The 72,089-nt window shown below is 41.8% G+C and overlaps 2 protein-coding genes and 3 pseudogenes across 14 annotated transcripts; 3 read left to right on the forward strand and 2 right to left on the reverse strand.

Annotated features, from left to right (window-relative positions):
• Nucleotides 1-14,536: 14,536 nt before the first annotated feature.
• LOC147457953 (uncharacterized) lies at nucleotides 14,537-30,534 on the reverse strand. 13 transcript variants are annotated; one of them, XR_015188167.1, is made up of 8 exons: nucleotides 29,458-30,496; nucleotides 29,265-29,337; nucleotides 29,064-29,165; nucleotides 17,506-17,624; nucleotides 16,264-16,328; nucleotides 15,259-16,011; nucleotides 14,969-15,173; nucleotides 14,537-14,856 (listed from the first exon to the last, which is right to left on the reverse strand). XR_015188167.1 is itself a non-coding variant. In XM_086512720.1 (4 exons), the coding sequence occupies exons 2-4, from the start codon at nucleotides 29,302-29,304 to the stop codon at nucleotides 26,730-26,732; spliced, it is 213 nt and encodes a 70-aa protein (XP_086368846.1). In that variant the 5' UTR covers nucleotides 29,305-29,306; nucleotides 29,458-30,534; the 3' UTR covers nucleotides 24,860-26,729. The 13 variants fall into 13 exon arrangements, 6 of the variants coding, with proteins under 6 accessions (XP_086368842.1, XP_086368846.1, XP_086368847.1 ...); XR_015188166.1 differs by having other exon boundaries at nucleotides 29,260-30,517; XR_015188171.1 differs by lacking the exons at nucleotides 14,537-14,856; nucleotides 14,969-15,173; nucleotides 15,259-16,011; nucleotides 16,264-16,328; nucleotides 17,506-17,624 and adding an exon at nucleotides 20,395-20,819 and having other exon boundaries at nucleotides 29,458-30,472.
• A 25,325-nt stretch (nucleotides 30,535-55,859) lies between these two features.
• On the forward strand, nucleotides 55,860-56,736 carry LOC147457954 (uncharacterized; annotated as a pseudogene).
• Nucleotides 56,737-58,776: 2,040 nt separating this feature from the next.
• On the forward strand, nucleotides 58,777-59,974 carry LOC147457955 (uncharacterized). Its single transcript, XM_086512722.1, has 2 exons — nucleotides 58,777-59,135; nucleotides 59,243-59,974. Exons 1-2 carry the CDS (start codon nucleotides 58,785-58,787, stop codon nucleotides 59,246-59,248), a joined length of 357 nt encoding a protein of 118 aa, XP_086368848.1. The 5' UTR covers nucleotides 58,777-58,784; the 3' UTR covers nucleotides 59,249-59,974.
• LOC147457956 (uncharacterized) lies at nucleotides 59,435-59,968 on the forward strand (annotated as a pseudogene).
• A 3,361-nt stretch (nucleotides 59,975-63,335) lies between the features above and the next one.
• On the reverse strand, nucleotides 63,336-63,758 carry LOC147457957 (small ribosomal subunit protein uS9-like; annotated as a pseudogene).
• Between the last annotated feature and the right edge of the window lie 8,331 nt (nucleotides 63,759-72,089).

The following is a 72,089-nucleotide window of genomic DNA, read 5'->3' on the forward strand; positions in this document are numbered from 1 at the left end:
GTCTCACATCTGTGTTGGATTTTTTAGATTAATTGACCTTAAGACAAATTAGCGAATCACCTTCTCTTGCAAATACTTACTAGGGTGCAACTAGTCTTGCTTGGTGGGCCTTGCTATATAATATCTATAGAATATAACATGACACGTGCAAATTGACATTTAGCATCTAGCACCGAAGGGAACAAGAGCATCACTAATTTGGCATCAACTATTAGAGATTAAAGGGATGGTTAAAGTGGAGATTATCGCAAAGCGAGGTTGTACTACTATTTCTACGGATGAATGTTTTTTCTAGTATACGTGCTACATGTAAATTCTTGCAAACGGAAAGTATTTTTAAAAAGAAAATTTTCATCGAATGGTTGGTAGCGCAGAACGTTGGTTCGCTTTTCTGAAGGTGAATGTTGAGTGTGTTTTTTCTTTCTTCTTTTGTAGTTATTTGTGTTTTACCTTTCTTCTTTTGTACTTATTCTTGGTACAATAAATGAGAATAGTGATACATGTAACTTCACCATTTGTGTTCTATGTTATGGCATCGACAATGCATGGTGCACCGTTTGCCACAGCGATTGTCAAGTCAATATTTTCAGTGATCATGCAGCGCATGCCAATTGCTATCAAATCCAGCTGATTGAACTTAGAGTCTAGGATCCATTGTTGAAGGACATTTATGTTACCCGTGTTCATCTTCATTTCAACTTTTGTAATGTCAAATTGATTGTAAGTTATTCAAGGCAAGGTTGTTATAGTGTTAGACGTCTGCTTTGTGAGTACAGATTATCGTAGTAGAGTTGTTGATGTAGTCATGTACATGCACTTCATCTATACTACATGCACCCAAGATACAATTAATCTCATCTAGGACTGGTTTTCTTTCAAGAATAATGATCAAGAACTGAAGCAATTCAAGGTTTTTTGAATGGCTTACAAAGCCTAACATCTTGTACAAAGTTGCATGTAGCTTGTGATATGGCATGTGTTACAAAGCTCCTATCCGTAATTAAAAACTAAGGGTAGTTGAGCAAGACCACCAAGCAAGAGAACACATTTAATGTTGAAGGGATCTGCCAATGTACTACTTGTTACGTTGACATGTTGTCTTACGATAAGGTCCAAAGTCGTTTGGGTTAACATGGATAGCTCGTCTATAATTATAATATCTGCCTCTTTTATATACAAATATCGATGATCGGTCTCATGAATAGCGAGGGGATATTGTTGATTCGTGGTTGGTATCTTGAACTCATACTGGACTGCAGATACAATGCTGCTAAGTCAAGTTGCTGCCACTCTGATGCCAAAGCGCCCAACAATAATACAAAAGTGAGAGCAGCATGAGTGTCTATTTCATTTTAATGTCGACCTCGTTTATCGCTAAATATGTGAGGTATGCCACTATGCAGGAGGACCGTATTTCTAGATTGTGAGCAAAGATGTCACATTGCATGCTCCAATCTTTATACAATGCAGTAATTTCAAACCATGACCTAGCACATGGATGATAAGCTAGTTTCAAGTTGGCTACAGTTTTCTCCCTAGCTTATTGACACTTGGACTCTAATCTTATAGGTCTTGAGAACTTCATAGTGACATCTAGTACGGGAGAAACGAGGACATATATAGTATGGCATCGATTATTTAGACACCTAGTATGGTATCAATTATTTAGATCTAAAAAAGATGCACAAGGTGAATTCACTACTATGATAAACCACATGCATTCACTACTTGTGTATTCACTATTGTAATACATCATATGCATGTGTAAGTTGTAACTGATGTTCATCGACATCGAGTGGATAGTTCTAAAACCGAGATCCAAATAAACCGAAGCAAACAAAGTAATGTAAAAAATTCTAAAACAAGAAAATAGATTTAAAGCATGAATGAAATGCAACAATAAATGAGGTGCTTTACTAACCTGCAATATTGTACTTTTACTTTTTGATTGTCCAATCTATAGGCCGATATTTGAGTCAAGCTACAAAAAAGAAATGTGAATAGTTAAACATATCGTCTTGCAATGAAACCTCATAGAATGAAAGTGCAAAGTATATAGTGCACATCATACAGAGGTGCCATACAAAAGTATGGTGGAGAGCTGGCACTATGGTCTCTCCAAAAAATTATAAGAAACAGAAGACGTGTCTCGCCCCGTAGCATTTATGTGTTGCACCTTAACGCATGCACATGGAAAATTGGACGCAGATAAGGGACCTTGCAGTGTTGTCGAGCTGAAGTCGTGCTTGTGCAATTTGAACATGGAGTGTTGTGAACATATGTCCTCCCAGCCATACAGAAAATACGCAGATGTAACTTTATGTTCTATGTCCTCTAATTAGTATTACTCTCTCTCTCTCTCTCTCTCTCTCTCTCTCTCTCTCTCTCTCTCTCTCTCTCTCTCTCTCTCTCTCTCTCTCTCTCTCTCTCTCTCTCTCTCTCTCTCTCTCTCTCTTGTAAGATTCTTTGGTCAGCAATTATGTCTTCTTGCCTCCTTGTTCACTAATCTGCGTTATGTATTGTGCTTTTTAACTACACATGATAATGGGCATCTTGAGGTCGGCGTCTCCATAGCAGAAGGCACTATATTCAGTTCGTTCATCAATAATCCAAACACACATCTAGCGAACTACTATTACGTGACACTCATGGGTATTAGTACGGGTGGTGTTGCGCTCGATATCATTGACCTTCAAAATAGAGCCAAAAAGTGGCGTGAAGGTTGTCATATTTAGCAGTTATGAAGTCCATACTACCTTGCATTCAGCTACCTACTAGGCATTGTGGCAAGGTATGACCAACTAGAACTTGTAAATGCCCCACGTTATACTTCTCAACACATCAACCTGTAGTTCAAGACAACAAACACCGAATTGTTCAGTCCGTTTGACGTATGTTATTTCCAAAGGGTTTCAATCAGGGTCTCAATCAAATAGCAATTCTTTTCAGCACCGCCCAAAGGTGAGGGTGTAATGAATGTGTTTTTGTGGCCATAGAGACGGTATACTCAAGCTCCTCACCAACAATTGTAAAAGATCTATTGATGCCTTTGACAATGATCTCGCTTTCAAGAGCATTATATTTGTTTTTTGCATTAAGCGCCCTCTTTTGAACGTCTGTGAGTCTCGTGCTTTGAGCAGTAATGAGCACAAAACAACTTTAGATCCATCAATTTTAGGCCTCCAATAACCATTTTCCACATGCAAAGGGCGCAACGCTCATCCATTAGAAACTAATATCTCTAGTCAAAAGATGCAACTTGAAGGTTGTCAAGGTGCGATCCCTCCAAAAGATGTAGAATCCAGTGCTTACGATAGAGATACTCGTTCTGCTAATGATGCAATTGAGGTGGCGGCATGAAGCTTGCAAGAAATCTAGCCCTTTTTTGCATACAACCATATTCCATATGTTCAATCCAATCGACGTCGCCACCACCACCCCATGCGGCCAACTCTCCTTCTCAAGCCTTGGCGACCCTCTAATCCGCAGCACCCCAGCCAACCCCTTTGTCTAGACAACCCTCCATGAACTTTTGTCGATGTAATGGATCTTGTATGCTAAGCCAATAAGAGATGCAAAGAAGGATGACTCATATCTACAAGAAAACCAAGATAAGATGCATCATCAAGAGGAATGTATTTACATAAGAGGGCACTTGGCAGCCAACATATATGATATATTGAGTGTATAACTAAATAGAATAATTTCTGAATCTTGAGGTTACAAAATGCATTCAAACTCTATCCTCTTGACATTGAGATTGGTTCTGCACTCAGACAACATATTAACAGAAGCATACCCTATGCTCCGGAATGTTAAGTCGCTCTTGGCGATAATTCCACTCGGCTTGTTCGACATACTACAAGTGCTATATGGAGTTTGTACCTCCTCGATCACGTGCTGCAAAAAAGACCTTTAAGAAGATGTAAATAGACTTTCACTGCCGGCCCTAGAGTAGCTTTCCTCCAAGGGAAAATGAGGGTTTGTGTTGGCTACAATACCAGACTGATGTCTTCCATTTGTAGCCATCTGAACTTGATCCGATAGCTGCTGCTGCGCACATGGACCTTTGCTCATAGGATTCGCCCAAAGTGTAGTTTTTTTCCAAGAAGGGAGCTCCGAAGTAGTAACTGATGTGCACTCAAATCCACACCACCAGCATTGCCTACTTTGTATGTAGCTGTGAAGAGCAACGTTGCAGTATACTGTTGTTGCTAATCTCAATTGCACCTGCATTCAATGCCGCCTGTCCAAGGTTTAGCAAGAGAAGCTCTTTACAAGTCGCAATAATGGCCATATTGCGTGTGAAGTTTTTGCTACCCCACCCAATTGTTGAATGGCCAGCAGTTAATTGCTATTGAAGGCTAATAGGTGTTTACATATTAGTATGCCTGTCTCCAAAAATTCCATTACTCCGTAGTCCGTGTTCTTTGGATTCTCCAACATCAAATCTCTATGTGTGGAAAGAAGAATTAGTTCCCGCTTCTGTTCTTTGACTATTCTTCTAATCCTGGTCGTCAACGTAGACACCTGCATCATTGACTACTTGACTTCTTCTGCAATGTGGTTGTATCTCCTTGGAGCTATACACATTAACCAACTCCCGCAGACACCATATTCTGCGTTGAATTGTTCATGAGAGATGTTTCTGTTTATCTAGTACATATCGTTCCAAAATGCTTGCCTCATCAAATTTTTAGATAGGCTATCAATAGAGATGGATGAGGAGTGCAACTGAAACCAACGGCTCATCAGACCATGACTTTCACAAGTGGAAATATTCCCCAATGCCTTTCCCTCAACATTGAGCTGTCTGCCACTAGTCCCCTCACACTCTCTACTAAAAGGCAAGCAACTAGCACTGAAGCCACTGGCTTAATTACTTGAGGATAACCATTATAAGATTTGGTGTGATCGATCTTGCTAAGCTTTTTTGCCCTCATGTTTACTCTTTTCATTTCTTCGGCCTCTGTCGTCTGCATCGCCAACAATCTCATAGCATCAGCAGAAAAATGTGTTGAACGGGCCCGTGAAGGGAATGAGTGTTGATGATTCGACTCTAGATTAGGCCAACTGATCATCGATTGAAATGTGATATCTTCTGTTTCAATAGCAATAGAACAGACCTCTGCCATGGGTTGAGCGCATGAAATATCTGCTCTTTGAGAGTGCTCATCATGTCGGCAAGCATCCGAAGTACTGTCCAGCTTGATGATTTGCGAAATATAACTAGGGTTTGAAAGGTCTCTGGTAGTCCTTTCCGGTTCTGCCCGGCTTGCTACTGCATGGGCAAACTATGTGGAAAAGAATTGGTGTGAATCTTGAGAATTAGGCATGGGGACCTTCTGCATATCATTTCCATGAACATTGAAGGATGGCCGAGGGCATAGAGTTGTTGAATCTGCATGAGCTATACTTGGAGTGGCATAATGCTGGCCATAACTAGTTGCTCCTACAGAAACGAGCTGAGTAAGGTAGTTGAAGCTAGACATATTGTGCAGCTGGCCACTAGGTCCTGTTGCACATAAAGCTGCTATGATCCCTACACAGGGATGGTGCAGGTAGGCTTATAATTAGGTATTGATGCTTCACTACAAAAGAAGGCTGATTCCAATATACCAATGGGGCAAACAATGACATTGTTGACCTTGTACTGCTGGAATGAATAGGGAGAAGCTTGGCCTAGAGACTCTATGTTACTGAAGAATGCTCTCCTCATGTCGACGAGGTAGGCTTTTCTTCATGGCTCTTCACTTTCATGTGAACAGGTATAAGGTGCCACTACCATAGATGCCACTTCCAACACCATAGACGGGAGCTACTCCAACACCATACATGGGCGTTTCCACTTCCAGCACCATAGATCAGAGGATGAGAGTCTGCGTTTGATGGTTCCATTAAATCTCATGTGCGAGCAAAGCCATCATCGCCTACGTAATACCATCATAGCCTTCTCTCTCTCTCTCTCTCTCTCTCTCTCTCTCTCTCTCTCTCTCTCTCTCTCTCTCTCTCTCTCTCTCTCTCTCTCTCTCTCTCTCTCTCTCTCTCTCTCTCTCTCTCTCTCTCTCTCTCTCTCTCTCTCTCTCTCTCTCTCTCTCTCTCTCTCTCTCAAAGAGTGGTCAGAGATAAACCTGGAGACAAAGCTCCAAGCTGCTTCGAGGAGTCTACGAACTGCTTGTGGAGAAAATCGAACTCCTTCTGAGAGCAATTGAGCAACGCAAACTGCTCTTTTTATTTTATTCACTAGGTAGCTAGCTATTCACGCGCAGTTTTTTTTTAATTTAGACCTTTTTCTCATTGCAGCGACGTTTTTTTTTAAATTTAAATCTAGTGCCATATGGTGGTTTCTGCGTTCAAATCTATACTATATATTAAGGAGAATGGTTTTCCAGTGCCACGTGTCGCAATTTCCTTTATCCGGCTACAGTGAGGACAGTGCGCACGCGCGGGGGGGGAGAGAGAGAGAGAGAGAGAGAGAGAGAGAGAGAGAGAGAGAGAGAGAGAGAGAGAGAGAGAGAGAGAGAGAGAGAGAGAGAGAGAGAGAGAGAGACGACTGAAGGCCGCCGGCCACACTAGTACTGGTGAAAGAGCCAGTGACGTTTTTTAAAACAAATAAATCTACTGCCACGTGGTGGCTTCTGGTGAGAGAGCCTTGGGCTCACCAAGTAACAAGATGAAAACTGCATATGATCGTATATGATGTAAATCTATAAGTGTGCAGAATATAGATGATTTTCATCGAGAAAACACATGCTACATCCTCTTGGCTTGCTTCTTTTAGCATCATTTTTATTCAATATAGTATCCACATTGCTTGAATCATTGAATCTTGGCCTTTCTTAGAGCCTCCTTAGCTTGGAGGAAGATCAATAACAAGAGGCTTTTTGCTTGTTCCGGTGCCTTATATGTGGGGCATAATCAAAGGGTGGACAACCTTGTGAGTACTTTGTGATGGTGTTAACTTGAGTGGCCTAATTTTAAGTCCTAGAGGACAAGGGAACGGCTTGCTCCACTCAACCTGCCTTGGCCTCCTTATAGATTACCAAAGCCCTCGTGAACTCCACTAGTTTCTTGCCCATCTGGCATACCCCCAGCCTTAAATTACTCCCCCTTGGAGAAGAATTATGGTCCTCTAAATAGGGTATCTCTTCATAAAGGAAGTTTGTAGGTCATATCGCCAACTCCCTTGAGTATTTTAAAAAACCCACAATATTAGGAAGATAATTTAGATGTTAGCCTAGTTTTCACACTTTTTGAAGGTTTTTTCACACATGAAAATACCTCTTTTCCTTTTGTGAAGGTTACTTGACGATGTTTCTCATAAATATACTTTCTATATCTATCAAGTTCATGCAAAAAAAAATTGCTAACAAGTTTCTGCATGTCCATGTGATCTTAGATAAAGTTCTTGAGTTGCTGAATTTTGGCTCCCCCTCTCTGCATGCATGCAAAACCACATGCTAAGAATAGGTTGGAGTTGAATCTTGGGTACCCATTTAATGAAGGCCGGGAGGATCGATAAGGAAACAACCTGCTCCACCAAACCTACTAGGCCTCTTTGTAGACTAACGGATCCCCTATGCTCTATTCCCACTAGGGCCATGTCCATCTAGTGTAACCTTGGTCTTACACTAATGTCTTTATTGACGATACAAATCTCGGGCACTATTTTCTCTTTCCCAAGTCCTCTCCATTAATTTGTCATCGAGATTAAAGAACCTTGCCAAAAGCAGCAAGGAGGTTGTATCATTGTGTTCCATGCGCATATGCTAGGAAAGCCTCATAGGGTGTGTGCAAGATCAGGTGTACCCAATTTTGGCAGTTAGGTGGAAAGTGTGACACTCAAGGTGTTCAACACATTTGTCTACACCTGGTATGCTAGCATGGCTAACTAGGACTAAGATGCTATAATATACCCTTGGAGAATGAAAAAATGCCAATTATTTAATCTTTGATAAATATCTGACCCTAATATATATACTAAAAATAATCCAAAGGTTGCACATAAGTAAAATGGATAAAAGATAAGCTTATGAAGCCTAACTGCTCACAATAATTTTTTTATGGACTCCTTGTACCACAAACTATAATATATATCAAATGCATGAGAAAATAATGATAATTTTATTTATTATAATTTCTTAAAAGATTTGAATTTCATTTATTGATATTCTTTGTAAATTTTCCAAGGAAGAACTATCAAAATTCAATCGTTAAAGTATGGTTTTTTCGTCTAATCACATTCTATATAACTATATCAATCAAATGACTCTAGGATCTTGAGAAATTAGCATTGCATCTGCAGATATCTTGTGTAGAAATAGTGATGTAAGAATTGTTGGGATTTTTCACAAAGATAATTACTAATAATTTAAAGAAATGAGCAAAAAAATTACAATAATTTCAAATATTTTCTTTAAGCATATGCAAGATTTATTTCAAAATTAAGTAAGTGATAAGAGACTTATATAAGAATCTATGTTAAGATCACAATGTTGTAACTGGGCGTGACATGTCAAACCAAGAGATTCCTTACACACAAAAAGTACTATTTTCTTTAGTTTGTTTAGAAATCGGGTTTTTATGTGGCCACCAATTCATGGCTCTTAGATATGAGTATAGTTAGGGTGTCATGCAATAACATTTGCATAAAAAGCTTGTTTTTTTGCAGTCTAAAGCTGCATAAAGTACCAAAACTGGCTACACCTGATTTTGCATACACCACATAGAGGGTTCATGAGTACTTTGTCACTAGTATGTACACAAGTATTCATGTTGTTTACCCCCTCAAAGCAAGACTGCAAACAAGAAGAACACACAAAAATAATCATTGATCCAAGCTTCCCTTTGCTTTTTGTCCTTGATGACAAATAGAGAATTAGATATCTATAGCATGAGGCTAAGAAACGAAACAACACATAAGCAATAGTGATGGCAGACATAAATAAGGAAAAAGTGAGTGTGGTAGTGTACATAAGGGCAATATAAGCAAGAGATATAATGATGGCAATTGCAGTGAATATGCACGACACAATGATAGAGATTGGGTACACATGATCAGCACAAGAGAAGCTATGAAAGACAAAGACTACATGACATGAATATAGAATATAACAAAACCACAAGAATGCAAAGACAAAGGACTCATAGAGAGCATAATAATCATTGTCCAGAATACATCCAATGAATATTTTGGTATTGATGATGATGATGGACACCAAAACTAGAGCATGGGGGATCGAGATGATAAAATCTCTTCAAAAGGATGTCAATTATAGGAGCTTGAGCTACTCAATGTTTATTGAGGTAGGGTTCACGTGACATGGAACATGATTGCTTTGTGCAACTTATGGGCTTTTGTGATTGAAAGGAAGGGATTGTGCTTGGCTCACAAATTGCCACATGTTATATGATTGCTAATACATGACTACTAGATACAATCGAGGTATAAAAGACGAATAGACCATGACAGGGAGGATGAATATAGAAGAGATTGTAGCCACAAGGAAGATCATAAAAGGACAAATGAGAGCATAGTGATTGCATGGATGGTTACAATGGATGTGCTACAATGACAATGATGATGACCACAAAGAACAAATTAGGAAGGATCAAGATGATGTTAGATCTAGCTCTTCAAAAGGGCATGAACCACATGAATTTTGAGATCTTCAATGTTTAAGAAGGTAGGGGTTCACATGTCATGGATCATAGAAATTTTGTGTAGCTTACCTTGCAGGCTTTTGTGATCAGAAGGAAGGGATTACACATGTATCACAAATTGCCATATATATGATTGTCGATGCAAAAGATGTTTTAATTGCTCAAGAGGTACGGGTCAAGATTTTCTCCATGTCTAGGAATATCATTAGCCTTTTCTGGAGGGATGTGGAAAAAGACAAGACAATTTCTTCTACCAAAGAAAAAGCGCTCTTTAGATGAGGAACAACAAGTCACAAAGCACTTTTTAGGATAATCATCATAGAGGAGGATGAAGATGGTCTTTTAGCAAACCCCTAAAGAGAATGAGTCACATGAGAGATGAGAAGTAGAACAATTAGTAAAATTGTTGATGAATCTAGACTCTTGTATGAGTGTTGAAGAGGAGTTTGAAATAAATCTCAATGAGGATGAACTAGCCTTCCCTCTATACCTTCCTTATAGAGGGAAAATGAAATACTCCATGGATGTGTCACTCATTGAAATCATAAGAAATCCATATGGTTCACTTCAAAGAGCTGTAATGAAAAGATCTACTTTAGCCAAAGAGAGGATAGAGTTGTGAGAGTAGCAACAAAGAACCATGCTTGGTTTCATCCTAAATTATTTCAGCTATCCTTGGAAGATCCCATGGCAAAAACAAGAGAGTGGCATGTCTCTTAGGAAGTTAGTGGTCTATAAGTATCTGCATATGACATGCCAAAGTCCAAGAGGAATATATTTTGTAAGGCAACCACATTTGGCCAAAGGTCAAATCTATCAATGCAAGAGAAACAACAAAGTCTTCAAATTTAAGCTGAAAGATGAGCTGGTTAGAGCATTCCATAAGAACAAAGGAAAATCAACAATATGAACATCTACAAGGTGATGAAAAATCAGCGTCAACAAATCGTAAAGGTTTGTCATCTGTATCTACACCTCCATGACGGTGTGTTTACTTGGACCTCACAACTAGACTACATGACAGAGCGCATCTTTTGTTCTTTATATTTTTTTCAGAGACAGTATTAAATCTCCAACAAGCTTATGTAAGACACCTCTGTAAGACGTGCACTAACATTTGTGCCATTTCCTCAGTGTGTAACAAAAGTTTAACCACTCACATGGTCTCTTGTAGTTGGACAAAGCAATGTTCTTTGACTTGCACACTCATACACAATGCCTATTAAATGGCTAGGTCAATAGTCGAAGTTAATTTTTGCATTTCTCGACACTATCATCTACTATATGCAAACAAACTATTGGCTTGAGAGGCCTAATGTTGTTTTTCAATTTCTCGAGACCACACATGGCCACTTGGCATGATCTAGGTCATTCCCCTTGATCCAAATCTCACGGAACCAGGAGCCTCACATATTATTATGCATGACAAAAGACAATAAAAATGTAGCCACAATAAACAATGTGATAGGTAAACTTTTTTTTATCATGTGCGTTGATTTTATAACTATGGAAAAATCTACATAGTTACAAGAAAATTTGCATAGTTGCATACAAGAAAAATAATCAACGTGTAGGCGACCATGCTTACATGAACTAGCCCTATAGTGTATCTTCAAAATCCTGAAGAAGCCATTCAAATTCTAGCCTCAATGAAGCATACCATCTTCTAGTGTTGTCATATGTAGAACGACATGCCATTATTTGTATTTTTCCATAATGTTAGAAAGGACATTATGTATTTTTTTTCCATAATCATAACTCCAACAATTGAATTGAATCTTTATCCACCCACATCATTACAAAGAGCATTGGGCTAAGAGTAGGTTCAATAGGAGCTTTATAAAGAGGCTCAAAATTTTATTTAGTTCAACCTGTTTTTCATTTTATAAAAGAAAGTTTTACTTTTGCATGTGTTTTTTCTATCTTTGAATTCTAACATCCTCAATAAGTGGTAGAGTGTGAACTAAGTTTTTATAAGAGACAATGGTAGATGAGAAAGAAATGTATAGACTCCAATTTTTTAGGACACATGTAACATGAAGAATGAAGCATATAAGAGTCGTGCATGCAGAATCGCCTTATTGCAGGGTTGAGAGAAACGAAAGATATGAGCAGCTACTATAAACACCCAAAAAGTCATTGGGTTTCCAGCTGCATCAGAGCCACCTACTTACATGCTCTATCTAGTCCTCCAATTTGTGGACACTACCATTTATTTATGTAGTGCAAGCCATCAACAAATTCTAAACTACACAACCATAAACCCTTTAATTTTTGACCATACTTATGAGTCTCTTGGACACTAACAATAGAGATCATTTAGATCTTATTCAAAATACATTTAATTGTGCTACCAAAAATATTCTTCTTCACCGCTTAATCACGGCTTCAAAGTTGGCCAATAGTTTATTCTTTACCGTTGCTAATGCCACACATCTTCTACATAGATTATAGTATGAGATGTATTTCAACTGTCTTGTTGAGATGCTTCTGAATTTGAAACGTATTGGCAAAAGTGTCATTATTTATAAAATTGCCAGTACAACATTATCTCATGGTCTTGTTTATGATCTTCAAGCCTTCTTATTTGCCTTCTATAAAATGCTTCAAAGCTTCTATTTTAATGATGAAATGTAAGTAACAGATGATATACAAAGCAAAATATGTTGTGTGGTCTATGGGCGATGTATCTCAATAACAGAAAGGAATGTGATACAATTAAATTCTTTCTATCATGATATTTTATTCATCTTTTGAGCTATCATGTTGGGTCAATCTCTTTTCTATTGAATTGGTTTTACTACCCTTTGTTGCTGAATTTGAGGTGTCAATTGGTAGCATACAATATCCAATTATCAACGATTCTTTGGTCGTAATAAGACGGGTTTGGTTTGTTCTCTAAGGATTTCACAAAGCAATGTTAATTATTCATTTAAATTGAATTGAGCTCCCTACCAAACCTGAAATTTGAAGGTTGCAATGGCCTTCTTGGTCCTCCATAGCTGCATATAAAGGAGTGCAAATTAACACTAGCTAGGGTGGCAGAGGAAAGTCTCCCCTGCAAAACAACCTTCTATATTCAAAGGGAAAAAATAAATATAAGCAACACCGGAAGGGCAATGTGAAAAATGACCTTCAAAATATTTTGAAGTGATTGAACAGAAGCTTCAAAATATATTTTGTCAAAAAATGCTAGAATCATGATTCTTTGTGATAATTCGTGTTCAAAACAAAGACAAGGACTTTCTGTTGGTACATTTGTGAGAACTGCAATCCGATTTAGTTTGAGAAGCACAATATGAAATTTAGGATGCAACTTGAGGAGTCTAAAATGTACAAGGTTTGAAGATTGAAGACCAGTTTTTATATTGGGATTTTTAAAGAAAATCAAGAGTAGCCTAATTCTATGTTGAGGTCTGGTGCCTACTACCAAAGATTCCTTTCTTGCACATCATGCTCCCCTCTCCCTCATGACCTGTTGCATTTGTGCAGGTAATTAAGATCCTTGGAAGCTAATTAAAGCATTCTTCGTTTTTTTTGAATTGGTATCCCTCATTAATAAGGCCGTCACTAGCTTACCAACGGTGGCATTGCCGGGGGAAGAGGGGGGGGGGGGGGGGGGGGGGGGGGGGGGGGGGGGGGGGGGGAGAGAGAGAGAGAGAGAGTTGTAGCAACATACCTTGCACTCCTTCTTGCTCTCATCCCTTTGTGATGTAATTATTGTCCGCGCTTTTTTTATGGATGCATGGTTATTACAAGCATGGCTCCAAAGTAAGGCTCAAAAGAAGCATCTTAAAAATAGCTTCAAAGAGCCTAAAAATTGTGTAGAACATTTCATAGGCACCACCTCATTTATATCACTTCCTGCAAGGAGACGGTGCCAACAAAGGAAGATTGCAAAAGAAGCTAAATGAAAGATCGGAGCATAAACTATAAGAGAGGACTATGCAGCAACTTATGGTTAGCAACTTATGGTTGCTGCACGGGATCAGCTGCTCCGATCAGGAGGAATTACAATATGCTACGAGTTGCGGAAGATTGGAAAGGAAGCTGCTTGGAAAAGAAGAGCTGCAGATTCGCAGAAGCTGAATGGAAGTTGAAAACGTCATACATTTCTCAGAGACTTTCAGGCCCCTGGACCAGCTGAAGTATATACTACAACGAAGTCTCTTTCATACGCATGGGGTTTTATGTAGGGGCGCAGGACCTTTCTTTACTTAGCTCGGGGCGACGTAGACAATATTAATGTCCTTTCGTTCCTTTTCAATTTGGACAGCTGCTAGCGCCACGACAACTCGTTGGCCGGCCTCATATTTCATATTGCAGCTGCTCCTAGAGAGAGAGAGAGAGAGAGAGAGAGAGAGAGAGAGAGAGACAGCAGTCCTTATCTCACGGTCACACGGCGGTTCCCATGTATGACTTTTTCTCTCGCATTAGTTTTTTAAATTTGTCAATGTAAATTTATTGTATTGAGGTCTCTATACTTGCTTTAGATAGCGACATTTTTCGCTATCCCGCTCTTTTTATACCTCCCTCTTACTTCTACTCCTCTCTCCTAGCCTGGCCTGCTACTATGAAATCGATGAAATTGGGGGACCCTACTACTGGGAGGCATGAAAACAGATTCATGAGCTGCAAGATTCCCCAGCATCTTTGTAGACAGCAAAACATGGAAAATTGAAGGGAAACTAGAGTTGCACACACACAACAAACAGGAGATTGCCGTGAACTTTGCATCCAAAGCTCTCGCACATCGAGAAGCTGTCACGAGGAAATGCAGCCTAGGATTTCATTGTATTACATCGTGAAAAGAGAGGTGCCTAACGCATCGTAGAAAGAGAGGGGAAGGGAAAGTTGGAAAGTGATAAATTGCAGAGTATCGTAAACACGAACTCCATTGTTTATATTATTGAACGGATTACAAGGGCATTTAATCTATTCAGTTGCACCTTTAGGGATACAATTTGGGTATGCAAACTTTGTATTTACTCATCATGGTTTTAATATTGCCTATGGAGTTATTTATAAATGATCGGAGCGTCGTGGAGTCTCCTCGAGTGTTTCCAAGCAACTGTCGCCACATCTAGAGGAGTATTTCTTGAAGCCTTTTGATTGTTCCATCGTCCTATACGGCCTCCGCATCTGGAGGTTGGGTTGCTACATTGTCTCGAGGGTTGGAGGATTCCATCAAAACTGCAAAAAATAGAGAGGATTTTAGCTGAAGGAAGAGAGTAGAGCACTAAATTTAAGGAGAACTTAAGAATGTGTTATGTACACGATTCTAACTATAAGAAATAGTTCTAACCCCTCTCCTAGTGACGAGTGAAATCAAATCTGTGCATATAGCTGCGTCAATTTCACCATCGCCGTCTTGCAGCACAATCCTCTCTTTGCCTTTCAAGGCCGTGGGGTTCCAAGCCATGCTTTTCTGGGCATGTGCCAAGGGGACGCTTGCATGCAGCTCTGCTTGTGGGGAAGGCTGTTCAGGAATGGGGTTGTTTATCTACTCGCTGCAAACAAAGAGGTGCATAAAATATCAGTGAACTTTTACAGTAGGAGATTTAGCATGAACAAACAAAGAGGAGAATGACGAACCTATGGGTTTCTTGCCATCGTCTTCGAAACGAGTCAGTTCGAGGTTGAGCACTTCTGAAAGCTTGATCAAGTACGAATATGTCATTGACATCCTAGTATGCAGTCAAGGATGGGAAAATCGTGCATTGCCATAGCGCTCTAATTTTCTTAAGCGACATACCACGACCTTGGAAGGGTTTGGTCCAAGATGATAAAGGGTAGTACTTGCCAGACCTAAGCATGTGGTGCAGCGTGGAGAGGAAGTTATTACCGACTATGCATTGGAGGAGGAACTTTGAGTACATAAGCGCGGTCAAAAATGTTCATGTGCATCAAGCATATGCTATTGTGTGTAAAATTGGATGTCCTTATTGATATCGCCATGCTTACGTTGTGAGATAAATTTTTGTAATGAGGTTGGTCCATGTCCTTCATGATATCCAAGTATTCCATGGAATGTGTGCATATTCTTTCGTTTGAGGGCACAACACAAAATGTTTGCATCGATAGGGTTGTCCGTATCCTAACCAAGATATTCTTTTATTTTTTAGTTCACAACCACAATATATGTTTCCATAGTACAACCATTTAGAAGTGAAGGTAGAAAATGGTGTTGCTGCGCTCTTTCGAGCACATGCTAACGACTGTCTCCTCCTCGAGGAATGCCTTCAACCTCCAAAACAAACTGTTGTCTACATTGCCCCCCCCGTGGACACCGTCACACTCACCTCTAGCATTTTCTTCAACTTGTTACCTTCGCTTTGTGAGTCCCACCTACAAATTTAGACATTTAGCTTGAAATTTTAAATTTTGAAGGTAAAAAAACCTACAAAACTTACAAAAATTTAGTGTAAAATCCTCCAAGGTCAGTCAAAAATTTTCAATAATAGGTAGCTTTGGAAAAACGTTTTTTTCCAAGCTTTAAACTACACACAGCCTACCCAAAATCATGTGGCAAATAGCAATTAATAACAAGCACCATACAACCTATACAATAATCAATAACATACCATGCTAAACTCATACCTTATAAGATCTTGCAAACCTTCACATCAACACCAATTATAACTTGCTTGATCTACCTCAACTACCTGCAAATAGAGACCAAAGAAGTGAAAAGATATAGAATGCACACCCACCAGAAAATCTGGTGTAGAGGACCCCTCCATGCTCTTCATGTATATAAAGCTGATCACACTCATCGTGGGATCATTGAAGTGTACTACAACAAACTCTCTTTCAAATGCATGGGGTTTCAATAGCCTTTCTCTAATGAGCTCGGGAAGATGGGGACATCCGATCCTTCCGTTCCTTCTCAATTTGGCAAGTTGCTAGCTACCTCAGGTCCCCCATGAAACTTCTCAAGTCGCTGGCCGGCCTCATTTTTCATGTTGGGCCTTGGAAGCTACTGCTAAGACACCGCTTGACTGGTCGGAGAGAGAGAGAGAGAGAGAGAGAGAGAGAGAGAGAGAGAGAGAGAACGTTCCCCACACCTTGCACCCAAAGGCATCAGGAGGAAGAAGAGAGACAAATAGAACCATAATACTGACGTGATGTCATGTTCAGATGGCGGTTCACTTGCATAACTTTTTCGGATAGTTTCCTATGACGTTAAAATTCTCTTCTTCTTCTTTTTCACACATTAGTTTTCCATACAATTTTTAAATGTTAACATTAAATTCATTATATCAGGGTCTAGCTCCTAGAGACTTTTTTGTCTATCCCTCTTCTTTTGTACTTGCCTCTTAGTCCTTGGTTTGGTAAACTTCCCTTTTCTCGTTACCCGCCGGGGAGTACACTATGTAGAAATTGCATATGACACTTGCGAACAAGAGGTATTTAAATAATCCCTTACCTTTATATTTTCAAGTATTACATGTACCCCTTACCCTTTATGTAAGTACATTTTTCTGTAAATGTACCTAATTTTAAATCCCTTATTTTGTTTGCACGTGCTATCTTACATATTTCCTAGTCGATGTCGTGGGTCTCCTTATTGGCTTCCACTTCCCTTCCTAAGGGCCTCGTGCAACGTTTTAAGTCAAATTACTACTTTAAATTCTTTCACTGATTCGTTAGGATGGTTGGGCTCAACAAAATGTTGGGAATTTAACAGAGAGAGCAAAAAATAGAAACATTTGTGGATAGGACAAATTACTTGCGGTTACCTGACTTAAGATCTCTCTCAACCTATGTAATTTCTCACCCTGTCTCTACAAGTTCTAAGAGCTTTTGCATCATGAGAAAGAAGAAAGCATAGATGTATACCTCTTCTAGTCTGTAGTCGTTTCATCTTGCACAATTGATTCACTCCCATCTTTTTCTCAATTTATGTGTTAACCTTTTTTGTGTAGTGTAAATTGCTTTGCTGTTGAAAGTGCTTCCTTCTGCACAATGAAACCAAGCATTATATGTCCAAACATCATTCAACCAAACACCAGCTAATACTATACCATGTTAACTACCTTAAAAGATCCCGCAAACCTTTACAAATAGTGTTATGGCTACTTGATCTTTTAACTACTTGATCTTTTAATTATATGTCCAAATATCATTCAACCAAACACCAGCTAATACTATACCATGTTAACTACCTTAAAAGATCCCGCAAAGACACCAATAACTTGTAGGTCCAAACTTGATCTACCTCAATTGCCTGCAAATAGTGACCAAACAAGTGAAAGAGGGTCCCAACAAAAGATATAAAAGGCACAACCACTAGAAAATCTCCCATGGAGGACCCTTCCATGCGCTTCATGTTGAGGTAAGCCTATAGCTTACACTCGGTGTAAGAGAAAATCCTTAAGTCAAGCATGCACCGTTTATGTGCATAGTCACACTTTTTCCATGGATCCTATAAGCCTCACACATGCTACTTATTTCCTATACACATGATATACACACTTGATTAGCCACATGCTACTTGTAGTAGCTCACATGACCCTTGCCATTATCTTTAAGTCCGAGGGTCTACTAGCCTAAAACCAAAGCTCGGAGGTTGCCTATAAAAGGGGCAAGAGGCTGGGAGGAGACACAGGTTTCAGAGCCCAAGGCCTCATACTGGTTTCAAAGCTACTTTTAGGATCAAAGGGCGTGTTCTAAGTTTGGGGGTTTACATGTGCACGAACCATGGAGTCGAAGACAAAGGAGAGCTCAATCGATAAGGAACGTGGGAACATCTGGGTCCTCAAAGAGTTGAAGTCGGCCTTTGTCAAATCGCTCGCTCTTGCCCTCTGTGCATGTGTGCCGCCGTGGAAAGCCAAATATTTCATTGCAATTTGCTGAAACGAGCCGATCTCTCTCTCTCTCTCTCTCTCTCTCTCTCTCTCTCTCTCTCTTTTCACGCAATGTGAGTGGTGACTCTAGAGGATGCCATAGATCAATTTTTTGGAGCTTTACTTCACATTCCGATGGACTACTTTGGACAAAGGCCCATTATTATCCCTAAAACTCAAGGTAGGGTGCATGCCCAGCCTGGGCATGCTCCCATACATGGTTTTGTGAAGAGCTTTTTAAGATTTCCAAAACCCTCTAAGAGTTTTCAAGTGCACAAATTGAAGATCTCGACAAGCCAATTTTTATTGTGTAGTTGGTTAATTTTTTGGGCTCTTTTGGAACATTTCAAATGGCTTCTCCATCCTTGGAAATCATTCCAATCAAGGATCTTTTTCACTTCAAAGTTTGTCCATAGCTTTGGGTGGGTCCTAATCAAGTATATGGCAAGGACGTGCATTTTGGCAGCTTTCGAAAGCCATAATTGTCTTCAAAAGTGAATTCAACAAGCTCGTTGAAGTTTTTGGTTGGAAAGTGAATTTTTGGGCATTTGTAATCGGCATCAGCAAATTCCTTTGCACTTGTTGCTTCGATCTAGAACAATTACTCAACCTTTCTCTTGCGGTTGCTAATTGATGATCACTCTTTAGTTTATCCGTGAAATTTTTGAGACAAGCTATTTCTTTTTTTTTGCTCACACAACACATTACACCATGGATTTAGATAATGACATGCATCATAGTTTTGATTTTGAAGACCCCACACTAGTTCCATCTCTTGTTGCCTCGTGGTTGACCACTCTCACAGAGGGTGTCCTCACAACAAATGGCATGGATGACAGCATAGAACTGCTTGATATGCAAGATTTAGGGCGTTCCAAAAAGGCATGTTTGTTTTAGTATCCATTTTTTTGGAGTTGAATGAGAATGTGCCTAAAATATGCTTGTGCAATTTAGCAAATTTCAGCCAAGGACCCAGTTAATAAGGAGATAAACACATGCTAGGAATAAACACACTTTGTCTACAGGAGTAAGGCTTCAATTTAGAGGGGTCTTCCCTTCTCTCACAAAAAGAGGTAGATGAATTGTTAAAGATTACCAAGCCACAAATTTTTCAAAGAGAGGAAAATTAGAAGCACAACAAGGATAATGTGAATCTATTTTTGAGCAAATGGAATGGTATTCTTGATTCCAGACGCACTCTAGATTCTTGAAAGGCACTGCAACCAATTCTAGAACAAGAGGGTAAGGCCTATAGATTGTGGATGTCGTCCAAGGAGAAGGGAATCATACCACAGACATGGGCAGCCTTTGAGAATGTGTTCAAAACGAACTTCTATCCACAATGAAGCGGACAAAAAATGTACTACATAAGACACTCCTAGAGTATATCTCACACTATCATGATATGGTTCTCAAGATAGAGTGTCTCGGTGCCTTCCAACAAGTGTGTGGGTTCATCCATGGGTTAACACCAGAGCTTAAAAAGCATGTTAAAACCCATGCCCGGGGGATTCACTGTGTTTTCTCGTACGGTACCAAGTGAGCGTACAAAAGGGGGGTTTTGGATTTTGTACTTAAGCGTATACAATAGGGGTAGCCCCTCATTATTTCATCCTCAAATCATATACATAAAGGGGGAGAGGGGGGTACATACAACTACCTGGGCCACCTTAAATACAACGGTCGTTTCAATGAAGAGAGAGATAAAGGGGGAGAGAGAGCATCAACTAATTTGTTTTGATGGGGGGGGGGGGGGGGGGGGGGGGGGGGGGGGGGGCATCAACTCCTATTCCTTTTAGAAGAATATATTTGCACTTCGATGCCTACTCTCTTCAACAAAGAGAGAGAGAGAGAGAGAGAGAGAGAGAGAGAGAGAGAGAGATTAATTTCCACCTATTTGCCTTATTGGAAAAGAGTTTCACAAACAATGAGTGCTTTGAGTAGCATGTTGTGAGTTAGTGAAGTGGTAGTGGTATTGGAAGTTATCATTGAGGAGGTACATGGTCTCACATCAGCTGTTGCTTTAGGATTCATTAGTAGGCCTTTGTATGTGTGCATGTGCGCATTGATGGGTGCTTTCATGGCCTGGCACTAACTAAAGTAGAATTAGCAAGAGACGAACTTCAAAAGGTCATTAGAAGAAAACAAGGAGTTTCCACTTGTTTTCAATATAGAAAGTTGGCACCTCGGTAGGATTTTCCTAGGTCGTGTGTCCTTTGACTTTTCTCGATACTTGGAGAATTTGTTTTCCCAGAATACCATTGTACTAAGCTCTGAAGATCGCGATCAGCACCCGCGCAATTTAGGCTAGAAACATACAATTTTCATAACCAATGAAAATAAGGAAAACTGGAATTCTCCTGATTTTTTCCTTAAAAATTGAAAGCTTTTTCTAGCAATTACATTAAACCTTATGTAAGTTTCCGGGTTTTCTTAAAGCCAAGCTCAAAATCGAACAAGGCTAGAAACATACAATTTTCCTAACCGATGAAAATAAGGACAAACTTGAAATTATCTCGATTTTTTTCGTCAAAATTTGAATCTTTTGCCGGTATCACTAAAACTTATGTAAATATCCCGGTTTTCTTAAAGCCAAGCTCAAAATCTAACTAGGATTTTACAATTTCAGCTAGTTAAAATACACTAGAACCCGATATTTTTTTCTGACACTAGCTAGAGCAAGTATGGGATAGGGTAGAGAAGAAGAAGAAGAAGAAAATTTTAACGTCGTAGAATTTCAAGAGAGCTTGCCTTTTGTTACCATATACATGTGGTAGTGATGTGTGTGAACACATTAGGACCGCCGGGGCATTTTTTCCCTCTTTAGGAGGTTTTTTCCCCCGTGCATTGTATATACGCCCATCACTCTAGGGCTATCTATTTTTTCCATTGCACACTAAGTAACATACTCTCTATTGTGTGCCTTGAGCTTCCTTCGTCTTCTCCAAGCTGTGTGTGTTTCTCTGCAACCCTAATTCCAACAATTGGTATCAGAGCAGGTCACGTCCTCCCGAGCTTAGTCGCCAGCTGCTCCAGCACACGCCTGCTCACTTTCTCCGATTTCAGTGAGCTTTGGCGAGCGTTCGCAGGTCGACAAATATTTTGGGAGAGCCCGAACAGCTCGGTCTGCTCAGAATTTTGATTTGGGCTCATTTCGGCCTCCGTTTCCACTACAGGCAGTACTGCACAGGCTATTTCGTCATTTTGTGTAGATTTTCTGTCAGTGCCGTTTTCTGCATAACAGGTGCCTTATAGTCTTCTACGGTTTGTGCTATATAGCACAAGTTGTTCCCGCTCCATTTCTCCTATTTTCGGGCAGTTTTCACATCATGTGCAGCATTTACCATGGCTGACAACAACAACACAGATGTGTTCAAGATGTTTGCTGCTGAGGACAGGTTGGATGGGGACAACTACCCTATGTGGGCTTATATGATGCAACATGTTCTTGTGTCAAAAGGTGTCTGGAACATTGTGCAGGGCATTGATGTACGTCCTGGTTTTGAAGATGTAGGCGATGTTGAGGATGTTGCAGGTCTTGCTGCAAGGATTGCAGCTGTTAGAGTTGTTTTACCTACGGCAGAACAAGCTCGTTGGGATGTTAAGGATGCGCAGGCTCATGCATTGATTGCGTTGTCTGTGAAGCGCACCATTATTCCTCACATCCGTTCAGCAAAATCTGCAAAAAAGGCTTGGGATATTCTAGCAGGTCTTTATGCAAGCCGCAATGAGGCTAAAATTGCTTTGCTGCGTAAAGAGCTAGAGTCGAAGATTATGCATGAGGAAGATGATATGGACACTTTCCTTGCTAGTGTCAAGGATATCAATGAGCAACTCATTTCTGCAGGTGAAGTCATTTCGGACAGTTCCCTTGTGCAGACTGTTCTTGATGCCTTACCAGATTCCTACCAGACTTTTGCTAGTACTTGGAGACTCATGACCCAAGGAAATCCTGAAGTTGTCAAGTTTGATGCATTATGCACATTGCTGTTGCAAGAGTCACTTTCTAGAAAAAACAGGACTAGGCAGCGTGCAGTTGAACAGGCTTTTTTTGCTTCTCAAAGAAAGGGTGGTAACAGTAATGCAGCCACTTCTTATGGTTCTGCTGCGAGTGGCAAAAATTCTGTTCCTAATGCTTCTGCTGGCAGCACTTCGTCTGGCAATTCTGGTGATAAGGGCAAAAAGAAGATGCGTTGCCATTATTGTAAAGCCAATGATCACTTGATCAAGTCGTGTCCTAAGTTGAAGGCCAAAGAGGCTAAGAAGAAAGACGGTGGTTCCACTGCAAATGCTGGTTCCACTACAAATGCAGCCATTGTTGAGTCTTCTGTGAAAGGAGACTGTGATGCTGATGTTGATGCAGAATGGGCTTTTAGCGCAGAGTGCACTTACAATCTTGCTGTCCATGATGCATGCTTGTCAGTTGCTACAGATTCACATGTGTGGTATTTCGACAGTGGTGCTACAAAGCACATTACCTCACATCGTGAATTGTTTACCTCTCTCGAGTCTGTCCCTCATGGGAATTCAGTCACTTGTGCCAACAACGCCTCTTATCCAGTTCAGAGAGTTGGAAAGATTGTGCTCACTGCTGCTAATGGCAGTTCCTTCACACTTGTTGATGCACTTTATGTACCTGGGATCAAGAAGAATCTCTTGTCTGTATCCTCACTTGCTAGACTTGGACTTGTAGTCAAATTTGTGGATGACAGATGTACAGTTCATGATCTCAGTTTTGGTGATGAAATTGTTGCATCTGGGCTTTTGTGCCGTGGGCTCTATAAGCTCACTTTGTATGACAAGTGTGGACAAAATTTTGCAAATGCTGTTGCAGATTCAAGGGCTATTTCAGATGCAAAACTTTGGCATGCACGTTTTGGTCATCTGAATTTTGCCAGTTTGCTGCGTTTGCAGAAATCTGATTTGGTTGCTTCTTTGCCGCCTCTTGAAGCACCTGTCAAACATGTTTGTGAAGGCTGTATTCTGGGTAAAATGCAGCGTTCTAAGTTTCCAAAGGATGGTTCAGTTAGGGCCACATGCAGGTTGCAGCTTGTGCATAGTGATGTTTGTGGGCCCATGCAAACTCCGTCCTTGGGCAATTACCTGTACTTCGTGACTTTCATTGATGATTACTCCAGGCATGCATGGGTATTTCCGCTTAAAGCGAAGTCCGAAGTTTTTATCTGCTTCAAACAATTTTTGGCTATGGCTGAAAATGTCTCAAAATGTACTATGGGCACCCTCCGTTCCGATCGAGGGGGGAAGTATATGTCTCATGAATTTAATGCATTTCTGGCTAGTCGTGGGATAAAACACCAATGTACAGTGCCTTATACACCTCAGCAAAATGGTGTTGCTGAGAGGAAAAACAGGTCACTAACGGAAATGGCACAATGTATGGTCAAAAGTCAAGCTTTGCCGCATTCTTTTTGGCTTGAGGCCATCATGTGTGCCACTTATGTACTTAACAGGTGTCCTACGAAAGCTTTGCAGTCTATTACTCCATATGAAGCATGGCATGATAGAAAACCTTCTATTGAGCACATGCGTGTTTTTGGCTGTTTGGCATATGCTTTGGTGCCACAAGTGCAGCGCAGAAAATTGGATGATAAGGCTGTCAAATGTATTTTTGTTGGTTATAGTGCTGAAAGCAAAGGTTACAGGTTGTATCATCCGCAAACAAAACGTATTCTGGTTTCACGGGATGTAGTGTTTGTGGAAGACTCTGTTCAGCCCTTGCTGTCATGTACTAGAGACAGTAATGTAAGCTCACAGGACATTTATGACACTTTGTTGCCTCTTTTCAGTGGTGGAAATACGAATGTAAGTTCCAATGAGGCAAATGTACAGCCTATGGGGGTTTCTGAAAATGTTTTAGAACAGCCTATTACTGATGCAGATGTACATGATGTACTTGATGAGGAAAGGGCTGAAAATGAGCAGGCTAGAGGTATGCCAAAATGGCTGGTGCACACTTTGCATGACAGTAAATTGGATGCACCTTTATCTAGTCGTACTCGTTCAGGCTCTCGCCATGCATCTTATGCATCAGATTGTTATGCTTTGGCTGTGTCTAGTTTACATGATGTTGAGGAGCCTTTGTCTTTTGATGAAGCACAGAATTCAGAAAATTGGATTGCTGCCATGAAATCATAATATGATGCACTTATAGAGAATGACACATGGACTTTATGTGATTTGCCTCCTGGCAAAAAGGCCATTGGTACAAAGTGGGTTTACAAGTTGAAACGCAAGCCAGATGGTGAGATTGATCGCCATAAGGCTCGACTTGTTGCAAAGGGTTATGCACAACAAAAAGGCATAGATTATGAAGAGACTTTTGCTCCCACTTGTCGTATGACTACTGTGCGTTTTCTATGTGCATTGGCAGCTCATTTCGGTTGGGATGTACATCAATTAGACATTGTTACTGCTTTCTTGAATGGTGACATATTTGAGGAAGTTTATGTAACGCAGCCTCGCGGTTCTGTCATAAAAGGACAAGAGGACAAAGTGTGCAAATGTAAGAAGGCTTTGTATGGGTTGAAGCAATCTCCTCGTGCTTGGTATGAGAAAGCTGACACTCATTTGGTTAAACGAGGCTTTCGTAACAGTCCAACAGAAAGCACATTGTATGTAAAGCGTGAGGATGATGTATTTCTCATTGTGGTTCTTTATGTTGATGATTTGCTGATCACTGGACCAAATGAGAGACATATTGCTGAATTTAAGGCTGATTTGAATGCTACTTTCAAGATGAAAGATTTGGGGCTGTTGCATCATTACTTGGGTATACAGTTTAAGCAGTGTGATGGTGGTATTGCCTTGTGTCAGAAAAGTTACATAGAGACATTGCTATGTACGTTTGGACTTGAGGATTGCAAACCTATTGCCACTCCCATGGAAACAGGTTTGAAGTTGAGTCTACATGATGCTGGCGATCCTGCTGATGTCACTCTTTACCAAACTGCTGTTGGCTGCCTCATTTATGTATGCAACACGAGGCCAGATATTCAGTTTGCAGTCTCGCAGGTCAGCAGATTTATGCATAGCCCAGGGTCTAAGCATTGGCAGGCTGTCAAGAGGATTTTCCGCTACCTTAGTGGCACTTTACATCTTGGCTTGTTTTATCCCAAGGGGGGATCATTGCCGCCAGACTTACATGCTTTTTCGGACTCAGATTGGGCTGGTTGTTTTGACACGCGAGTGTCCACAAGTGGTTTTTGTTTCATGCTTGGCAGTTCATGTATATCATGGTTGAGCAAGAAACAACCTACTGTGGCCACTTCGAGTTGTGAGGCTGAGTACAGGGCAGTCTTCACAGCTACGGTTGAGTGTGTATGGCTCAGACGCCTTATGGCTGACTTGGGTGTTGGACAGGACACTGCCAACACTATCTACACTGACAGTCAAAGCGCATTGGCAGTTGCGAGGAACCCAGTTTTTCATGCTCGCACAAAGCACATTGAGGTGCATTACCACTATGTCAGGGAGAGGCTCTCAGTAGGAGAGATCAGCTTGGCTTATGTGCCAACACAGGACAACCTTGCAGATCTTTTCACAAAGGCATTGTCTCGTGAGAAGCTTGAAGCTTTCCGCAAAGCTTTCGGCTTACTCCCCTTTGTGGACTGATCCTGTCCTGAGGGCATGGCACTTCCCTTTACTCATGTGCCAGCTCTCGTTCACCGCATCACTCCAGGGGGGATTTGTTACCATATACATGTGGTAGTGATGTGTGTGAACACATTAGGACCGCCGGGGCATTTTTTCCCTCTTTAGGAGGTTTTTTCCCCCGTGCATTGTATATACGCCCATCACTCTAGGGCTATCTATTTTTTCCATTGCACACTAAGTAACATACTCTCTATTGTGTGCCTTGAGCTTCCTTCGTCTTCTCCAAGCTGTGTGTGTTTCTCTGCAACCCTAATTCCAACACCTTTAAGAAAATCCAAAAATTTTCTTAAGTTTTAGTTTAATCACAAAATTTTGACCAAAAAACAGGGAGAATTTTGAGTTTGCCCTTTATTTCACCAGTTAGGAAAATTGTATTTTCCTAGCCTTGGCCCTAGCTTCTTCTATTGCTTCGTTAATCTTGCTGCAATGGCGCCGCTCTTGCATATCTAAGTCCTATGCGCACGTGTTGCTGCACCCATCTTCCTCCCTTGCGAGAGTTAGCTGCCACATCTTCCTCCCTCACCCTCAGCTCCTAATCCCTGCTCAGCTTCGTGCAAAACTCTCCTGACATACGGGTGCTCTATCGGGCTGTATCGGTGCAGGCTGGAGCTGCAGGTGTACAAGAGGGCTCGTTCATTTGCAAGCTTATATTTTCAACAATTTATTTAAGGTTGAGAGAGAGAGAGAGAGAGAGAGAGAGAGAGAGAGAGAGAGAGAGAGAGAGAGAGAGAGAGAGAGAGAGAGAGAGAGAGAGAGAGAGAGATGAAATGAAATGTAATGTAGAGAGAGAGAGAGAGATAGAGATAGAGAGAGAGAGAGAGAGAGCGAGAGCGAGAAGAAGAAGAAGAAGATCATTTTTAAGTTGTAGGAAACTATCCTAGTGGATTGAGAGATGATGAAATAAAATGCAGTGTAATGTAGAGAGAGAGAGAGAGATGAAATGAAATGAAATGTTATGTTGAATATCTTCTAAAGACCAAAATGACTGTGACACTAAATTGATACAATTTTAGTGAAGTTAATGCAATGTCTAGGTATAAAATAAAATAAAGTAAAATGAAAGGAAAAAGAACATGAGTGTTCGAGGATCTTTGGGCGCTATCCAAGGATGTATTGCACCAATTTTTGAAGAGCATCATTAATGTCCTTTGTAAATAGTTGTATCGAACGACTCTCAGGTTGTGCCAGAATAATCTTGATCCTATGACGGAGCTCCATCAATGTCATGGTGGTTCTTGTAGACGTAAGCGTCTAGCTCTTCCAAGCCCAATGGCTCTGTTAGTCAGTATACCTTTGGTATAGGTGGATTTGAAGTTTGAGAGAGAGAGAGAGAGAGAGAGAGAGAGAGAGATCTTTAGTACACCCAATGCCTATTGAGTCTAAAAGTTAAAATCCTTAAAAGCAAGAAGGATTCTTCGACTCATGAAAACTTTGAGTCAAACCTAATTGGTCTCCTCGCTATGGTCAAAGTCTTTTTCCCCCTACAGTCCCTGCAGTGGGCAAATCCTTTGCCTCTCTTGCGGTTGGGATTGGCACCCTTTGCATCATCTGTTAGGACGTGCATCCTCTATCTTGCCTTTGTTGCTAGCAATGGTCCAAGGCTTCCCATCTACAACTTATCAGCACAAGAGAAGCTATTAAGGACGAAGACTACATGACATGAATATAGAATATAACACAACCATAAGAATGCAATGACAAAGGAATCATAGAGAGCATAATAACCACTGGAATACATCCAATAAATATGTTGGTATTGATGATGATAATGGACACCAAAACTAGAGCCTGAGGGATCGAGATGATAGAAATAAAAGCTTTTCAAAAGGATGTCAACCATAGGAACTTGAGCTACTCAATGTTTATCGGGGTAGGGTTTTACGTGACATGGAACTCCAGGGAGTCCAAAATCTAAAAATTGCATATAGCACATGCGAACAAGAGGCATGTAAATAATCCCTTACCTGTATATTTTCAAGTATTATATATACCCCTTATGTATGCATTTTTGTAAAAAAACTAGCCCTTATGTATGAAAATTTTCACTTTCTCAATTAAAAAACTATTTATGTAAGTACATTTTTTTGTAAATGTACCTAATTATAAATCCCTTATTTTGTTTTCACGTGCTATCTTACATATTTCCTAGTGGACGCCCCGGGCATGGAACATGATTGCTTTGTGCAACCTGTGGGCTTGTGTGATTGAAAGGAAGGGATTGTGCTTGGGTCACAAATTGCCACATGTTATATGATAGCTAATATATGACTACTAGATATAATCGACGTCTGAAAGACAAATAGACCATGACACAGAGGATGAATATATAAGAGATTGTAGCCACGAGGAAGATCATAAAAGGACAAATAGAGAGCATAGTGATTGCATGGATGGTTACAATAGATGTGCTACAATGACAATGATGATTAACACAAAGACCAAATTAGGAAGGATGAAGATGATGTTAAATCTAGCTCTTCAAAAGGGCATGAACCACATGAATTTTGAGATGTTCAATGTTTAAGGAGGTAGGGTTTCACATGTCATGGATCATAGCAATTTTGTGTATCTTACCTTGTGGGCTTTTGTGATCAGAAGGAAGGGATTACATGTGTCGCAAATTGACATATGTGTGATTGCTGATGCAAAAGATGTTTTGCTCAAGAGGTATGTGTCAAGCTTTTCTCCATGTCTAGGAATATCATTAGCCTTTCCTTGAGGGATGTGGACAAAAGACAAGGGACAAAGCACTTTCTAGGATAATCATCATAGAGGAAGATGAAAATGGCTCTTTTAGCAAACCACTAAAGAGAATGAGTTCACTGATGAGAAGTAAAACAATTAATAGCATCATGTGTTGCGGATGTGAGGGATTACCCCAATAATGTTGTTGATGAATCTAGACTCTTGTATGAGTGTTGAAGAGGAGTTTGAAATAAATCTCAATGAGGATGAAGTAGCCTTCCTTCTATGCCTTTCCTACAGAGGGAAAACGAAATATTCCATTGATGTGTCGCCCATTAAAATCATAAGAAATCTATATGGTTCACTTAAATTGAATTGTGCTCCCTACCAAACCTGAAATTTGAAGGTTGCAATGGCCTTCTTGGTCCTCCATAGCTGCATATAAAGGATTGCAAGTTATCACTTCCTGCAAGGAGACAGTGCCAACAAAGGAAGATTGCAAAAGAAGATAAATGAAAGCTGGGATCATAAATTATACGGGAGGACCATGCATGTGTATCTAATTATATGGTAGAGAAGAGTGAACCATATCGCGGCAACTTATGGTGGTCAAGGGTTGCTGCACGGGATCAGCTGCTCCGATCAGGAGGAATTACAATGTGCTGCGAGTTGCGGAAGATTGGAAAGGAAGCTTCTTGGAAAAGAAGAACTGCAGATTCGCAGAAGCTGAATGGAAGTTGAAAGCGTCATACATTTCTCAGAGACTTTCAGAGCCCTGGACCAGCTGATGTATATACTACAGCGAAGTCTCTTTCAGAGACATTTCAGAGACTTTCAGGCCTGGACCAGCTGTGAGAGAGAGAGAGAGAGAGAGAGAGAGAGAGAGAGAGATCAATACTGACGTGTACCTGAGAGCGACACACGGCATCAGATTGGAGAGAGAGAGAGAGAGAGAGAGAGAGAGATCAATACTGACGTGTACCTGAGAGAGAGATCAATTTGGCCGGCCATCAGATTAGAGAGAGAGAGAGAGAGATCAATACTGACGTGTACCTGAGAGCGATACAGGGCAGTCCATTATACCTCAGGTGTTCCCATTCATGACTTTTTCTTTCGTATTAGTTTTTTTTATTGGGTGAGCCTAGGGTCCTTTTCTCAAATAGGGCCATCGTATTGAGCCACTTGGTTTAATCCTGAGCATTGACTCCGGATCTTTAATCCAGTGGACCTCGACCTCGACCTCGTTCGAAGACCAAAAAAAGTGTTGCGATCTCGCATTGCGACTCGCTCAGAAAAGCATAACCAAAAGAAAAAAGAAAAGAGAAGAGCGCTGGCAGGTTTTCGCCAAGGCAGTAGGTAGATAAGAAGGCGATGATGTTGGCTTTGGGCAGGAAAAAGCACTGACGAATTGGGGTACTGGCTGAAATCGGGCGACTTGAACAGGAGCACTGTCTGAGGTGGAAAGACGGAGGATGAGAAAAATTGGCGGGGGAGAAGCCTACAAGCGGTCTGGATAGAGGAGTTGAACAGAGAAGATAAGAAAAAGTGCTGACAAGCCTATAAGCGGGTGGGGACTTGTAAGTTGACGGCGTGAAGAAGATTTGGGAGCCTGGTGCAAGGTTATAAAGCAACATAAAAAGGAGACGACAAGGAAATGAACAGGGGTTTCACCGAGGGTGCACAAGGAGGTGATTGGACCTGCAAATAGAAGCCTAAGACAATTTTCCTAAAGCAAGCCAGCGAGTTAAGCCACTTGGCAACATCGAGGCTGTTCCCTTTCACTTGAATCCGACGGCAATCAGCAAACCAAAAGCAGCAGAGCACACAACAAACAATAAACATTAAAAAATAGAGTTGGGTGCAACAACAAAAGCGTCGTGCAACAAAGTCACCGAGTAGAGTTCTAGCAAATTTGGCAATAACAAACCATCAACTTTTTAGAGGGACGATAGAGATAAAGTCCGAGAAGAGACGAGTTGCAGAAAGCAAGGAGCTATAGAACAAAGACAAGAGGGTGCTGACGATTTTGACTGAACAATGGGAGGCTGGAGGAAGCACACTAGATGCAAAGGAAAGGATTAGATCTCAAAATGTAACTACGGCCTTGCACAAGGCATTGACGTGGGTAAGGGAATTCATAGTGAGATTGCTAGCCGGGTTGTTGGAGATAGATGTCATGCTTGGTGGTGCTTTGGTCATTAGTCACAAGTGACGCGTCCCGAGGAGTGGGACGGGGGACGGGGCTCAAATGGATTTTTTTAGTGTAAAAAAGAGGGTGTGTATTTATCTCTTAATGCGTGTTTTGGGTCTGGCAGGGAGGACATATATTCACAACACTGGATGTTTCAATTGCACAAGCGCGACTCCATCTCGACAATACTACAAGGTTCGTTATCTGCATCTAGCACCCCATGACTATGTGTTTTCTTGGCGCAACACATAAACGTTACGGGGTAGGGCACGGCTTCCGTTTCTTATAATTTTTGGAGAGACCACAGTGCCAACTCTCCACCATACTTTTGTATGGCACCTCTGCATGACGTGCACTATATACTCTGCGGTTTCAGTTTGTGACGTTTCATTGCAAGAGGATATGTTTAACTATTCACATTACGTTTTTTTAGCTTGAATCAAACATTGTCCTCCGGCTTGCACAATTGGATGACATTCGTACAAGATTATCAGGTCGGTAGTATAGTTCGAATTTTATGCTCTATATATGGTTTTTGTATTTTTTTAAGCTTCAGTTTAGCCATATGTTTTCCTCAAGAATGCATGCTCAATTTTGTTCATTGTATCTATATATCAAATAGACATACATTTCTTTTTGCACAGTCTAAAAATTCAACCTATATATTGAAAATAAAGGAAAATTGACTACGGTTGATTGAGATAAGATGGGTGTCTCAAAGATCATTCCACAGTTTCGAGACTAAATGGTCGATATTACTAGATTGAATGGTACCATATGCACACAACTACCAAACTAGGTTAACTTGCAACCCTTTTGCTCTATTCAATTACCCTCTTTAGTAGCTCAATTAATTTCCTATATGGAGCACTATGGGACATGACAACTTACTTCTTTCCAATGCTCATCAAGTCCCAAGATGAGCTATTATTGGAGCCTGTCAATTGGTTCTACTCATTTTCTTGAGTCACCATAACAAAACCCAATGCGGCAGCAATCACAACTAGCTAACCAACTAACTAGCTGCACTCCAAAATCTATCAGATTATGAGCGGCAAAGGCCCGCCAAGCAAGACTAGTTTTAATTTGTCCGTGTTAATTCAAGTCTCTATACTTGCTTTAGATAGCAAATTAGCAACTCCTAGACATTTTTGGCTATCCCTCTAGGAAGCATGAAAAGAAATTCAGATTCCTCAACATCTTCATGACACAACAAAATATGGAAAATTGAAGGGAAAGTCAAGTTGTACGCACATACCGTGGATTTTGCGTCCAAAACTCTCACACATCCAGAAGCTATCGCGAGGAAATGCAGCCAAAAATTCCATTGTATCGCATCGTGGAAAGAGAGGCGCATATCGCATCGTAGAAAGAGGGGGGAAGGCAAAGTCGCAAAGCGACAAATTGCACAGTACCATAGCAACGAATTCCATTGTTTATATTATTTAATCGGGTTACAATGGCATTTAATCTATTAAGTTGCACCAGGGATACAATTTGGGTATGCAAAGTTTGTATCTCCTCTTGGAGTTGGGAGACTTGGACATCGGTTACATTTATTTGACATTCATTAATCGTGGTTTTAATATTGTCTATGCAGTTATTTATAAATAATTAGAGCATCGTGGAGTCTCCTGGAGTGTCTTCACGAAACGATCGCCACATCTAGAGGAGTATTTTGCGAAGCCTTTTGATCGTTGCATCGTCCTCCGCAGCTTCCGCATCTGGAGGTTGGGTTGCTGCATTGTCTCGAGGGCTGGAGGACTCCATCGAAACTGCAAAAAATAGAGAGCATTTTAGCTAAAGGAGAATGAGAGAAGAGCACTTAATTTGAGGAGAACTTAAGAACATACTGTACACGATTCTAACTAGTAGTAGTTCTAATCCCTCTCCTAGTGACAAGCGGAATGAAATCTGAGCATATAGCCACGTCAATTTCATCATCGCCATCTTGCAGTACAATTGCCTCTTTCCCTTTCAAGGTCGTGGGGTTCCCAACCAAGCTTTTGCGGGGCATGTGCCAGGGGGGCGCTTGCATGCAGTTCTTCCCATAGTGCAAGCTGCTTAGGAATGGGGTTATTTACCTGCTCATTGCAAATAGAAGGTGCAAAAAATATCAATGAACTTTTGGAGTAGGAAATCTGCATGAATAAACAAAGAGGCCGAATGACGAGCCTGTGGGTTTCTTGGCATCGTCTTAGGAACCAGTAAGTTCGAGGTTGAGCATTTGTGAAAGCTTCATCAAGTACGAATATGTCGACGATATCCTCATATGGAGTCGAGGATGGGAAAATCATGCATTGCCAGAGCGCTCTAATTTTCTTAAGCAACATACCACGACCTTGGAAGGGTGTTAAGAAAAATGACGAAGGGTAGTACTTGTCAGACCTAAGCATGTGGTGCAGTGTGGAGAGGAAGTTATTATTGACTAAGTGCTAGAGGTGGAACTTCCAGTACATAAGAGCGCAGTCAAAAATGTTCGTGTGTGTCAAGCATAAGAGGTAATTCATCAACGCCGTATTGTGTGTAAAGTTGGATACCCTTATTGATATCATCCGTCCTTACGTTGTGAGATAAATTTTTGTAATGAGGTTGGTCCATGTCCTTCATGCAATATCCGAATATTATGTAAAATGCATGCATGTTCTTTGGTTTGAGGGCATGACACAAAATGTTTGCATCGATAGGGTTGTCCGTATCCTAACCATGGTATTCTTTTATTTTTGTGTTCACAGCCACAATAGATGTTTCCATGGTACAACCATCTGGAAGTGGAGTAGAAAACGGTGCTGCCATGCTCTATTGAGCACATGCCAGCGCCTTTATCCTCCTAGAGGGATGCCTTCAGCCTCGAAAACAAACTGTTATCTACATTGCTTGCTACCTTTGGTCAAAGCAAGTCTTTTTGTTTCTTAATTGGTATTGTCTCAAGTGCGTTACGATTGTGATGGAACAATTTTGAGTCGTGTACCTCGCCAAAGAACCGTAAGAAGGCATAGAATTTATATAAAGTGATACAGATCGTTTAAAATATGTTCATTTTTAGATGTTGTTCCCTATGTTTAGAAGAAAAAGAAAACATGTAAGTCTTGTAATGGAATTTGCCTATTCAATTTGAGAGTAGCGGAATTTAATGAGAGTACTTTCAAGAAATGATTTTGTGAGCATAGCGGGTAGACATAATTGAAGATAGCAACATAATTATAGAAATTAGTTAACTTGGCATGGACAATACTTTTGCAAGAGAGAGAATTTAGAGAACATGACAATAGTTGAGGACCGGATTTATGTGGAGCCGGTCCCCCCTCCAATGGGCATTTATATTATGATTTCTCCCATAAAGAGAGACTTGTTACAATACATTCTTTGTGTTCCTTGTGACCTAGGTGAAGCAATGAAGATGGAAAGCTTCATGCATCACCATCATAGCATAACCTAAACTTGAAGAAAGCTTTAACTATACCAAGCCTCAGTCCCAAGACCTCAAACACCTTCGAAGGTGGAGAGAGCTAGCAGGGAATGAGGGTAGGGAAGAGGAAGAAGAAACATTTCATACGAGAAAGAGCAAGTTCCTCACTTATCATAACTCTTGTGCTAGCATACATAATATCATAGTAATGAAGAAGAAATAGATGGCAAGCTCAAGCATTGAAGCATGGCTCTTGGATGGATTTGCACTCCATAGCCAAGAGTGTTGGTGTAGGCTCTCAACCTCTACTTGCTTGGAGAAGGAGAGGTAGTTCTTGCACTTTGCATAGTACACAATGAGAGTGTTTGTGAGTGTGTGTGGGTGAGTATACCCCCTAAGCACCCCCCTAGCTTGCTTGGGTCGCCCCCCCTTGTAGCTCATGCTCGAAGCTCATTGGACCCCTCCAAGCCTAGCCAATCACAAGCAGGAGCCATTACAAGCAACATGGGTAGCCTTGGGACAAGTGTCCCCCTTTCCCCTTTGAGAGAGAGGACTTGATAAATGCAAAATCAATTAATTAAATATCCTAAATTATCATTGGACCCCTTGGGTGGCCAACCAATAGGCTTCAGGCACACCATGAGGGCAACATGGGGAGGAACTTGACAAGTGTCCTTGCTGCCTCTTCAAGCTGGGGCTTCCCTTGTGTGTGTGTGTGTGTGTGTGTGTGTGTGTGTGTGTGTGTGTGTGTGTGTGTGTGTGTGTGTGTGTGTGTGTTCTCTCTCTCATCCCCCCCCCCCCCCCCCCCTGTAGGCTCGCCCCCCTCCTTGTAGGGATATTTTTGACTTTGGATGAGCAAGCCCCTTAGTCATCAAGCATGACTAAGCACTTGAAGTAGGGGGTGTTCCCACAAGCATCTCAGGCAAGATTCTCAAGGCACCTCAAGCACCTTAATCATGCACCAAGTCAAGCACCTCAAGCATGGAGCCAGTCAAGCACCTCAAGCATCTTAATCAAGCGCCTCAAGCATGACAAGCACCTCAAGCAGGACAATCACCTCAAGCACGACAAGCACCTTGAGCTTGGGTCGGGTTCCCACCTCAAGCTCAGCCCTAGCTTACCTAAGGTCAAAGGACTTTTACACACATTATTGGAGGTCTTCAATGAAGCTAACCCTAAGGTCTTATGCTCCATTGGTTAGCCTTGCTCCTGATAGACCATCTCCCATTTGGGCCCCTTTACTATTGGCCCCGTGTTGAGATAGATCTATAAGCACATATCTATATCTTAACACTTGTTCCCATTTATTCTCCCACATTAAGTGATCAATTTAATATGAGAAAATCATTTGGGTTGGTTAGATATTAGATTTTATGACATTACCTCTCTCTTGAAATCATATCGTCCTCGACTATGAGGTAGAAGAGATAAAGCCTTAGTCATTAGTCAATCGTACTTAGCGGGTAGAGGATCCCTTTTTTACCCTATGACATCTTTCCAAGATGGATGACTAATCCATTTGGTGCTTGGGAGACATAGTTGTCGCAAGCATGTCTGCTCTTTAGTCCATTTCATTCTCCCAAAGTAGAGTGACAAATTCTACTTGGTGTTTGAGAGACGTCGTCATCACAAACATGATTCTAAGCATGCATACTAGTTAAATTTGTGCACAATTAAAAAGAGGATTAGTCTTATAAGACAAAAACATGAGTCATTTAAAAGAGAGTTGTACATTTGCTTACTCTAATGTAGCATTGTAAGCATTGACAAGGTTCATACTATCCTTAAGTTGTACTCCTTGCATCCATTTAGCATCTTCAAAAGGATAATTTTTGAACTTAATAAGATACCGTCGGATTATCTTACCATGTCGTAGTACCTTGTCTTCATGCCGAAGGACAGCTTCGGGTTGTAGAACCTCTTCTTGGTCTTCAACTTCGGGAGGGTCTTCAATAATTGGTTCAGTTGCTGGCTCTCCTTTGTAGGGCTTAAGTAGGCTTACATGAAAGGCATTGTGTATAAGACAATGGTTGGGCAACTTGAGTTGAGAACCCGTCTCATTGATGGGCTTCAAGATTTGGAAAGGACCATAGTATCTTTTTGCTAGTTTAGCATAATACTTTTGATGGCCCGTAGGATTTTTGCCCGTCGTTTCCCTTAATCGAGCCTTATGAAACTTGAGTAAGACCGAATCATTTTCTTTGAACATTAAGGCTCTTCTGTGCTTATCAGCAGCAGCTTTTTGCCTTTGTTGAGGGATGGCTATAGCCTCCCTAATATTTTGAAAAGATTCTTGTAGGTCACGGCTATACTCATCGGCGGCGAAGATCTTCCCATGTACTTTGAGTAGCAAGGGACTTTTAGGTCTTCCCTCTATGATCTCGAAAGGTGCTTTCCCTGTAGAAGTATGTACAGTATTATTGTAGGCATACTCTACTAGAGGTAAATACTTTTCCCATTGTGAGCGTTGATCTACTTCGGTAACATAAGTCTTGAGTAGATCGAGTATCGTAAGATTGGCTATCCCACTTTGGCCATCCGTTTGTGGGTGATAGGCCAAAGGGAAATTCAATCTTGTTCCTAGATTTTCAAAGAGACCTTTCCAGAAATTACTGGTCATTCTAGGATCTCTATCTGACACGATGGATGTGGGTAATCCATGGTGCTTGAAAATCTGAGATATGAAGAGAGTTGCCATTTGATGTGCCTTAATAGTCTTTTGACAGGAATAAAATGTGCTTGCTTGCTAAACCTGTCGACTATTGTCCATATTCCTGTATTCCCATGGATAGACTTGGGTAATCCAAAGATGAAATCCATGGATAGAATACTACACATTTTGAAACATACTCTTGTATGTCCACTTTCATGGTAGGCCAATAGAAATACGTCTCTACTCCTCGGAGAGTAGGTTGAATACCTCTATGCCCTGCATATGGAGGAGCATGGGATTCATACATAACCTTCTCATGAAGGGAATGGGTAACACATAGCCTATTGCCGTGGAGAAGATAACCATCCTGCAAGGTGAATGGTTCCTCTTTCTTCCCCAAAGCAAGGGCTGACATTATGTCTCTAAACTCAGGGTCAGTAGCATACTCATCTATCATAGAGGATAGATCATTGTGAGTAGCTATAGACATCGCATTAACTTTTGGTCGTCGTGAAAGTGCATCGGCAACTTGATTGTGCTTACCAGCTATGTGAGCAATATGGAAATTAAATTGCGAAAGAAAATTTGCCCACCTCATTTGTTTGTCGGAAAGTTTGGTTTGCGTCATGAAATACTTGAGACTTTGGTGGTCCGTTCGTAGGATAAATGGAGTCCCCAATAGGTAGTGCTTCCATGTATCTAGGGCATGTAGAACAACTAAAAGCTCTTTCTCATAAATGCCCAAGACTCGTTCATCACTATTGAGCCTTCGGCTCTCATATGCTATGGCATGCCCTTCTTGAAGCAAAACCGCTCCAAGGCAATCACCACAAGCATCACATTGGACCTCAAATGGTTTTGAGAGATCCGGAAGCACGAGGACTGGTTGGGAAGTAAGCTTCTCTTTGAGTTTTTCAAAAGCATTTTGCTCCTTAGCAGTCCATACAAACTTAACGTTCTTCTTTGTTAAGTCGTGTAGTGGTCCTGCTACTTGAGAGAATTTTGCTATGAAGCGTCTATAGTATGCACACATACCAATAAAGCTTCTTAGCTCATGTAGATTCCTTGGGTTAGGCCATGATTTTATTACCTCTAACTTTGATGGATCCATACAAATACCATCGTGAGAGATAATATGACCTAGATATTGAATCTCTTGAAGGAAGAATTCACTTTTCTTTTGGTTGAGAAAAAGTTTGTTTTCCCTCAAGGCTTGAAAAATCACTTGGAGATGTTGTTTATGTTCCTCCAAAGATTTGGAGTAGATGATGATATCATCAAAGAACACTCCAGTGAATTTACGATATGGTCTAAAAATTTTCTCCATGAGACGATTGAAAGTAGCTGGTGCATTAGTCAAGCCAAAAGGCATGACTAGATATTCATAAAGACCAAATGTTGTGCGAAACACGGTCTTTAGGATATCTTCATCCACTATCCTTATTTGATGATAGCCACTCTTAAGGTCAATCCTATTGAAGTAGGTAGAGCCTTGTAGCTTATCAAACAGATCTTCTACCCGAGGCACGGGAAACCTGTTTTTGATAGTGATATGGTTTAGTGCTCGATAGTCCACACACATATGGTATGTACCATCTTTCTTTTGCACTAAAAGGACTGGAGAACAAAAGGGAGAGTAACTAGGCCTCACCATCCCTTTGTCTACCAATTCCTGTACTTGCCTCATAATCTCCTCTTGTTGAGCTTGTGAGACTCGATAAGGAGGTTTGTTAGGTGGTGAGCTTCCTGGAAGGAGCTCAATACGATGGTCATCATCCCCTCGTTTTGGAGGTAGGTCCATAGGGATATCATCGATGAACACATCTTGGAATCCTTTTAGAAAAGTAGACAAGCCTAACTCTTCTTGATTCCTATCATTTTCATTTGATGAAACATTATTAGCTTTTAGAGACTCTTTGACATAAATCATGTACGCAGAAACTGAGCTCTTCATTGATTTATCAAAAGAAAGAGGATTTACAAGTGGAATAGTGCGACCACGCTCACTAGCATCTATATACATGTTCTTTCCCCTGTAGGTGAAGTAAATTCTCCTTTCAGGGAACTTCATGTTGGCAGCCATGCGATCAAACCATGGTGCCCCTAGGATAACATCCTGATGTTGGAGAGGAGAGATGAAGAAGTCTTCTTTGTTGACATAGATTTGGACATGAAGCCTCAACTTCCCAATCAAGGGAGTAACGGAGGCTTGTTGTCCCTTGAAAGCTGCATCAGCTGTTACTATATCTCCCATCTCAAAAGCTTGAATACCCAACTTGGTGGCCAACTCTATTGATATGAAGTTGAGAGTAGAGCCAGGGTCAAACAAGATGAAGGCATCATGCTCTCTTACCTTTCCCCAAGCATAGGAGAGTGATGATCCTTTGCAATGAGCATCCTCTTTTGGAGCTTCGATGGTGGAAGCCCTAGGAGTCTCATTGCGAGTATTCTTCTTGGGGCAAGAACGATAGCCATGTCCTTGCTCCCCACACTTGAAACATTTATGGTCCTTGCGAAAAGCTTCAAGCTCTTCAGGAGAGAGTTTGTTTTTACCTTTGTAAACTCCCTTCTCCTTGGACCAATTGTTGTTGTTGGAAGTGCCTTGGGAATTATTTTGAGCATTGGATTTCCCCTTTGCATCATTTTTATCTTTGTTTTCCATGGGCTTGACATTACGTCTAGCCCCTTGATGGACATTGATGCGTGAAGCAACCATGGTGTGATGGATTACTTCGGTAATAGTACCAGGCCGTTGAGAGTTGATGTATTCGGCCATCTCTTCAGGTAATCCCGCATAGAATTGCTGTCTTTGCTCGGCAAAGTCTATCTTTTGAAAGATAGTAGCTTTGAGATGTAAATCCCAAAACTTGTCTACATACTTGTTGATAGACTCATGAGAGAGAAGCTTCAAGCCGCACCATTCGGTAAGAACTTTATCTTTAGTATCGCTTGGAAGAAATTGCTTCATGATGGAAACCCGTAGAGTTTTCCATGTCTTTGGGCTTCTCCATTGCCACGAAGGCTAGCCCACCATTGACGAGCTGATTTTTGGAAGTGCATAGCTACATGGCGTAGCTTGGAGGACTTTGTGAAGCCCTCGTCCCCAAAGGCCGCATCAAATTGTTGGATGAAGGCCAAAACTTTGTCGGTAGCACCAAAGGTTCCATCGTAGGTGAGAAAAGAGATACTCTTTCCTCCCTCCTTGAACTTCTTTAGCTTTTGTGATTGGCTAGGCTTGGAGGGGTCCAATGAGCTTCGAGCATGAGCTACAAGGGGGGGCGACCCAAGCAAGCTAGGGGGGTGCTTAGGGGGTATACTCACCCACACACACTCACAAACACTCTCATTGTGTACTATGCAAAGTGCAAGAACTACCTCTCCTTCTCCAAGCAAGTAGAGGTTGAGAGCCTACACCAACACTCTTGGCTATGGAGTGCAAATCCATCCAAGAGCCATGCTTCAATGCTTGAGCTTGCCATCTATTTCTTCTTCATTACTATGATATTATGTATGCCAGCACAAGAGTTATGATAAGTGAGGAACTTGCTCTTTCTCGTATGAAATGTTTCTTCTTCCTCTTCCCTACCCTCATTCCCTGCTAGCTCTCTCCACCTTCGAAGGTGTTTGAGGTCTTGGGACTGAGGCTTGGTATAGTTAAAGCTTTCTTCAAGTTTAGGTTATGCTATGATGGTGATGCATGAAGCTTTCCATCTTCGGCTTGCAAAGCAGGGTTGCCCATAGCTTGCTGCAACCTAGCGACGAGATAATTCACAAACATGGGAGCATCATCATTAGCACCTTCATGTGCAAAATCAAAGCTGTCAATGTTCATTCTACTCTCTTAATTATTGTCAGCCATGTTAACAAAATTTATGTTTATACTTAGTGTATGCTTTGGCAGTTCAAAACCTTAGTTGCCACTCCTCTTAGCCTTTGAAAATCGGCTCTTAAGTATCTACACCCATGGCTCAAAGTGGTTAATTATAGAGAGTAGAGGAGTAGGTCTAACATAACAGAGTTGCCAAGGGCTAGCTCCTTTCGGACTTCTTATGGCTCAATAATGGTAAAGCCGTAGGCAAGTCTAAAAAGACTCCATTATTAAGTCCAAAGCTCCCGAGGTGTGCACCATCCCCCACATAGTGGGCTTAACAAAAACGATATTAGATCCCAGTTCCACTTACTCTATTATAATTAACAAAACATCAACCATTTATAGGCTACTTAAGGACCTCTCTTCTTAAGCAAGAAAAGAGAAACCAAATGCTCTGATACCAATGTAATGGAATTTGCCTATTCAATTTGAGAGTAGCGGAATTTAATGAGAGTACTTTCAAGAAATGATTTTGTGAGCATAGCGGGTAGACATAACTGAAGATAGCAACATAATTATAGAAATTAGTTAACTTGGCATGGACAATACTTTTGCAAGAGAGAGAATTTAGAGAACATGACAACAGTTGAGGACCGGATTTATGTGGAGCTGGTCCCCCCTCCAATAGGCATTTGTATTATGATTTCTCCCATAAAGAGAGACTTGTTACAATACATTCTTTGTGTTCCTTGTGACCTAGGTGAAGCAATGAAGATGGAAAGCTTCATGCATCACCATCATAGCATAACCTAAACTTGAAGAAAGCTTTAACTATACCAAGCCTCAGTCCCAAGACCTCAAACACCTTCAAAGGTGGAGAGAGCTAGCAGGGAATGAGGGTAGGGAAGAGAAAGAAGAAACATTTCATACGAGAAAGAGCAAGTTCCTCACTTATCATAACTCTTGTGCTAGCATACATAATAGCATAGTAATGAAGAAGAAATAGATGGCAAGCTCAAGCATTGAAGCATGGCTCTTGGATGGATTTGCACTCCATAGCCAAGAGTGTTGGTGTAGGCTCTCAACCTCTACTTGCTTGGAGAAGGAGAGGGAGTTCTTGCACTTTGCATAGTACACAATGAGACTGTTTGTGAGTGTGTGTGGGTGAGTGTACCCCCTAAGCACCCCCCTAGCTTGCTTGGGTCAACCCCCCTTGTAGCTCATGCTTGAAGCTCATTGGACCCCTCCAAGCCTAGCCATTACATACAACATGGGTAGCCTTGGGACAAGTGTCCCCCTTTCCCCTTTGAGAGAGAGGACTTGATAAATGCAAAATCAATTAATTAAATATCCTAAATTATCATTGGACCCCTTGGGTGGCCAACCAATAGGCTTCAGGCACACCATGAGGGCAACATGGGGAGGAACTTGACAAGTGTCCTTGCTGCCTCTTCAAGCTGGGGCTTCCCTTGTGTGTGTGTGTGTGTGTGTGTGTGTGTGTGTGTGTGTGTGTGTGTGTGTGTGTGTGTGTGTGTGTGTTCTCTCTCATCCCCCCCCCCCCCCCCCCCCCCCCCCCCTTGTAGGGTCGCCCCCCTCCTTGCAGGGATATTTTTGACTTTGGATGAGCAAGCCCCTTAGTCATCAAGCATGACTAAGCACTTGAAGTAGGGGGTGTTCCCACAAGCATCTCAGGCAAGATTCTCAAGGCACCTCAAGCACCTTAATCATGCACCAAGTCAAGCACCTCAAGCATGGAGCCAGTCAAGCACCTCAAGCATCTTAATCAAGCGCCTCAAGCATGACAAGAAGCTCAAGCAGGACAATCACCTCAAGCACGACAAGCACCTTGAGCTTGGGCCGGGTTCCCACCTCAAGCTCAGCCCTAGCTTACCTAAGGTCAAAGGACTTTTACACACATTATTGGAGGTCTTCAATGAAGCTAACCCTAAGGTCTTATGCTCCATTGGTTAGCCTTGCTCTTGATAGACCATCTCCCATTTGGGCCCCTTTACTATTGGCCCCGTGTTGAGATAGATCTATAAGCACATATCTATATCTTAACACTTGTTCCCATTTATTCTCCCACATTAAGTGATCAATTTAATATGAGAAAATCATTTGGGTTGGTTAGATATTAGATTTTATGACAAGTCTCCTTGCATGGGGGAGTTTGCACAGTCCTCCCCAATTTTAATAATACGAGGGAACATGCCATTCCCATGGCAGCGTGCAATTTCCAGTGTGTTCGTTTCATTGTGTTCTCGGTAATGAGTAAAGAATACAAAGTATTTACATACCTTCTGTTTCTACATTCATTTGTCAATTGTCCTAACCATCATGATGATGGACGAGCTAAAGCTCCTTTCCAAAGAGGCTCCTCGTCTTTGTTGCTTTGTTGTATCACACCATCTGTCTCACAGAAAGTCTGCACGTCTTTGCCTCTGTTAAAAATAGAAAGAAAGTTACAAATTCTGCCACAGCCATGTTGAGGATATCCTGTAGTAAACACATTCCAAGAGATAACATTCCAGAAAAAGAACTTCTCATGCTTTCATGCGGGTACCAGATTTGGCATACGAACTTCAAAAATGTGGTCCCCAAAAATTGGTGAAGCTCTGTTTTTGCTATGGGATTGGTTTTGACAGCTCATTGCTTTTGACGCTCTGTTTGTCTATGCTATCAACCATAGTATCACCAATCACATCTTTTTGCACAACCAACAATCTTGTTGTGAATTCTTCCACATGTAAGTGTCTTGCGTTGGGCCATAAGTCTTCATGGTGTAAGCATAGGAGATTGCGGTAGGAGAAAGGCCTTTCCTTCACATCTGGTTAAAACCACCCAGAGATTCCTTGTCCTAGACATGTTGGAAATATCCTGCAGTCAATACATTCCGAGTGATAAAAGTCCAGAGAGAATCAACCAAAGCGCCACCAAGCATGTCATTTTGCATATGGAAACATGCCTTCCCTTTGCATCCAATGTGCATCTTTACCACAATCGTGTTGGGCATATCATCCATGACATTCAGGGCAAGAAGCCCATCAAGAGAAAACTTGTGCTTCTGTGAGCTTCGTAAATCTATGTCTTTTTTAAGTAGTGCATTGTTGAGGAGCTTACTATTTATCCTCCTTACTATTTATCCTCCTGATCTAGTACAAACTCTGAGCTGTCGCATTTCTTGCAATCAACACACTCCAAGAAATGGAACAAGAAATAATTTTGATGAAATGCCCTTGTGTTACATCAAAGAAAAAGTTTAGAGCTTTCTTAGTAAGATCGAACTAGGCATCAAACTTCTATATGAGTACTCCAACTGTTTTTGCCTAGTGAGAAACCATCAAGACAAATGTATAGGTGACCCAATTTGGAGAGATATAGTTGCTTTGCATGTGCTGAAAATAGCCTAGAGCTTTTTGGCCCTGCTCTTGTCGTGTGTATCCCGCTATCAGTGCATTCGAAGAGGTGACATTCCGGATAGGAAGCTCCTAAAGCATTTTTTGTGATTTCCCAAGCGCACCACATTTGGCATACATATCAACCAAGATAGTGGCAAGCACGACATCTTTTTTCACTATCATAGAAAAAGATCATCTAGAAATTTTTGTAGTTGCGTGAGGGCACCAAATTCAGCATACCTATTGATCAAATGAACATTAAGCATGACATTCCCCTCCAACGGCTGTGATTAGCAATTACATCATGGATTCTCAAACCCATGTGAAGGTCTTGCATAAGGTGATTAACTTTCAAGGTGCAAGCATGGGTGAATGGAGTTGGAATTGATGTGTGTTGCGAGTATTGCTTCTTCCCTAGAGTTGTTAGTGGATTTTTTGCCTCTCTATCGATATTTGTTGGCACCACAATTGATATACATATCGACCAACGTACACAGTCACCCGTATGATCCTAAATGTACTTTTGTAATACGAAGCAACATATCTCAATGTTGACTTGGTACAAATCCTTCTTTTGAGCACCTGCTTCTAGTTCAAATGCATGAAGACCATGATGAGGACTCAAGCATGCATATGTGATTGCATTTGGAGAGATCCCCTCTCTTTTCATGTGCTGAAAATAGCCAAGAGCTTTCTGGCCCTGCTCTTGTTGCGCCTATCCTGCAATCAATGCACCCCAAGAGACGGCATTCGGGACAAAAAGCTCCTCAAGAACATTTTGTGCTTTTTGAAGTGCACCACATCTAGCATATATATCAACCAAGGCATTGCCAAGCACAATTTCTTTTTGCAATAGCCCGTCACTAATAATATCGAAGTGAATTTTTAAACTCATATCAGCATCTTGTGTAGAGACACATGCCTTCAAGATGCACGCACGCATAGGTGATTGCTTCTCGACAGAGGCCCTCACTTTGTATCCGTTGAAAAAAGCCTAGAGCTTTCTGTCCCTACTCTTGTTGTGTGTATCCCCTAATTAGTTGACATTGTTCCAAACAGTAAACTTCTCAAGCACATTTTTTGCTTGCTCAAGTGTCCAACATTTGGCATACATATCGACTAAGGCAGTGCCAAGCACGCCATCTATTTTCAAGGGCATCTTGCATAGAGCCACATGCTCGCAAGCTACACACATAGGTGATAGTGTCTGGAGAAAGGCCCTTGCTTCACACCTGCTGAAAACAACCCACAGCTTTCTGGCCCGCCGGCCCTTGTTGGGCATATCTTGCAAGAAGTGCGTTCCAAAAGATGACATCCTGCATAGGAGCACCACATTTGGCATACATATCGACCAAGGCATTGCCAAGCACATTATTTTTTTGCAACAGCCCCTGACTAACAACATCATAGTGAATTTTTACGCCCATATCAACATCTTGCGTACAGACACATGCCTTCAAGATGTACGCATATTTCATTGCATCTAGAGAGAGGGCCTCGCTTTGCATCCGCTGAAAATAGTTGAGAGCTTTCTGGCCTAGCTCATGTTGCGCGTATCTCGCAATCAATACACTCCAAGAGAAGGCATTCAGGATAGGAAGCTCCTCAGGCACGTTTTGTGCTTTTTGAAGTGCACCACATTTGACACATATCAACCAAGGTATTGCCAAGCACGAATTTTTTTTGCAACAGCCCTTGACTAACAATATCAGAGTGAATTTTTAAGCTCATATCATCATCTTGCATAGAGCCACATGCCTTCAAGATGCATGCGTAGGTGATTGCATCTGGACAGAGGCCCTCACTTTGCATCCGTTGAAAACAGTCAAGAGCTTTTTGGCCCTACTCCTGTTGCGCCTATCCCGCAATCAATGCACTCCAAGAGATGGCATTCAAGATAGTAAACTCCTCAAGCACATTTTGTGCTTTCTCAAGTGCACCACATTTGGCATACATATCGACAAAGGCATTGCCAAGCACGACAATTTTTTGCAACGTCCCTTGACTAACAATATCAAAGTGAATTTTTAAGCTCATATTAGCATCTTGCGTAGAGCCACATGCCTTCAAGATTCACGCGTAGGTGATTACATCTCCACAGAGGCCCTCACTTTGCATCCGCTGAAAACAGCAGTTTTTCGTCTCTATTCCTGTTGTGTGTATCCCGCAATCAGTTGACGCCGTTTCGAACAGTAAGATCCTCAAGTACTTGCTGAAAACAGCCCAAAGCTTCCTGGCCTGGCCCTTGTCAGGTATATCGTGCAATTAGTGTGTTCCAAAAGACGACATCCCGCACCACATTTGGCATACATATCGACCAAGGCATTGCCAAGCACGAGAGTTTCTTGCAGCAGTCCCTGACCAACAATATCATAGTGAATTTTCTAAGCCCATATTGGCATCTTGCGTATAGACACATGCCTTCAAGATGAACACGTATGTGATTGCATTTGGAGAGGGGCCCTCGCTTTGCATCCGCTGAAAACAGTCGAGAGCTTTTTGGCCCTGCTCCTAATGCGCGTATCCCACAGTCAATGCACTCCAAGAGATGGCATTCGGGACAAGAAGCTCCTCATGCACGATTTGTGCTTTCTGAAGTGCACCACATTTGTCATACATATTGACTAAGGCATTGCCAAGCATGAGGAGCTTGACTAACAATATCAGAGTGAATTTTTAAGCCTATATCGACATCTTGTGTATGAACACATGCCTTCAAGATGCACGCATATGTGATTTCATTTGGAGAGCTTTCTGGCCTTGCTCCTATTGCACGTATCTCGTAATCAATGCACTCCAAGAGACGGCATTCGCAAGAAGCTCTTCAACACGTTTTGTGCTTTTTGCAGTGCACCACATTTGGCATACATATCGACCAAGGCATTGCCAAGTACGACAATTTTTTGCAACATCCCCTAACTGAAAATATGAAAGTGAATTTTAAGCTCATATCAGCATCTTGCGTAGAGTCACATGCCTTCAAGATGCACACGTAGGTGATTGCAAGAGAGGACATTCCGAACAGGAAGCTCCTCAAGCACCTTTTGTGCTTTCTCAAGCACACCACAGTTGGCACACATATCGACCAAGACAATGCCAGGCATGGCATCTTGAACTTTTTGAACAACCCTTGACTATAGCACTCTCATCATGCATTATCTCACCCAGGCGGAGGCTTTCAAAGTGCTTGCAGGTCTTTGCTTCAAATCTTGTGTGAAAAGAACCCAAAGCTTCCTTGCCACAACTATGTTGAGTATACCTTGCAATCAAAGCACTACAAGAGACATCCCAAAAAGGATGCCCATCAAGAACTTACGTGATTTGGTGAGGGCACCACAGTCGACATACATATCTAGCATACATACTCTCATCCATGTCATCAAGGTGTAAGATGCATCTGGAGACTTTCCTTCGCATCTTCTGAAGTATACGATCTCATCATGAATTCTCTCTCAGTTGTTGCTGCCCTACTGCTGGGTCGAGAGGTGGCTCAATTCAAGACTTGCAGTTTGCAACAGAGAGCTGTTTAGATTCAAGGAGTTGTTCAGCAACACGAGGACCATCGCACGTTAGCTGTGAGCATTAAGCAGTTGTATGTGCGATTTCTTGTTGTCTTTTTCATGCAACTCGCCATCATGATGAGGAAAGGTGACGCCGGCCCAGGAGACTACACAGGGTGGAGGTAGCCGCAGGCAAATAGAGCCAGAGGATGATGGCGTAGCATTGTCGAAAAGTATACGAGCCATATTAAACGGCATAAATAACAAGCGAACCTGTTGTTTGAAAGTCCACATGTGGATTAATGAGAGGGCAACATTGATACCCCCAACATGTCGATACCCAACTCTTTCAATGATTGTACGGCCTCATCAACATTTTTATGAACAAAAAGAAAAATAGAGCTTAGCTGAGAACACGTTGTTGAGTGTGCTTAGCAATTTCTGGAATTGCTTGCAATCGCACTACCTTAATTAAAGAGAAGAAAGCGGAACATGACTTGCAGAAACCCGGTGTTTGGCAGTAATTCAATTACCTGCTTTCAGGAGGAGATAACGACAGAAGATCCTTCAAGACCGAGCCGGCAAGCGATGGCGTAGCTAATGCCCTACGTGGAGGCAGTTAGTACAGCCACCTTGTCTTTGATCCCTTTGGGAATCTCTGGCGCAGCCATGGATTGGGAAATAGAACGCTACAGCTCGTTGCAAGTCTGTCTCTCTCGAAGCATGCTTTTATTTTTAAGCCCTACGATTAAAAAAGCTTGTGAATGTTATGCCAGCCACGTGGACGAAGGTGCTTCCAGATTTTCAAATTTGCCTTGTACGCTAACGAAGTAATGAAAACACGTCACCTTAAACCAAACGAGATGAGGTTGCCAAGCGTGAATTGGAAAGACTCAAGAGAGTTTTGAACCGCGGTTGCACCCAACCTATTGATTCAATTGATGTGCAAGAGTGGGTACAACTTTGATTGGAAGTTATGAATCTCTCACTCCCTCCTTGCAATGCTACAACTAGCTCAAAGAAGCTTTCCTATACACCACAAGTAATGGTGTATAGAGAGCTCACTCTCTCCCCAGGGGATTCACTATTAGTAATGTGGGGATGTCACCTGCATGCATCAAAATTAGAGAAACCCCCCTATGTACGGTATCTTACATGCTAACCTACCCCCTAGATACGGACAAGATATAGACTTTCTCGCAATGAGCCATCCCCTTATACGAATTTTGTACGGAATGTAACGACCCACTATTTTATGTATACTACTAACATAACAATTTTAGAAGCACATGCTTTTGCGAAAATACATGTTGAACTGCAAATGAATAGAAGTCTACATTGAAGTGTGTTTTCATTTGCAATAGATGTTAAGAGAACAAACCATGAAAAGCAACAAATATTATGAATATTAAAGTAAAGTAAACCAATCGTTTCAATGTAATTTGTCAAAAAACAAAAAGCATTTGCCTTGTAAACTCATATATCTACATATTTTTTATTCTATTTCAAACTATCAAGTCAACCTACATATATCTAGATATTTTTTATTTGATTTCAAACTATGATGTCAAAGATCCTGCATTAACCTAATGTGGTATACCATATTTTACTTTGAAAGCTAGAAGAACTAGAGGTGAAAATCGATAGCTCAAGATAGCACACCCGATCAAGTCATATGACCATGTGACAAATGGAGACTATATTTGTAATTATATACGTATGTGTGACACATAGACCCAAGGTATGTTAGACGTGTCTTGGCAAGAAACTATAGCTCAAGATAACACATCCAATCAAGCTATATGACCATGTGGGAAATAAAGACTAAAGAATTTGTAACTACTTGGAAAAAAAACTAATAGTCTTAAAAACTTTAACGCTTTTTATCGTAAAAAGAGACACAAGTACACATTTGGTAAGAATGGATAGCTCAAGAGACCCGGTCAAGCCATATGGATAGCTAGAAGAACTGAAGGTAAAAATCGATAGCTCAAGATGGCACACCCGGTCAAGCCATATGACCATGTGACAAATTGAGACTATATTTGTAATTAAATACAAAATAAAGACACTGTGTATGTGTGACACATAGACCCAAGGTATACTAGACATGTCTTGGCAAGAAACTATAGCTCTAGATAACACACCCAATCAAGCCATATGACCATGTGGGAAATTACGACTATAGAATTTGTAGCTACATGAAAAAAAACTAACAGTCTTAAAAACACTTTTTATCGTAAAAAGAGGCACAACTACACATTTGGTAAGAATGGATAGCTCAACAGACCCGATCAAGCCATATGGATAGCTAGAAGAACTGAAGGTAAAAATCGATAGCTCAAGATGGCACACCTGGTCAAGCCATATGACCATGTGATAAATTGAGCCTATATTTGTAATTATATACAAAATAAAGACATTGTGTATGTGTGACACATAGACCAAAGGTATACTACACGTGTCTTGGCAAGAAACTATAGCTCAAGATAACACACCCAATCAAGCCATATGACCATGTGGGAAATTGAGACTACAGAATTTACAACTACATGTGAGAAAAAACTAACAGTCTTAAAAACTTTAATGCTTTTTATCATAAAAAGAGGCACAACTACACATTTGGTAAGAATGGAAGCTCAAGAGACTCGGTCAAGCCATATGGATAGCTAGAAGAACTGAAGGTAAAAATAGATAGCTCAAGATGGCACACCCAATCAAGACATATGACCATGTGACAAATTGAGACTATATTTGGAACTATATACAAAATAAAGACAAACACTTTGCTACACTCTCTTGGCTCCATGTCAAAGAAGGCATCAAGAAGTATGGCCAATCCATCACGGATACCCGTATATAGCATGAAGGTCTCCCTTCAGGCCTTAAAGTTGACCCCCTCCCCTAGATTTTGACTAAATATACACGACTTTTAGTTTATATTTTTTGAGCTTCAAATGACTCTCAGCGTGTAGAAGTAGAGCGTCAATGCTGTGAGGCCCTCTATGGTCATGGATGCTTAGATTTTGCTAGATCAATTACTTGATTAATCAACGTACCTCTGGGTGTGGGTGAGATCTGAAAACTCTGCTATTACAACTGCTCCTCTGACTGTAAAGAAATTTGTGATCTTTAAGGTCATCTCTCTCTCTCTCGTTGGCTAGATCTTTAAGGTCTCTTGGGATATGAAAATAAAATCCCTGGCTAGTGCAAATTATGGAATTCAGTATAGCTGCAACATCATTAGCCAATCAACTCAAATTTTTGGATGGTCTATACATTCTGTCACGTCATCAGCCCGTCGTACAGTCTTCCATGTCATCTGTTGCTATTGTGTGTGTCGGGGAAGTACTACCACATCAAAAAGGTGCACAACACATTGGTGCTCTTCTGATCACCCTACAAGGGTACCATGGCAAGGAAGACTTTTGCATCATAAAGTTAGGGCATTGCGACACTCTTTTGGGCATACCTTGGCATGACAGCTATCTCATTCATCGATATGTCAAGCGCGCATTTTTTGGTTGAACTAGGAGCATTCATTTGCCCAACATTGTACAAAGTCTAGGCAATTAAGACATTTCATGTATGAACGTTCGACATTAGGTAAGATAGATAAATCACAATGTAAGTGAAGGTTCTGGTCACTTGTTCTAAAATCATGTATAAGGCCAGAAAAATTTGACCTTACAAACTGTAGAGGGGCTAAACCACTGACACCAACAAGGATCGCGAAGCAATAGTAGCTAGATATTTATTTAATATGTTGAAAATTTTACAAACTACTTAAACGGTGTAGACAAAGAGATGAACAAAATAAATGACAAAAGTTTACCTGACTATGAAAAGTCAACTTGAAGTCACAAAGGATAAGGCAGTAAAGACTTGATTCAAGAACCTCAAACTTATACAGCAACATGGACAAAAGATAAAAGATAAAATTGTTAATTCCAAAAAGAGATTCTACAACATACATTCCTAGAATGAAAAGATCATGTGTGGAGCAAGGGGGAAGACTTGTGGAAGACGGAGCTCTACGGCATGTGCAAATTTGTGACTCCAAATATGGGAGGCAATATTAAGAAGCCACCCATCAATTATGATGCAATATAATGACTTGCCCTGCAGTGAAATCATATGCAGTTTGCACGACCACACAACGATCATGGTCATGATCCTCCCCTGGCTTGTCTCCTTCTGAGATGCATAGAGTAGTCTCACTGAGAGAGTTAGGTCAGACACTACTAAGAAAACCCCTCTTTTGCTGGCAATCGGTGCTATCAAAACATTTTGAAACATATTATGGGACGAGTGCAGAAAATGCAGGTCCTCTTTGAGATTGGGTCGGAAACTACCAAGAAAATTCTCCACAAGCTTGGAAACAACCTACTTCTTCGATCGGGCATCCTACATGGCAAGCTAGGAACACGTTTTGGAAGTACTTGGGTGGGCTAACATCCACACATGAGAGGAGAGTGTCCCTCTTTTATCACTCTTATCTAACCCAAAAGAGCTCAAAATGATAGCAGTTCACTGCGACCTAGCAACACATTCTGTAATAGACCGAAGAACGTCTCCATTTTGGCTCTATATAATTTTCCTATATCCTCTCAAAGAACTTGTGTGGTTATTGGAGTTTTGTGCATTTTTGAGAAATCATAATAGGCTTTGTCTAAAGAAACAAGAAACCTAGCAGAAAATATGCATTTTGGGAATTGTGGGGACTAGGCGGTAGACACAACCACGGATTGACAATATCCAACATAAATTGATAGAGCTCAATGTCACTTTCAAGACTACATGAACACTTTACGATCTAGCACAAGATTCAGTAAAATGTTTTTACACAGGCCTCTAGTAAGGTCAACCTGACATGGTTTGGCACTGGAGATGCTGTTCTCCTTGTCACTTTGACATGTACAGCAGCACCTCAGACCGGTTGAAAGGTAGCTCCCAATTGGAATCTGCTTTCATCAATAATATCTAGATGAGACAGCAAACAAGTAAGCACAACAACACTAAGCCATAAAATTTACCCAAAGATGCAAAAGGAAAAGAGATAAGCTTACCTTCATTTGTGACGGAGAAGCGATTTGTCACTAGCCAAAGCAATCCTTACAGATTCCCACATATAGCAGAGTACTTTTTATACCCGTTGGTACAACTGAAGATGGTCAGCCTATGGAAGTGCAAGAAGCCCATGCATGTTAGTTTGCCGGAAAACGAGAGGGACATTGAGCGAGTATTTGATGCATCCAGGAGACAGGTACACAGACCTCTAGTCAAAATTGCAATTGTTTCTTGCTATCACAAGTGGCGAGAGAAAGTGCTTATATAATTAGGTTGTGAGCGGGACAAAGGGTGCTGGATACAGTTGCTATGAGGTTTATGATATAAGATTTTGATCGAGATGTCTGCAGGACACTCTACTGCGAGGAAGTGTATGCCAAATACGGCATTGTATTTGTCATTCGTGGTTCTCAAGCCTTGTAAGGTGAAAGGTGCTATGATGTGTATGTCAAATCGGACATCAAGGTCAGCGAAGTCGAGATCTTTGTGTATTCGAGTCCAACTTCATGGTCATTTACTATTTGGGCATCATTTCAAGCTTGAAATGATGGTCAACCGCGGCAAACACTATTGAGGAGAATCCTTTTGGTGATCGGGTTGGAATCTGGATCATTCGCACACATTGAAGTTCGGATAATAGGGTATGTGGAGCTCGCGACAGTTGTACCGAGCATCATCTTGTGGGAAGGCGGCCCAACTTCAGAGGAATTTTTTTAGAAGGACAAAAAGGCATTTTTGGTAATCTGGTCGCCATGCAAGAAAACTAGCAGGAGCATATAGCAACCGAGGACGCCTACCATGGAAAGGTTTGCCATCTGCCAGGCATGAGGGAGATCAGGCGCCATATGGTGGCGAGGGTAGCATAAGGCGAGAGGAGAGTGGCACCATCTGGATGAAGTAGGAGGCGGCCAAGTGGAGGAGAGTTGGCAGGCAAACTGCCATGCATATTGTCGTAAGATGCATGAGGGGGCAGCACAAAGGGGCAGAAGAAGGGCCGCTACGGGGGGCGGGGGCTGTATGAGTAAAGAGAGGAGGCCGCCATCGAGGCTGGAAGGGTGCAGGGCCGCCAGAAGGCTGGTCTAGAGCAGGAGGGAGAGAGAGCGGTAGAGGGCAGGAGACAGATGGCGCTATTTCAGCCAGCTAGGTTGTGAGCAATGGAGGGCCGCCTTGAGGTGTGCTCAGTTGGGAGCAATGGACAAGAGTCCGGGTTGGCCGACATGCTGAAGATTTAGGGTGCTAAGAGCTACGTACAGATTGAAGAGCGTGAAACATGGCTGAGGAGGTTGCTTGAGAAGGGTGATAGCACCATAAGGAGGCGGAGGCATTCGTGGGTTGCATGCTATAGAGAAGAGGGAGGAGCTAGCGCTACCTGGGGATGACAGAGGGGAGGAAAGTATGTGAAAGAGTTGGCCATATGCAGTGGACTCGGCAGTGAGCATGGGTTGCAGAGCATGGGATTGAGGAGCCACCATCTATAAGGGCAGTTGAAGGCCAAGGGCATGTCGAGAGGCCCAGGGTGAAGAAGGAGAGAAGATCGCCAAGGGCTTGAAGGAGATCAATCAGAGAACTCGCCATCATTGTATGGAGATTGTTTTTTTTGTGCTATGGATAAGTGAGTTAGAAGTTCGGTGGGACTATTTTTTGTGTTGAATTTGTCATCAATCATGTCGTCTATCTCGTCTCGTGCTCCACGTCCGTGTAGCGTTGGCTCCGGGTTTTCTGTATATGTGTGTGCAGAGAGGGAGGGAGAGAGTGATTGAGTGAGCTATTCGGTGTGTGGTCGAGGCTTGTGTCACCTCCCAGGGATTGTGTGTTTACTTATTTGGTGTAGGTATGGTTTTGTATGATGGTGTATTATCAAGCCGGTTATGTCGCGGTGATTATGTGTGAATGTGTACAACTGAGAATGCCCGAAGGTGAGCCTGTGCTGTGAAGGTTGGTAGAAAGTGTGCCTGTGTGTGAGTTTCTGTGTGGTTAGGGGTGCGGGTTAATCCCTGAGTGAGAGAGGCAAGTTTGGAGTGTGCTAGGTTTGTTCCACCTTCCCCCTTTCCATCCGTGGTGCCCCCATTGAGGAGCTATTGATTTGCTTCTCGGTGAAGTCAAAGACAGTGTTGCGATGATACTAGTTTCAAGGAGCAAGTGTTGCTAAGAAAGATGTGATCGAGTTTTCGGACTTTTAGAGGTGTTCAAGACGCAAAAGTGTGGCTCTGCAGGACTATGGTCTATTTGTGCTAGAGAGCGGCTTGTCAAAAAAACAGGGAGTGGCTCAAGCGTTCCCACTCCAAGTTTGTGGAAAGGCCAAGACATGGTACTAAGAAAGATGTGATCGGGTTTTCGGACTTTTAGAGGTGTTGAAGACGCAAAAGTGTGGCTCTGCAGGACTATGTTCTATTTGTGCAGGAGAGAGGCTTGTCAAAAAAACAGGGAGTGGCTCAAGCGTTCCCACTCCAAGTTTGTGGAAAGGCCAAGACATGGTATGATGGATTGTAGGCTGAAGAAAAGCTGGATTGGAGCACCCTAGAAGCGGCATTTCGAGGCAAATATGTGGCCAATGCGCAATTGAGCGAAGTTAAGCGAAGGCTAGTCGAGCTAAAGCAAAGCCTGGCTGGTCACTTTCAAGCGTTTGTATGGGATTTCGAAGCGCTATGGAGCAAACTCATAAAGGTAACTGCTGGAGAGAATACTGACTTTTTGAAGTAGAGAAATTCATGGAGTGCTTGCATGTGGATGTTCGTGATAAAGTTGAAATCCGGTGTCATATGCGGAGGCAGTGGCCTTTGCAAAAGGTCACACAAAGAATATCTTGAAGAAACCTCAAGCGAGGCAAGGATGGTCCAATCCGATAGTGTTAGAGCCAGTTGAAGCGAAGGAGATAAAAGCACAGCCGATGCTATAGGGTCTGCATATGTAAGAAGAGACAAAGATATTATGGTTGCAGAAAGACAAGGTTATTCCTATGCCTCGGATGCTAGACAAGAAAGATCCAGTGGTTGAAGAGGTGCTGATGGTTCCAAGCCATGGAAATATGCTGGAAGATTGAGCTATGGCTGGTCGAATCCCTGGGGAGTGTGCTCATGGCCGACAAGTGAGATTTGTTGATAAGGTTGAAGCATTAGTGATGGACGAGATTCCATATTATGAGACAGGGGAAGAGCATGAGTGAAGTGCGGGCAACTCTCTCAATGGAGATAGCACATGGGAGACGGGCTCCACTTCCTCAAGGTATGATATTTTACGATATTATGCATGTAGATGAGGTGGTCACAGAGCAGCAGGACATAGGTATAGAGACGCCTTGTGTGGACCAGGGGGTTGGGAAACCCTCTCTTTTGCTTCAGGATGATAGGGTGTCAGAGGTTGGTGCCATGTTGTTGATAGACATACTTTTGAAGGTTGCTTTACAAGCAGTTTTGCACCGTTTGCAATGCTCTTTGGAAGTTGATTATGTTATAGAGAGCCCTCTAGCGGTGAAGAGCCTAATGATGTATGGTGCAGATGCTTCGGAGGTTGGTGAAAGACTCATTTTATGTACCCGGAAGCCTTGTGGATCCAGGTTGTTAAAGGTTTATTGTGCGGACAGCTACATGCATGGTTGGCTTACAGATTTACAGGTGCAGAGCAGGAATGGTTTGTATATGTTTTACAAATGGGTGGTAATGCTCAAAACCATCACTTTGACCCATGAGGGGCCTACAATGCACTTGGGTAAGCCCGGGGGTTTCCATTTAATCCAAGGAGATTCTATAGGCAGACAAAATCTCTCTCTTTATCTATCTACTACCTATGTACATACTAAGTATGAGTTTTCTAATATGCAATCATCTCTTATCTAAATAATACTATAGTTGAGCATGAATGCTCAAACCAGGGGTTGGGCAATGATGGTACAATTGAAAATGGTCAGCCTATGGAAGTGCAAGAAGCCCATGCATGGTGGTTTGAAGTCAAATGACAGGGACATTGAGCGAGTATTTGATGCATCCAGGAGACAGGTACACAGAGATGGAGCACTCTCTAGTCAAAATTGCAGTTGTTTCTTGCTATCATAGGTGATGGGAGCAAGTGTTTATATCATTAGGTTGTGAGCGGGACAAAGGGTGCTGGATACAGTTGCTATGAGGTTTATGATATAAGATTTTGATTGAGATGTCTGCAGGACACTCTACTGCGAGGATGTGTATGCCAAATGCGGCATTGTTCAAGTCATTCCTGGTTCTGAAGCCTTGTAAGGCGAAAGGTGCTATGATGTGTATGTCAAATCGGACATCAAGGTTAGTGAAGTCGAGATGTTTGTGTATTTGAGTGCAGTTTCATGTCGTTTACTATTCGGGCATCATTTCAAGATGGAAACGATGGTCGACCGTGGCAAACACTATCGAGGAGAATCCTTTTGGTGATCAGGTTGGAATCTGGATTTTTAGCACAGTTAAGTTCGGATAACAGGGTATCCGGAGCTTCGACAGTCGTGCCGAGCATCATATCGTGGGAAGGCGGCCCAACTTGAGAGGAATTTTTTTAGAAGGAAAAAACGGCTTTTTTGGTTTGGTAATCTGGTCGTCGTGCAAGAAAACAAGCAGGAGCATATAGCAACCGAGGAGATGAGGCGCCATATGGTTGCAAGGGCAGCATAAGTTGAGAAGAGAGTGGCACCATCTGGATGGAGTAGGAGGCGGCCAGGTGGAGGAGAGTTGGCAGGCAGAGTGCCATGCATATTATCGTAAGATGGATGAGGGGGCAACACAAAGGGGAAGAAGAAGGGCCTCTACCAGGGGCGGGGGCTGTATGAGTCAAGAGAGGAGGCCGCCATCGAGGCTGGAAGGGTGCAGGGCTGCTCGAAGGCTGGCCTAGAGCAGGAGGGAGAGAGAGCGCCAGAGGGTAGGAGACACATGCACTAATGCAGCCAGCTAGGCCGTGAGCAATGGAGGGCTGCCTTGCGGTGTGTTGAGTTGGGAGCAATGGAGAAGAGTCCGGGCTGGCCAAGATGCTGAGGATTGAGGGCGCCAAGAGCTACAGGGTGAAGAGCGTGCAGGGAGATGGCTGAGGAGGTTGCTTGAGAAGGGTGATGACACCATAAGGAGGCGGGGGAGTTCGTGGTTTGCATGTTATAGAGAAGAGGGAGGAGCCAGCGCTACCTGGGGATGACATAGGGGAGGAAAGTATGTGAAAGAGTTGGTCATATACAGTGGACTCGGCAGTGAGCATGGGTTGTAGAGCATGGGATTGTAGGCCACCATCTATGAGGGCAGTTGAAGGCCATGGGCATGTCGAGAGGCCGAGGGTGAAGAAGGAGAGAAGGTCGCCAAGGGCTTGAAGGAGATCAATCAGAGAAGCCGCTATCATTGTATGGAGATTGTTTTTTTTGTGCTATGGATAAGTGAGTTCGCAGTTCTGTGGGATTATTTTTCGTGTTGAATTTGCCATCAATCATCTCGTCTATCTCGTCTCGTGCCCCACGCCCATGGTAGCATTGGCTCCGGGTTTTGTGTATATGTGTGTGGAGAGAGGGAGGGAGAGAGTGATTGAGTGAGCTATTCGGTGTGTAGTAGAGGCTTGTGTCGCCTCCCATGGATTGTGTATTTACTTATTTGGTGCAGGTATGGTTTTGTATGATGGTGTATTATCAAGCCGGTTATGTCGAGGTGTTTATGTGTGAATGTGTACAGTTGAGAATGCCCGAAGGCGAGTCTCTGTTCGGAAGGTTGGCAGAAAGTGTGCCTCTGTGTGAGTTTTTTGTGTGGTTAGGGGTGCAGGTTATTCCTTGGGCTATAGAGAGGCATGTTTGGAGTGTGTTGGGTCTGTTCCCCCTTCCCCCTTTCCATCGGTGGTGCCCCCAATGAGGAGTTACTGATTGCTTCTCGGTGAAGTCGAAGGTAGTGTTGCAATGATACTAGTTTCAAAGAGCAAGGATGCTAAGAAAGATGGTCTATTTCTGCTAGAAAGCGGCTTGTCAAAAGAAGAGGGAGTGGCTCAGGCGTTCCCACTCCTAGTTCGTGGAAAGGCCAAGACATGGTACGATGGATTGCAGGCTGAAGAAAAGACATGGTACGATAGATTGCAAGCTGAAGAAAAGCTGGAGTGGAGCACCCTAGAAGCGTCATTCCAAAGCAAATATGTGGCCAACGCGCAATTGAGCGAAGTGAAGCGAAGGTTGGACGAGCTAAAGCAAAGCCTGGCTGGTCACTTTCAAGCGTTTGTGTGGGATTTTGAAGCGCTATGGAGCAAACTCATAAAGGTAACTTCTGCAGAGAATACTGACATTTTGAAATTAAACAAATTCATGGAGTGCTTGCATGTGGATGTTTGTGATAAAGTTGATCAATGGACCGGTGTCATATGCAGAGGTAGTGGCCTTTGCAAAAGGTCACACAAAGAAGCTCTTCAAGAAACGTCAAGCGAGGCAAGGATGGTCCAATCTGATAGTGTCAGAGCCAATTGAAAGCGAAGGAGATAAAAGCACAGCCGATGCTAGAGGGTCTGTATATGCAAGAAGAGCCAAAGATATTATGGTTGTAGAGAGACAGGAATATTTCTATGCCTCGATTGCCAGACAAGAAAGATCCAGTGGTTGAAGAGGTGCTGATGGTTCCAACCCAGGGAAATATGTTGGCAGATTCAGCTATAGATGTTCGAATCCCTGGGGAGTGTGCTCATGGCCGACAAGTGAGATTTGTTGATAAGGTTGAAGTAGTAGTGATGGACGAGGTTCCATATTTTGAGACAGGGCAAGAGCATGAGTCAAGTCGGACTCCACTTCCTCAAGGTATGATATTTATGATATTATGCATGTAGATGAGGCGGTCACAGAGCAGCATGAGACAGGTATAGATACCCCTTGTGTGGATCAGGGGGTTGGGCAACCCTCTCTTTGCTTCAGGATTATAGAATGTCGAAGGTTGGTGTCATGTTGTTGATAGTCATGTTGTTGATAGACATACTTTTGAAGGTTGCTTTACAAGCAGTTTTGCATCGTTTGCAACGCTCTTTGGATGCAGATTATGTTATAGAGAGCCCTCTAGCAGGTAAGAGCCTAATGATGTATGGTGCAGATGCTTCGGAGGTTGGTGAATAGACTCATTTTATATACGAGGAAGGCTTGTGGATCTAGGTTGTTAAAGGTTTATGGTCCGGAAAACTACATGTATGGTTGGCTTACAGATTTACAGGTGCACAGTAGGAATGGTTTGTATATGTTTTACAGATGGCTGGTAATGCTCAAAACCATCAGTTTGACCCAGGAGGGGCCTACACTGCACTTGGGTAAGCTCGAGACTTTCCATTTAATCCTGGGGGATTCTACAGGCAGACAAATTCTCTCTCTATCTATCTACTACCTATGTACATACTAAGTATCAATTTTCTAATATGCAATCATCTCTTATATAAATAATACTATGGTTGAGCATGAATGCCAAACGAGGGGTTGGGTAATGATGGTACAACTCAAGATAGTCAACCTATGGAAGTGCAAGAAGCCCATGCATGGTAGTTTGCAGGCAAATGACGGGGACATTTAGAGAGTATTTGATGCATCCACGAGATAGGTACACAGAGATGGAGCCCTCTCTAGTCAAAATTGCAATTGTTTCTTGCTATCACAGGTGGCGGGAGCAAGTGCTTATATCATTGGGTTATGAGCGGGACAAAGGGTGATGGATACAGTTGCTATGAGGTTTATGATATAAGATTTTGATTGAGACGTCTGCAGGACACTCTATTGTGAGGATGTGTATGCCAAATGCGGCATTGTACAAGTCATTCGTGGTTCTCAAGTCTTGTAAGGTGAAAGGTGCTATAATGTGTATGTCAAATAGTACATCAAGGTCAGCGAAGTCCAGATATTTGTGTATTCGAGTGCAACTTCATGGTCGTTTACTATTCGGGCATCATTTCAAGCTCAAAATGATGGTCGATCGTGACAAACAATATTGAGGAGAATCCTTTTGGTGATCGGGTTGGAATCTGGATCATTAGCACACTGAAGTTCGGATAACAGGGTATGCGGAGCTCGTGACAGTCGTGCCGAGCATCATCTCGTGGGAAGGCGGCCCAACTTGAGAGGAATTTGTTTAGAAGGAATAAAAGGCTTTTTTGGTAATGTGGTCGCCATGCAAGAAAATGAGCAGGAGCATATAGCAACCGAGGAGGCCTAGCATGGAAAGGTTTTCCATTTGCCAGGCATGAGGGAGATCAGGCACCATATGGTGGTGAGCGAAGCATAATTAAGGCGAGAGGAGAGTGGAACCATCTGGATGGAGTAGGAGGCGGCCAGGTGGAGGAGAGTTGGCGGGCAGAGTGCCATGCATATTGTCGTAAGATGCATGATGGGGCAGCACAAAGGAGCAGAAGAAGGGCCTCTACCAGGGGCGGGGGCTGTATGAGTCAAGAGAGGAGGCCGCTATCGAGGCTGGAAGGGTGCAGGGCCGCCAGAAGGCTGGCCTCGAGCAGGAGGAAGAGAGAGCGCCAGAGGGCAGAAGACATATGGCACTATTGCAGCCAGCTAGGCCGTGAGCAATGGAGGGCTTCCTTGAGGTGTGCTGAGTTGGGAGCAATGGAGAAGAATCCGGGCTGGCCGAGATGCTGGAGATTGAGGGCGCCAAGAGCTATAGGGTGAAGAGCGTGCAGGGACATGACTGAGGAGGTTGCTTGAGAGGGGTGATGGCACCATATATAAGGAGGCGGGGGCATTCGTGGGTTGCATGCTATAGAGAAGAGGGAGGAGCCGGCGCTACCTGGGGATGACAGAGGGGACGAAAGTATGTGGAAGAGTTGGCCATATGCAGTGGACTTGGCAGTGAGCATGGGATTGAGGAGCTGATGGCCACCATCTATAAGGGCAGTTGAGGGCCAAGGGCATTTCGAGAGGTCAAGGGTGAAGAAGGAGAGAAGGTCGCCAAGGGCTTGAAGGAGATCAATCAGAGAAGCCGCCATCATTGTATGGAGATTGTTTTTTTTTGTGCTATGGATAAGTGAGTTCAGTTCAGTGGGATTATTTTTCGTGTTGAATTTGCTATCAATCATCTCGTCTATCTCGTCTCGTGCCCCACGCTTTGGCTCTGGGCTTTGCTGTCCTTGTTTAATTAGCTTTTGTTGGTCGTAGAAGATCTCCAGGAAATAATGCTTCTCCTCCACCACTGCCTCCCAAGTTCTAAAATAATGCTCCAGTAAGCATAAAGGGTATCCTTTATCATATTAACAGGAACGTGGAAAACATCAAACTGACGACCTCAAAAGCAACTGATGCAGCAACAAGGCCCTACTCTCTCCTCATCAGGATGCCCTCTATTACACACCTGGGAAGTATCATGGTAGCCTTATGCAATTTACCTTCAACAAGCTTTTCCTCTTACACTAATATGCAAATTATCTGTTGACTCTTCTCTGCCATGCTTCTTCATGCCCTCATTGATTCAATACCTTCTGCCTCCTTTTTCATTCCAACAGCTGCATAAATATGAGCCATCAAAACATAACATTTGAGCATCTTTTACTAAACCTAAGCGGCTACAAGTGCTGAGCATGCAAGAAATGTGGCTGCATTTGGAGAAAGACCCTCACGCTGCATTTGTTTAAAAAAGTTCAGTGCTTGTTCAGATTTACCTTTTTGAATGGTCCCTGCAATTAATGCATTCCAAGTTATAGCACTCCGCATAGGTAGCTGCTCAAGAACATGTTTCGCCTTCACGAGAGCACCACACTAGGCATACATATCCACCAGGCCAGTGCCAAGAATGATATCACTTCCTAGCAACCCCTGTCTAGAAATCTCGTCATGAACTTCTTCCCCCTTATCAATGGCTCCTACGGTGCTACATGCCTTCAAAATACATGTGAAGGTTGCTGCATTTGGAGAGAGATCTTCACCTTCATTCGATGGAGACAGTTCATTGCTTCCTCAAGTTCACCTTCTTGAACATATCCTGTAATTAATGCATTCCAAGTGCGCACACGCAAGGTCACTGTGCTTTGCAAGTTTCCATTCGAGCAAAAGGAGGACATGCTGAGCACGGGCGTCATAGTTTCCATCTCTCTCTCTCTCTCTCTCTCTCTCGTTTTGTGTTGCATACACCAGGCAGTGGGGCCAGGCTCTGTTCTACATCAACTCTCTCTCTCTCTCTCTCTCTCTCTCTCTCTCTCTCTCTCTATTAAATCAACAAGATCATCTCTATCGAATAGGTACACAGAGATATTGCGCAACAACTAGGTCTTACAATACTCCATAAAATAAAAACAAAGAAGGAATTTAATAGGCACCGTTGAATTTTTCTCTATCAAAAACCTCATATTTAAAAAACCCAAATTATCAATCATATCATGATGCAAAACAAGCCTACCGTAGCAATATGTTCTTGCAGAATAAAGTTGCTCTACATTTTACAAAAAACTTCTCTTGTCCTGTTGATTTTATCAAGAAGAAGCAGGAACTACAGGAAAATTAACGATATGACTTCTAGAAGCGAGCCCGGACACCTCCACCATCAAACTTCTTGGGCTCACAACGACAACGAGAAGGGTGTGATCATACCTAATGAGAATGTCTCCAATCTCTTTCTTGGAATGCTCGTCAATAAATTTCTGGTAGAATGTAACAAGAGCTTTGGCGATGGCCTGGCGGATTGCATAAATTTGTGAAGTGTGACCTCCCCCACGTACCCAAATGTGCATATCAACACCAACAAAGCGATTCTGACCTAATATCAGCACCGACTCGAAGGCCTTGTAACGAAGGATCTCAAGCTCCACAAGCTCGATTGGGCAGCCATTGATCTTGATCAAGCCCTCCTCCGTTTTCAATGGCACACAACGAACGCTTCTTCTTTTGTCCAAAGCACTGCACTAACTCTTTTGCAACGGCCATTTCTCTGCACTTCCCCCCCCCCCCCCCCCCCCTCTCTCTCTCTCTCTCTCTCTCTTCTCTCTCTCTCTCTCTCTCTCTCCGCGCCATCTCGTTGAAAGATGATGGACTTCAGAATCCGGATGGAGTTGGATAGGAAGAAGAGGAGGGGGTCAGGACTCTAGAACTTGGAAGAAGAGGAGGGAGTCGGGACATTGGAGCTCCGAGTGATGCGACTCTCAACACATATTGCATGCAAAATTATGAGCGCCCTTTAATGCTCCTATATTGCTTGGAATTATAGGAGGGGTATACTAGTTCGCTTGCAATTATATTGCTTGGAATCTTCAGAGATTCCTCATGTGCCTGATTCTCTCGCAGATTGGAGTAAAAGTCCAATCATATGCAAGAATCTAGCACACGACGTGCACCCTTCCAAGCACGTGACATGAAGGGTATTTTGGGAATTTTGACAAATTAGAGGGGTTTGAGCTTGGCTTTAAGAAAATGAGAAAATTTACATAAGTTTTAGTGTAATTACCGAAAAAAGCTTCTAGTTTGACCCAAAAAACGAGAGAATTTCAAGTTTGCCCTTACTTTCACCACGCCATGAAAGTATTCATTGATGCACACACACACACACACACACACACACACACAGAGGCTTTAGTGAATTTAAGGTGGCTCAGGTAGTTGAATGTAGCCCCAATGTAGCCCCCCCCCTCCCTTATGTGTACGATATGAGTATGAAATAATGAGGGGCTACCCCTATTGTATACCCTTATGTACAAAACCCAAAACCCCCCCTATTGTACACTCACGTGGTACCGTACAAAAAAACACAGTGGATCCCCTGGGACTCTCTCTCCCTACAACTAAGATGGACAATGATACTCTCAAGGTAGTGAGCAATAGTGTAGAGATCATGCCATTTACAAATGGAAAAGGGCTCTACTTATAGGTGAGGAGAGCCTTTATTATGATGATCTCTTGATCAACATTTACATAGGGAACCATGTTTATGAAAATTTTTATATATTCTTATGAGAGTGGGGCTCTCTTGTCTCTTGAGTCACATGGATGTGGGCTCAAGAGGAGAGAATTATTGAGGTGAAATAGAGAAGATTCTAGAGAGGTGAGTGATTTGTGTGAGGTTGCCTACTCCAAGGTAAAGTAGAGTGGGTGCAATTTACAAGAAAAGGTTAGCAATTAATACCAATAATCGCTAAAAAAAGTTAGTAATATAGTTATAATGGGTAGAATGACTTGAAGGGCTCAGGAAAGAGGGTTGAATGAGATGGATGAACCGTTGAGATATCTTGGACTCACCCGTGCGTAGATTGTCAAAAGTGATTGTTGGTGTTCTTTATCTTCTTTCCTTCATGCCACCGCCATAGTTGAACACCTCCAAGAATATGAGGGTTTTTTCAGTACAAGAGCCCGCTTGAATTCCGACTTCAAATTACCGGCGCCAATGGCGGGTGTGTCGATATATGTGTAGGTAAATCTAGAGGGAGATCAACTTTAAAAAAAATGTAAGTTTTGAATTTCCGACGTTTGTACCGGTAGCTACTTGCATGCATGTACCGAGGTACTTTCTGATGCCTCTACCAAAGATTATTCCGACGTCTCTACTTGTGCCAGTACCGGTGGACCCTATAAAAAATAAACCCGCAGATCTTTCCCTGTGCATTTTCCTCATTTTCCACCTCTTTTCTTGCCCTCCTCCTCCTCAAAATGCTCAAGATCTATTGCCCAACGAGTTGCCGGAGGTGAATTCTTGCTTGTGGACTACTCCCTAACATAGTGTGTGTGTGTGTGTGTGTGTGTGTGTGTGTGTGTGTGTGTTTGCAGGTTTGAAGATGTTTTTAAGACCCTTTCTTGCTCAAATAGGCCGCATGTGAGTGCTAGAAAGTTTTACGCTTTTTTTTTAATTTTAAAATTACATTGTATATTGACAAAATAAAATTTCATTCATTAGGCTTCCAATGCTTTAAATTTTTATGCAATTTTGTTTTGAAATTATGCTTTGGGAAAATTCTACTTTGAAATTATGCTTTGGGGTAACCTTGTTTCGAAATTATGCTATGGAAAAATTTTGTTTTGAAATTATGCTTTCGGAAAATTTTGTTTCGAAATTATGCTATGGAGAAAATTTATTTTGAAGAAATTTTGTTTTGAAATTACGCTACCATCTGATCATCATCATGCGATTGATGAGGTTTAGGTTATAGGTTTTGGTTAGGTTTAGGTTTAGGTTATAGGTTAGGTTAGGGTATAGGTTATATTTAGGTTATAAATTATAAGTTAGGCTAGGTTAGGTTACAGGTTATGTTAGATTATGTTTATGTTATAGGTTAGGTTAGGTTATAAGCTAGGTTACAGCTAGCGGCAAATAGTAAAAAAAAACACAAACGAACTTCGAAAATGACTCGTGTACTTCAAAAAACGCGAATTAGGTTATGTTAGGGTATAGGTTATATGTTAGATTATAGGTTATACGTTAAGCTAGGTTAGGTTAGATTAGGTTTAGGTTATAGGTTAGGTTAGGTTATGGGCTAGGTTAGAGCTAGCAACAAATAGTGGAAAGAACGCAAACGAACTTCGAAAATGACTCGTGTACTTCAAAAAACGCAACTGAATTTTGGTTATGTTAGGTTTAGGTTTTAAGTTAGGTTATAGGTTGGGTTCTGTTATAGTTTAGGTTAGACTAGCTTATAGGTGAGGTTTAGGTTGTAGATTGGGTTAGAGCTAGCAACAAATAATAGAAAAAACACAAACGGACTTTTAAAATGACTCGTGTATTTGAAAAAATGTAAACGGATTTTGGTTAGGGTAGGTTATAGATTAGTTTTAAGTTATAGGTTAGATTATAAGTTATGTTAGGTTAAGTTTAGGTTATAGGTTGTACGTAAAAGGTTAGGTTAGGTTGTATGTAAAAGGTTCGGTTAGGTTAGGTTGAATGTTAGGGTAGGTTTAGACTATAGGTTAGGTTAGGTTAGGTTTTATATACGTAAAATGTTAGGTTAGGTTATAGGTTTCAAAAGCGCAATTCGACTTCAAAAGCGCACACAGACTTCAAAAACAATAATATATGGTCATTGACCAATAAAGAGATTATTACCCGGTGGTCCCAATCTCCATGCACCTCTAGACCGAGGTGTGCCAGGGTCGGGCATGGCTAGAGAATGTGAGCTTGTCATAGCTAGCAGCAAATAGTTGTAAAACGCAAACGGACTTTGAAAATGACTTATGTACTTCAAAACGCAAGCGGACATTGATAAAGGAAGTAAAATAACGCAATAGGAATTCAAAAGCGCACACAGACTTCAAAAACCCTAATATATAGTCATTGACCAATAAAGATGAGATTATTACCATGTGGTCCTAATCTCCGTGCACCTCTAGACCGAGGTGTGTGGGGATCGCGCCTGGCTAGAGAATGTGAGGTTGTCATGTAGTTAGTGTTGGAGCTATATATGGCTCACTCTACTGAACTTGGTCTCACCTATATATTTGTATCTTGTCCTCAATATGAATCAGTCTTTGGGAGCGTATATGGTGTGTCTCTTGTTTCGTCTCTCTCTCTTTCTCTCTACATCTCAACATGGGATCAGAGCGGTTACGATCACGCGCCGATTCAATTCATGGTGACAACAGTATGTGTATGCGATTCGCATGTAAGATTCAAAATTGTTACAAATTTTATTTTTGAGCCTTGATTCTTGTTAATTGTGGTTGTTTTGTGTTAAGAAGAATATGATTAGTGTTTTATGTGGCGTTTATTTATAATCAATCTAATCGTTGATTACGTTTTCTTGTTAATGACACCCTGAACTTCATCTCAATTTTTCTTGCTGTTCTGCTCAAAATTTGGAGAAACGGGAAAAGCGCAATGGAGCATAGCGCAATGGCACTTTTCATCCAAAACTTGTTCGTCTCCTCGAGCTCTTCGATTTGAGTTCTAGGTTTGCGTCAATCGGAGTTCGCAGCAGAAAGTTATGCTGTTTTTACTGCAATAGAGCTTGACGCAGCTTTCTTCGTCCTACTTCTTCGTGAAGCATCCGCGATCGTTTTTCTTATTTTGGCGTTAACTTTTTCGAGAAGATTTAGCTTTTTGCTATTCGTATTGTGGCCGTCAATCTTGCGTCTCACGCCACTCTATTTTGAGGACTCGTTTATTATTAACGTCTCCTTTACCCTGTCTTTTTTGGGTGACGTCTCTCACATCTTTGGACGTTCCTTGAGCATCCTTCTTACGTTTATCATTGACAGAACGCAGTACTCATATCTCTCTCATTCTCAATTGCAGCCTTCACCATATATGGTGTGCAGATTCTGCGATCTTATCTTGTACGTCTTCTCGCAACAAGATATGGCTATGAATATTCTCGTCAACGGCTTTCCTTCTGGCCAACGTTCTGTTCCTCCTTTCCAAGGTCAAGGATTTCCAGGCTGGAAAGCAAAGATGTTGTTAATTCTTGAAGGCGATGAACTCTCTGATGTTGTTCTTGAAAATCGTGTTTGTCCGCCTTAGCCTGTTGATATGGATAATGATAACGTGCTTATCACTGAAGGACCTATATTTGAAGATTGGAATGTTGCCTATACGGATTGGCAACGACGTGATAAAGCAGCTCGTCGGTATATTCTTTCTGCTCTTACTGATTCCCTTTTGCTTGATATGTATGAACTGCCTACTTCCCATGACGTATGGAAGTACCTTATTGCAAACTTTCAGAAGAAATCTGTTACAGAAATACTTTATTTGAGAGGGTTGCTTAACAAGTTACAATATGAAGTTGGTACTGCCATGACGGGACATATTGAGTCTTTCAAATCTATTATTAATCAACTTGCTGCTGCCGGTGATCCTGTTCCACAAAAGCAACTGATTACACTTCTCCTTGATACGGTGAAGGACTCTTCTTATGATAACATTGTTACTATTCTCTCTAATAAAGATGGTCTTGATTTCGACCAAGCTTGCATGTCTTTAATTGAATACTCTCAACGTCAAGAACGTCGGAATGCTGGTCACGATACAGCTATGATTTCACAAGAGGAGACTGAGTCACAACAGATGGAACGTGCTTTTTATGCTCGAAGGCGTCCATTTCAACGAGGAAACCGCAGAGGTGGCCGTCGTGGTAATATTTTCTCTCGTCTCAAATTTCCTAATAAGCAATGTTCTTACTGCAACAGAAATGGCTATACTGAAGATGAGTGTTGGGCACGTCAATATGATGAAGAACACAATATTACCACAAAACAACCACGTTTATCTAGAGACTCTTCTTCTTCTTCTTGTGAATATTGTGGACGATCTGATCATCCCACTCATATGTGCTATAAGCGTCGATTCGACACAGATCGGAATAGAGCATATGCTACTGAACATCGAAACAACATTGTACCAGAAACAAGCTGCGTCCTATGTTCAGTTGCTCCAGACAGAATACTTCATGTACGTGATGGATCACATTTTATTGTCGATTCTGGTGCTACAGGAAATATGACATATCAGTCTAAGTGGCTCCATAACTATCATCCACTGCCAGTTCAACATGTTGTTTATCTTGCTGATGATACTACTTGTCAAGTAAAGGGTATTGGAGACTTATATCTTGGTACCTTATCTTCTTCCACTCGAATTTTGCGAGGAGTATTACATGTACCAGATCTTCAACGTAATCTTCTTTCAGTTGCTAGACTTGTTGATCTTGGTCTGTTTGTTGGATTTGATTATACAAAATGCCGAATTGAGAAAGATGGACAGACTATAGCCACTGCTCCTCGAAACGGTAATTTATTTGAACTCTCTCTCAACGATGCTGTAGCAAATATTGTCACTGCTCCAGGTGATCATGATTGCAAAGTATGGCATCACCGTTTTGTTCATGCTGATTTCTCAAAACTCCTTGATCTTCAACGTCGTGATCTTGTTCATGGCATGGATCTTAAAGCCCATCCCCATATGGGAATTTGTGAATTTTGTGCTCTTGGGAAACACAATCGTAAACCCTTTCCTCTTTCAAATACAACTCATTCTCATGACATCTTGGATCTTGTTCATACTGATATATGTGGACCTCTACCTTCTTCGAGATCACAATATCGCTACTTCATTACTTTCATTGATGATTTCTCAAGGTATACGACTGTATTTCTACTTAGACAAAAATCTGAAGCCTTATCTGTTTTCAAACAATTCCACAAGGCTGCGGAACTTCAAACTGGTCGTCGCCTTAAGAAGCTTCGTAGTGACAATGGAGGCGAATATGTTTCTCGAGAGTTTGTGAGTTACTGTGCTGACAGTGGAATTCAGCATGAACACACTATTCCATATTCGCCTCAACAGAATGGTGTTGCTGAACGAAAGAATCGCACTATTCTCAATGCTGTAAGATGTATGCTGATTCATTCTGGCTTATCTCGTGTTTTCTGGGTTGAAGCTACTTTGACAGCAACATTTATTCAGAATCATCTTCCTACTACTGCACCCTCTGGTAAGATACCCATCACAGCATGGACAGGTGAGATTCCTTCTGTATCTCATTTTCGAACCTTTGGATGTATTGCTTATATTCATGTTCCCAAAGAAACACGAACAAAGCTTGATGCTCCTGGTCTTAAAGTTATTTTTATTGGATATTGTGACACTTCCAAAGGCTACAAATTCTATGACCCTTCCTCCAAGAAAGTAATTGTGAATCGTGATGCTACTTTTAACGAACAGCTTATGGGAGGCTCATGGTCCATGGATGATTCTGATGATACTAAATCATTGCTTCAGGCTTTTCCATTTCTTTCAGAAGATGAAACTCTTCCTATAGAGCAACTTTCCTCCTCACAACCATCCATTCCAAATGTTGCCAATGATGATATTGATATTTTTGTTGATCTGCCTATTGATTTTGAACATGGCTCATGTCATGTTTATGATGAGGATATTGCTGATAATGCTTTTTCTACTTCTGAAGATCCCGTTACTTATGATGAAGCTATCTCTTCACCACAAAAGGATCAATGGCAAGAGGCTATGGAAGCAGAGTACGATTCTCTTATCTCTAAAGGTACATGGATACTAACTGAATTACCTCCTGGTCGTACAACTATTAAATGTAAGTGGGTGTATAAAACAAAAGTAAAAGTAGATGGATCTTTTGACAAGTTCAAGGCGCGTTTAGTTGCAAAAGGTTACTCCCAAGTAGCTGGTGTTGATTATCAAGAGACTTTTTCACCAGTTCAAGGCGCGTTTAGTTGCAAAAGGTTACTCCCAAGTAGCTGGTGTTGATTATCAAGAGAATTTTTCACCAGTTGTTCGCATTACAAGTGTTCGAGTTTTATTGGCATTTGCTGTTCAATTTGATTTAGAAGCTCATCAAATGGATGTGCGAACTGCTTTTCTTAATGGTGACTTGGAAGAGGAAATTTATATGGAACAACCAGAAGGGTTTGTTATTCCAGGTAAAGAAGACCTTGTTGCTCAACTCCATAAGGCACTATATGGTCTCAAACAAGCTTCGCGAGCCTGGTATACAAAATTTGATCTTTTTCTCACCTCTAAAGGATTCATCTCTTGCTCGTCAGACCCCAACTTATACATAAAACGCCAAGGTAGCAGTTTTGTGATTCTTGCTCTTTATGTGGATGATACCATCCTTGTTTCCAATGATTTGGGATTTCTTTAGCAAGTGAAAAAGTTATTGTCTTCTGCATTCGATATGGTGGATCTTGGAGAGATTCACTCTTGTCTTGGCATTCAAATCCAACGGAACCGTACAAAAGGTATTTTATTCCTTCGACAGTCAAAGTTTATTGCAGATACTATTCAAAAATTTGGTATGGAATCTGCACATTCAGCCAACACACCTTGTCTTGCGAGCTCTACGAAGAATACTTCTGACAATGGCGGTCAACTTGTCACAAATCAACCTTATGCTAACTTGATTGGATGTCTTCAGTTTGTTGGCATGAACACTCGTCCTGATATTCTCTTTGCTGCTAACTATCTTGGACAACATCTTACATGTCCTTCTCTTAAGCATTGGTTTGCTGCAAAGCGTGTATTGAAATACTTGAAAGGCACTACAGATTTTGGTTTAGTCTATCGACGACAACTCACATCGGATTCTATGCAATCTCTTTCTCTTTTGGGTTACACAAATGCAGACTGGGCAAGCTCACATTTATCTATGCGATCTACTAGTGGAAATTGCTTCTTTATAAATGGTTGTCTTGTTTCTTGGACCAGCAAGAAACAGCGTTGTGTTGCAGTTTCTACGACTGAGTCAGAATATGTTGCGGCATCACTTGCAGCTCGTGAGTTGATTTGGCTTCGACAAATGCTGG

Source organism: Adiantum capillus-veneris, chromosome 5 (genome assembly GCF_014529385.1).
Source record: "Adiantum capillus-veneris isolate H3 chromosome 5, ASM1452938v2, whole genome shotgun sequence".
Taxonomy (NCBI): domain Eukaryota; kingdom Viridiplantae; phylum Streptophyta; class Polypodiopsida; order Polypodiales; family Pteridaceae; genus Adiantum; species Adiantum capillus-veneris.

Bases quoted from the DNA above. Each gene is read 5' to 3' on its own strand.
- LOC147457955 (XM_086512722.1), top strand. From the start codon at position 58,785: ATGATACTAGTTTCAAAGAGCAAGGATGCTAAGAAAGATGGTCTATTT.
- LOC147457953 (XM_086512716.1), bottom strand. From the start codon at position 29,400: ATGATCCCAGCTTTCATTTATCTTCTTTTGCAATCTTCCTTTGTTGGC. The intron at 29,166-29,259 runs GTAGGGAGCACA...TTCCCTCTGTAG, and splicing joins ACCTTCAAATTTCAGGTTTG to GAAAGGCATAGAAGGAAGGC. The intron at 26,796-29,063 runs GTAATCCCTCAC...GTACACCTGCAG, and splicing joins TCATCAACAACATTATTGGG to CTCCAGCCTGCACCGATACA.